The 60063-nt window shown below is 40.5% G+C and overlaps 6 non-coding genes across 6 annotated transcripts; all 6 read left to right on the top strand.

The window, feature by feature from the left end:
* Positions 1–8093: 8093 nt before the first annotated feature.
* Positions 8094–8166, top strand: TRNAR-UCG (transfer RNA arginine (anticodon UCG)). Its single transcript has one exon. It is a non-coding gene; the product is annotated as a tRNA-Arg (tRNA).
* Positions 8167–24931: 16765 nt separating this feature from the next.
* On the top strand, positions 24932–25004 carry TRNAQ-UUG (transfer RNA glutamine (anticodon UUG)). The gene has a single exon. It is a non-coding gene; the product is annotated as a tRNA-Gln (tRNA).
* A 1752-nt stretch (positions 25005–26756) lies between these two features.
* TRNAQ-UUG (transfer RNA glutamine (anticodon UUG)) lies at positions 26757–26829 on the top strand. Its single transcript has one exon. It is a non-coding gene; the product is annotated as a tRNA-Gln (tRNA).
* Positions 26830–37306: 10477 nt separating this feature from the next.
* On the top strand, positions 37307–37379 carry TRNAQ-UUG (transfer RNA glutamine (anticodon UUG)). Its single transcript has one exon. It is a non-coding gene; the product is annotated as a tRNA-Gln (tRNA).
* A 1753-nt stretch (positions 37380–39132) lies between these two features.
* On the top strand, positions 39133–39205 carry TRNAR-UCG (transfer RNA arginine (anticodon UCG)). Its single transcript has one exon. It is a non-coding gene; the product is annotated as a tRNA-Arg (tRNA).
* A 17589-nt stretch (positions 39206–56794) lies between these two features.
* On the top strand, positions 56795–56867 carry TRNAR-UCG (transfer RNA arginine (anticodon UCG)). Its single transcript has one exon. It is a non-coding gene; the product is annotated as a tRNA-Arg (tRNA).
* The last annotated feature ends 3196 nt before the right edge of the window (positions 56868–60063 follow it).

Genomic DNA, 60063 nt, shown 5'->3' with positions numbered 1-60063 from the left:
AGTGAAATGAATGACTGCAGAAATACTCTATGTGGCCATGAACTGAGATGAAAGGATGATTTTGGAACTCTGTCTTGCAGATTACCCTCAATGCCGCAATGGATAGGGCACTACTCTCACAGTCCAGGGTGCGTAAGTTTAAGTCTATCTGAGGTGCACACCCTGAACAAATACATTTTTGCTGAAACCTAATCATATTGTTTACTCTTCCTCGTAGGAGCTTACCAGTGTGATAGTATATTGCAACAGAACCATTCCACTTCTTCACTGAAAAGAGTCATGCTGGTTACCCAAATGTGCAGCGTGTCATTTTATACAGCTTTCTCTATTGAAATTAAACTTAGACTCACTTGAAATTTTCTCTATCAAAATTATTGTTTTGAGCTGCTGTGAATTTTATTTCTAGAGGTGGTGACAGGCTTTCAGGTACGTGCTTAGGTCAAGGCCCTGTTCATGTCACTTGTATAAGCTAATTCAGGGAGCAAATTAGCAAATCAAGAAATGAGAAGTCTGAACTAGTGTCAAAGCAGTTTCATTCTCTTTTCAAATAATCCAAAAATACCATTGCAGCATAAAACAGAGTATTCAATAAAAGAAGAAAGGAGGATTAACGGCAAAAAAGCACATCATAAGATATGAAACTTTGGAAATTATCAAGATATTGTTTGAAAAAACTCCTTTGATGGAAAGAAGATGAAGAACGGTATGGGATCCTGTCCTGCGCACCTGTAATTGATATGTTCCACATCCATTCATACCACCTAACCCTAAACACCCAAACCTATTGCAGTCAGTGACCATGTGGCCTAATGGATAAGGCGTCTGACTTCGGAACAGAAGATTGAGGGTTTGAGTCCCTTCATGGATGAGTCTTTTTCTCACAGCACCCAACTTATCTTTACATACAAACTGGAAACACACTCTTACTATACTCCTTTCACTCTCACTCATGAAGAAAGCCCAATGCAAACTGCACAATCAGTCACGTTATGCCTTCAGCATTGCTACTTTTCTGTCTTTCTGCCATACCAAAGTACCTCTTCATAAATGCCACGGATATGCAATACGTATACAACAATATGACATGGCACAATCATTCTGAACAGAACTGTGGGTAGATTCAGTGCAGAGAGTGTGTGCGTGCAGAAAGCAGAAACTATGCATGGGTAGAAGCTCTATGATTTTCTCCAGGAATAATGCAAATTGTCCCTCAGAAAAAGTATAGTACTAGAGAAGAATCATAAAGGATTGACACAATTGCTGCCTTTGATGTTGCCCCAGTTGTGTAATCTGTCAAGGACTGGTCTCTTGCAGATTGAGGCACCTAGTTGCAATTGTGTGGTAAAAATCACCCTTACAACCATTTTTGCTATAAACTTGAGATCTTTCTGAGATACTATCTCACAGACTTCTTATGAATGAGGAACTCTGAAATTGTCACATTCCAATTTGTACGTCCTTAAAACTCTGCTGGTTATTCAAATGGGCAGATTGTTTTTTAAATTACTTTCTGTCTCGAGTTGTAGTTATATTGATACAGAGGCATAATTGTTGAATGATATATATTGGTTTGATTGAAATATGTTCGTAGAGGTGGTGATAGGCTTTCTGTGTCTGTCTGAGAGCAAGGACCGGTTAACGTCTTTTTCCAAGAGCAGTTTGTTGTGAAAGGTATCAGGCAAAGGAGTATGTATTGTGATGTGGTTCTCTGACTGCTTCTGTCCACTTGCCAAAAGTTCCAAGGCCCTATGATAGCACAAAAACGGTAAGATTGAAGTGGTGGGTGCCGGAGGTTTAAAATGGTCAGATTAATTAAAGACAGAAAAGTGAAACGAATGACTGCAGAAATACTGTATGTGGCCATGAACTGAGATGAAAGGATGATTTTGGAACTCTGTCTTGCAGATTACCCTCAATGCCGCAATGGATAGGGCACTACTCTCACAGACCAGGGTGTGTAAGTTTAAGTCTATCTGAGGTGCACACCCTGAACTAATACATTTTTGCTGAAACCTAATCATATTGTTTACTCTTCCTCGTAGCAGCTTGCCAGGGTGATAGTATATTGCAACAGAACCATTCCACTTCTTCACTGAAAAGTGTCATGCTGGTTACCCAAATGTGCAGCGTGTCATTTTATACAGCTTTCTTTATTGAAATTAAACTTGGACTCACTTGAAATATTCTCTTTCAAAATGAATGTTTTGAGCTGCTGTGAATTTTATTTCTAGAGGTGGTGACAGGCATTCAGGTACGTGCTTAGGTCAAGGCCCTGTTCATGTCACTTGTATAAGCTAATTCAGGGAGCAAATTAGCAAGTCAAGAAATGGGAAGTCTGAACTACTGTCAAAGCAGTTTCATTCTCTTTTCAAATAATCCAAAAATACCATTGCAGCATAAAACAGAGTATTCAATAAAAGAAGAAAGGAGGATTAACGGCAAAAAAGCACATCATAAGATATGAAACTTTGGAAATTATCTAGATATTGTTTGAAAAAACTCCTTTGATGGAAAAAAGATGAAGAACGGTATGGGATCCTGTCCTGCGCACCTGTAATTGATATGTTCCACATCCATTCATACCACCTAACCCTAAACACCCAAACATATTGCAGTTAGTGACCATGTGGCCTTATGGATAAGGCGTCTGACTTTGGATCAGAAAATTGAGGGTTCAAGTCCCTTCATGGTTGCGTCTTTTTCTCACAGCACCCAACTTATCTTTACATACAAACTGGAAACACACTCTTACAATACTCCTTTCACTCTCACTCATTAAGAAAGCCCAATGCAAACTGCACAACCAGTCACGTTATGCCTTCAGCATTGCTACTGTTCTGTCTTTCTGCCATACCAAAGTACCTCTTCATAAATGCCACGGATATGCAATACGTATACAACAATATGACATGGCACAATCATTCTGAACAGAACTGTGGGTAGATTCAGTGCAGGGAGTGTGTGCGTGCAGAAAGCAGAAACTATGCATGCGTAGAAGCTCTATGATTTTCTCCAGGAATAATGCAAATTGTCCCTCAGAAAAAATATAGTACTGGAGAAGAATCATAAAGGATTGACACAATTGCTGCCTTTGCTGTTGCCCCAATTGTGTAATCTGTCAAGGACTGGTCTCTTGCAGATTGAGGCACCTAGTTGCAATTGTGTGGTATAAATCACCCTTACAACCATTTTTGCTATAAACTTGAGATCTTTCTGAGATACTATCTCACAGACTTCTTATGAATGAGGAACTCTGAAATTGTCACATTTCAATTTGTACGTCGTTAAAACTCTGCTGGTTATTCAAATGGGCAGATTGTTTTTTAAATTCCTTTCTGTCTCGAGTTGTAGTTATATTGATACAGAGACATAATTGTTGAATGATATATATTGGTTTGATTGAAATATGTTCGTAGAGGTGGTGAAAGGCTTTCTGTGTCTGTCTGAGAGCAAGGACAGGTTAACGTCTTTTTCCAAGAGCAATTTGTTGTGAAAGGTATCAGGCAAAGGAGTATGTATTGTGATGTGGTTCTCTGACTGCCTCTGTCCACTTGCCAAAAGTTCCAAGGCCCTATGATAGCCCAAAAACTGTAAGATTGAAGTGGTGGGAGGTGGAGGTTTAAAATGGTCAGTTTAATTAAAGACAGAAAAGTGAAACGAATGACTGCAGAAATACTCTATGTGGCCATGAACTGAGATGAAAGGATGATTTTGGAACTCTGTCTTGCAGATTACCCTCAATGCCGCAATGGATAGGGCACTACTCTCACAGTCCAGGGTGTGTAAGTTTAAGTCTATCTGAGGTGCACACCCTGAACTAATACATTTTTGCTGAAACCTAATCATATTGTTTACTCTTCCTCGTAGGAGCTTACCAGTGTGATAGTATATTGCAACAGAACCATTCCACTTCTTCACTGAAAAGAGTCATGCTGGTTACCCAAATGTGCAGCGTGTCATTTTATACAGCTTTCTCTATTGAAATTAAACTTAGACTCACTTGAAATTTTCTCTATCAAAATTATTGTTTTGAGCTGCTGTGAATTTTATTTCTAGAGGTGGTGACAGGCTTTCAGGTACGTGCTTAGGTCAAGGCCCTGTTCATGTCACTTGTATAAGCTAATTCAGGGAGCAAATTAGCAAATCAAGAAATGAGAAGTCTGAACTAGTGTCAAAGCAGTTTCATTCTCTTTTCAAATAATCCAAAAATACCATTGCAGCATAAAACAGAGTATTCAATAAAAGAAGAAAGGAGGATTAACGGCAAAAAAGCACATCATAAGATATGAAACTTTGGAAATTATCAAGATATTGTTTGAAAAAACTCCTTTGATGGAAAGAAGATGAAGAACGGTATGGGATCCTGTCCTGCGCACCTGTAATTGATATGTTCCACATCCATTCATACCACCTAACCCTAAACACCCAAACCTATTGCAGTCAGTGACCATGTGGCCTAATGGATAAGGCGTCTGACTTCGGAACAGAAGATTGAGGGTTTGAGTCCCTTCATGGATGAGTCTTTTCTCACAGCACCCAACTTATCTTTACATACAAACTGGAAACACACTCTTACTATACTCCTTTCACTCTCACTCATGAAGAAAGCCCAATGCAAACTGCACAATCAGTCACGTTATGCCTTCAGCATTGCTACTTTTCTGTCTTTCTGCCATACCAAAGTACCTCTTCATAAATGCCACGGATATGCAATACGTATACAACAATATGACATGGCACAATCATTCTGAACAGAACTGTGGGTAGATTCAGTGCAGAGAGTGTGTGCGTGCAGAAAGCAGAAACTATGCATGGGTAGAAGCTCTATGATTTTCTCCAGGAATAATGCAAATTGTCCCTCAGAAAAAGTATAGTACTAGAGAAGAATCATAAAGGATTGACACAATTGCTGCCTTTGATGTTGCCCCAGTTGTGTAATCTGTCAAGGACTGGTCTCTTGCAGATTGAGGCACCTAGTTGCAATTGTGTGGTAAAAATCACCCTTACAACCATTTTTGCTATAAACTTGAGATCTTTCTGAGATACTATCTCACAGACTTCTTATGAATGAGGAACTCTGAAATTGTCACATTCCAATTTGTACGTCCTTAAAACTCTGCTGGTTATTCAAATGGGCAGATTGTTTTTTAAATTCCTTTCTGTCTCGAGTTGTAGTTATATTGATACAGAGGCATAATTGTTGAATGATATATATTGGTTTGATTGAAATATGTTCGTAGAGGTGGTGAAAGGCTTTCTGTGTCTGTCTGAGAGCAAGGACAGGTTAACGTATTTTTCCAAGAGCAATTTGTTGTGAAAGGTATCAGGCAAAGGAGTATGTATTGTGATGTGGTTCTCTGACTGCCTCTGTCCACTTGCCAAAAGTTCCAAGGCCCTATGATAGCCCAAAAACGGTAAGATTGAAGTGGTGGGTGGTGGAGGTTTAAAATGGTCAGTTTAATTAAAGACAGAAAAGTGAAACGAATGACTGCAGAAATACTCTATGTGGCCATGAACTGAGATGAAAGGATGATTTTGGAACTCTGTTTCGCAGATTACCCTCAATGCCGCAATGGATAGGGCACTACTCTCACAGACCAGGGTGTGTAAGTTTAAGTCTATCTGAGGTGCACACCCTGAACTAATACATTTTTGCTGAAACCTAATCATATTGTTTACTCTTCCTCGTAGGAGCTTACCAGGGTGATAGTATATTGCAACAGAACCATTCCACTTCTTCACTGAAAAGAGTCATGCTGGTTACCCAAATGTGCAGCGTGTCATTTTATACAGCTTTCTCTATTGAAATTAAACTTAGACTCACTTGAAATTTTCTCTATCAAAATTATTGTTTTGAGCTGCTGTGAATTTTATTTCTAGAGGTGGTGACAGGCTTTCAGGTACGTGCTTAGGTCAAGGCCCTGTTCATGTCACTTGTATAAGCTAATTCAGGGAGCAAATTAGCAAATCAAAAAATGAGAAGTCTGAACTAGTGTCAAAGCAGTTTCATTCTCTTTTCAAATAATCCAAAAATACCATTGCAGCATAAAACAGAGTATTCAATAAAAGAAGAAAGGAGGATTAACGGCAAAAAAGCACATCATAAGATATGAAACTTTGGAAATTATCAAGATATTGTTTGAAAAAACTCCTTTGATGGAAAGAAGATGAAGAACGGTATGGGATCCTGTCCTGCGCACCTGTAATTGATATGTTCCACATCCATTCATACCACCTAACCCTAAACACCCAAACCTATTGCAGTCAGTGACCATGTGGCCTAATGGATAAGGCGTCTGACTTCGGAACAGAAGATTGAGGGTTCGAGTCCCTTCATGGATGAGTCTTTTTCTCACAGCACCCAACTTATCTTTACATACAAACTGGAAACACACTCTTACAATACTCCTTTCACTCTCACTCAAGAAAAAAGCCCAATGCAAACTGCACAATCAGTCACGTTATGCCTTCAGCATTGCTACTTTTCTGTCTTTCTGCCATACCAAAGTACCTCTTCATAAATGCCACGGATATGCAATACGTATACAACAATATGACATGGCACAATCATTCTGAACAGAACTGTGGGTAGATTCAGTGCAGAGAGTGTGTGCGTGCAGAAAGCAGAAACTATGCATGGGTAGAAGCTCTATGATTTTCTCCAGGAATAATGCAAATTGTCCCTCAGAAAAAGTATAGTACTAGAGAAGAATCATAAAGGATTGACACAATTGCTGCCTTTGATGTTGCCCCAGTTGTGTAATCTGTCAAGGACTGGTCTCTTGCAGATTGAGGCACCTAGTTGCAATTGTGTGGTAAAAATCACCCTTACAACCATTTTTGCTATAAACTTGAGATCTTTCTGAGATACTATCTCACAGACTTCTTATGAATGAGGAACTCTGAAATTGTCACATTCCAATTTGTACGTCCTTAAAACTCTGCTGGTTATTCAAATGGGCAGATTGTTTTTTAAATTACTTTCTGTCTCGAGTTGTAGTTATATTGATACAGAGGCATAATTGTTGAATGATATATATTGGTTTGAATGAAATATGTTCGTAGAGGTGGTGATAGGCTTTCTGTGTCTGTCTGAGAGCAAGGACCGGTTAACGTCTTTTTCCAAGAGCAGTTTGTTGTGAAAGGTATCAGGCAAAGGAGTATGTATTGTGATGTGGTTCTCTGAGTGCTTCTGTCCACTTGCCAAAAGTTCCAAGGCCCTATTATAACATATAAACGGTAAGATTGAAGTGGTGGGTGCCGGAGGTTTAAAATGGTCAGATTAATTAAAGACAGAAAAGTGAAACAAATGACTGCAGAAATACTGTATGTGGCCATGAACTGAGATGAAAGGATGATTTTGGAACTCTGTCTTGCAGATTACCCTCAATGCCGCAATGGATAGGGCACTACTCTCACAGACCAGGGTGTGTAAGTTTAAGTCTATCTGAGGTGCACACCCTGAACTAATAAATTTTTGCTGAAACCTAATCATATTGTTTACTTTCCTCGTAGCAGCTTGCCAGGGTGATAGTATATTGCAACAGAACCATTCCACTTCTTCACTGAAAAGAGTCATGCTGGTTACCCAAATGTGCAGCGTGTCATTTTATACAGCTTTCTTTATTGAAATTAAACTTGGACTCACTTGAAATATTCTCTTTCAAAATGATTGTTTTGAGCTGCTGTGAATTTTATTTCTAGAGGTGGTGACAGGCTTTCAGGTACATGCTTAGGTCAAGGCCCTGTTCATGTCACTTGTATAAGCTAATTCAGGGAGCAAATTAGCAAGTCAAGAAATGGGAAGTCTGAACTACTGTCAAAGCAGTTTCATTGTCTTTTCAAATAATCCAAAAACACCATTGCAGCATAAAACAGAGTATTCAATAAAAGAAGAAAGGAGGATTAACGGCAAAAAAGCACATCATAAGATATGAAACTTTGGAAATTATCTAGATATTGTTTGAAAAAACTCCTTTGATGGAAAGAAGATGAAGAACGGTATGGGATCCTGTCCTGCGCACCTGTAATTGATATGTTCCACATCCAATCATACCACCTAACCCTAAACACCCAAACATATTGCAGTCAGTGACCATGTGGCCTAATGGTAAAGGCGTCTGACTTCGGATCAGAAGATTGAGGGTTCGAGTCCCTTCATGGTTGAGTCTTTTTCTCACAGCACCCAAATTATCTTTACATACAAACTGGAAATACACTCTTACAATACTCCTTTCACTCTCACTCATTAAGAAAGCCCAATGCAAACTGCACAATCAGTCACGTTATGCCTTCAGCATTGCTACTTTTCTGTCTTTCTGCCATACCCAAAGTACCTCTTCATAAACGCCACGGATATGCAATACGTATACAACAATATGACACGGCACAATCATTCTTAACAGAACTGTGGGTAGATGCAGTGCAGGGAGTGTGTGCGTGCAGAAAGCAGAAACTATGCATGCGTAGAAGCTCTATGATTTTCTCCAGGAATAATGCAAATTGTCCCTAAGAAAAAATACAGTACTGGAGAAGAATCATAAAGGATTGACACAATTGCTGCCTTTGCTGTTGCCCCAATTGTGTAATCTGTCAAGGACTGGTCTCTTGCAGATTGAGGCACCTAGTTGCAATTGTGTGGTATAAATCACCCTTACAACCATTTTTGCTATAAACTTGAGATCTTTCTGAGATACTATCTCACAGACTTCTTATGAATGAGGAACTCTGAAATTGTCACATTCCAATTTGTACGTCCTTAAAACTCTGCTGGTTATTCAAATGGGCAGATTGTTTTTTTAATTCCTTTCTGTCTCGAGTTGTAGTTATATTGATACAGAGGCATAATTGTTGAATGATATATATTGGTTTGATTGAAATATGTTCGTAGAGGTGGTGATAGGCTTTCTGTGGCTGTCTGAGAGCAAGGACCGGTTAATGTCTTTTTCCAAGAGCAGTTTGTTGTGAAAGGTATCAGGCAAAGGAGTATGTATTGTGATGTGGTTCTCTGACTGCTTCTGTCCACTTGCCAAAAGTTCCAAGGCCCTATGATAGCACAAAAACGGTAAGATTGAAGTGGTGGGTGCCGGAGGTTTAAAATGGTCAGTTTAATTAAAGACAGAAAAGTGAAACGAATGACTGCAGAAATACTGTATGTGGCCATGAACTGAGATGAAAGGATGATTTTGGAACTCTGTCTTGCAGATTACCCTCAATGCCGCAATGGATAGGGCACTACTCTCACAGACCAGGGTGTGTAAGTTTAAGTCTATCTGAGGTGCACACCCTGAACTAATACATTTTTGCTGAAACCTAATCATATTGTTTACTCTTCCTCGTAGCAGCTTGCCAGGGTGATAGTATATTGCAACAGAACCATTCCACTTCTTCACTGAAAAGAGTCATGCTGGTTACCCAAATGTGCAGCGTGTCATTTTATACAGCTTTCTTTATTGAAATTAAACTTGGACTCACTTGAAATATTCTCTTTCAAAATGATTGTTTTGAGCTGCTGTGAATTTTATTTCTAGAGGTGGTGACAGGCTTTCAGGTACGTGCTTAGGTCAAGGCCCTGTTCATGTCACTTGTATAAGCTAATTCAGGGAGCAAATTAGCAAGTCAAGAAATGGGAAGTCTGAACTACTGTCAAAGCAATTTCATTCTCTTTTCAAATAATCCAAAAATACCATTGCAGCATAAAACAGATGTGAGAAAACAGGGCTGATTGCAGAGGCCCCATAACTTTTTGCCCCCATTTTCCTCTTTTTGCTGGTGTTTTCCTGACTTTGATGGTGCCCTGGGTACTGCTAACCAGTCCCAGGGCCTGTGCTCTGTGTAAAATGGATATGGAAATTAGGCTAATTATAATTGGCTAAGTTAACCTACCTATAAGTCCCTAGTATATGGTAGGGCATGTAGGTTTAGGGACCACAGCATAGGTGGTGCACACCTAGGTGCACTGCTGAGGTGCCCAGTGTCATTTTAAAAGCAAGCCTGCCTTGCTGGCTGCTTTTAAATTAAAGTTATATGCAAATTCGACTTTGGAATTAAAGGTACTTCCAAAGTCTTAAACTACCTTATTTTTACATATAAGTCACCCCTAAGGTGTGCCCTATGTGCCCCTAGGGCTGGGTGCCATGTAACTATAAGCAGGGACTTTATAAAAATAGATTTATAAGCCCTGGTGAGGTAAAAACAGCCAAATTCGTTTTTCCCTCATTGAAGTAAATGGCCTTCATAGGCTAGAATGGGCAGACTTTATTTTAAATTTTAAAGTCTCCTTAAATGTTACATACCAAGAATTTGGTATCAAATTGATTGTTGTAATAAATCCCACAACTTCCAGTTGTTGGATTTAATATAACTTGTCCAGGTAAAAAGTTTAGACTTTACCTAAAAAGTTGCCAATTTCAGCTCTGCATTGTTTTTGCTGCTGTGCTCTGATTGGCCAGCCTGCAGCAGCTTCTGCCAGGCTGCCTTGATGAGTTGTGAAGTGGCCAGGCTTCACACAAAGGAATGTGCTTGGGGGAGAGAATCTCCCCTCAGCAGATGGTGAGGCAGGAAGGGGGAGGGCTGCCGAACTGGTCTTCAAAGGCAGAGAAGGACATTTGGAGCACCCAGCAACACCCCCACATCCTGCAACCCCAGACAATTAGGTGCCCCCTTGATTAGATTAGGAGAGGGCAGGAGAGGGGTGTGTTAATGATTTTTAGCCACACCAGTGGGTGGGCTCAGCCAGATGTAACCTCCAAAAATCAGATTCATCCATGTTGGATTTTTAGAGACTGTTGCCTTCTGGGATGGATTTTTGCCACACTTCCCAGGAAGTGGTCATCACAGGGGGACGACCCTGTCCCTGATTGGAGAACCAGGGCCCCCCTGCTTTTCACCCAGGAGCAAGGATAAAACTGGCAGACCTGCACCCACACCTCAGATCCCCTCCAGAATTCAACAAGAAAGGAACTAAAGAAGAAGAAGGACTGCCCTGCTGGACCCCTGGCCTGCACCTGGACCCTGCATTCAGAAGGACTGCACCAGCTGCACACTTGGGCTTCACCAAAAGAAGGACTTTGCCTGGCTTCAACTGGTTCAAGGAGGGACTCCCTGTTTGCTACAGGTGAAAAATTGCTAAACCAGAGTCCCCTGCACCAACTCCTGAAGAAAGCGACCAGCTGACCAATGTCCAGTGGCCAAAAAGGAGTTTGCGCCAGGTGCATTCTGGGAGTTGAAGTCCGCACCCCTCAAGGACCATCACAGAACTTCTGGACCCTTGGGGTGAGCTGTGGACCCCAAAAGAACCTTAAAAGAACATCTGGGTGAAGCCCCAGAAGTTTGGAAAAGATTTGAGAATTTTTGGAAAAAAGCTCCAGAGAGGGACCGACCCGCCGCGGAAATTCTAGCTGGCTTGCCTCAACCGCGACCCGGCCTGACTTCGTGGTTCGTCCCGGTAAAGAAAAACATCCAAAAAAGAGACTAAGTCCGAACGTAAAAAGTTGACCGGGACCTCCCAGCCATCGTATCCGAGAAGGGCTCCATGGACGTCGGATCAAGATCCAGGTTTACCCCGGTCGAAGGATTTTCATCTCGAAAAAACGACTAAGTCCGAAGGTAAAAGTCTCCACCGAGGAAACCCACATCGCGTATCCGGACAAGGGCTCCAGGAGGTCGGATTCAACTGGCAGGTTCGTCCCGGTGAAGAAAAACTTCAAAATAAAGACTAAGTCAGAAGGTAACTTTTTAACCGAGGCCTCCCGCGACCTGTAGCCGAGCAGGGCTCCATCGCGGTCGGCCTGAAAGTTTGACTTTGCCCCGGTCGAGGTGCAACCAGATAACCCGATTGGCGCTTTTTGTTTCTAAGCGCTAGAAAAGTAATAATTCTTTAAAAATTCATATCTCCGGTTCCCCTGAACCGATTTTAATCGTTTTTGTGTCATTTTAAAGATAAAAATATAAACTATTTTTATAAATTGGTTTTGGATTTTTAAACTGTTTCCTGTGTTTTATTTAATTACTGTTTTGTGATATTTGAATGCTTTTCACTTTGTCTCCTAAATTAAGCCTTGACGCTCGTTGCCAAGCTACCAAGGGTTGAGCTGGGATTAATTTACTGAGACCTAACTGTACCTATGTGGAGGTTAGTGGCTTGTTGCTAGGTGTAGGTACCTACCTGCCCTACCAATAACCCATTTTCCAACATAATTGGAAGCAGCGACGGGATCCTGTACTTGTGTTCAATATCACGTTACAGTTTTAGGTAAAACAAATTAAAAATCCTTTAAATTGTCCTAGTGCAAAAATTGTTTTTAATTTTTAATTTGGATTAATTTCAATTATTGAATTTTTGTAATTTTTCTAAATTCTTGTTTCCAATTTTTGCAAAAAGTTTTTGTTGACACAAAACTAGGGAACCATGGAGCTTGATCTGGCTAGCCTACCCACACTGACAGTAGTCCAGCTTAGGGGGTTGTGTATTGAAAGAGGGTTGCCTGCAACCATTGATCTCAGGAAGCAAATCCCGACCACATCCCTGACAGCATGGGCTGAGGCCCAAGAGGTAGAGTCAGAAGAAGCTCCAGAGGAGGGAGAAAGAAGGGAGGATGCAAGCTCTAACCACTCAGGGGAGGGAAGGCATCTGAGCCCAAGTGAGGATGAGGAAGAACGGTCCTCAGTAAATACAGTCACTAGGGGCAGATCCAAAGCTATTGGTGGGAAGGGGGTTCTTTCAGGAGGAGAGAACCCATCCATCAGAGAAAGAGAGCTGGAGGCCCAGCTAGCATACATAGCTTTGGAAGCAGAGAAGCTGGCCCTAGAAAAGAAAAAGTGGGCATACAAAGAGAAAAGAGATGGAAGCAGTGATAAAGAAGCTGAGGTGTACATGGGTGGGGGAGTTTGCCCCAGGTTACCCAAGGGGGTAGTTCCTGCTTATGTAGAGGGGGATGACATAGATAAGTGGCTGGGGGCCTTTGAGAGGGCACTCCAAATGAGAAGGGTTAGGCCTCAATACTGGGGTTCCCTTTTGTGGGAGTTGGTCCCCAACTCAGGGAGGGATAGGCTTCTGACCTTAAGGGGGGAGGAGGCAGATTCATACCCTAGTATGAAGAGGTGCTTAGCCAAGAAGTTTGGTCTGACCCCAGAGCAATATAGAATGAAGTTCAGGGACACCCAGAAGGTCAGTACCCAGTCTTGGGTTGACTTTGTGGACATTTCACTAAAGGCACTAGAGGGCTGGATTATTGGTAACAAAGTAGATACTTATGAGGGGTTATACAATCTGATCATGAGAGAGCACATCTTGACCAATTGTACCCAAGAAAGGTTACGCCAGCATCTAGTGGACTCTAAGCAGACCAACCCTAGAGAGCTAAGGGAGACAGCTGATGAGTGGTTAAGAACCAGGGTGGTTGTCAAGTCCCAGGGGGGAGACTCCAAGAAGGGGGGGACAGGTCCCCAAAAACCTAAGGAGGGAGGTGGTAAGCCCACCACAGAGACTCCCTCTTTACCCCAGAACCCTAAGAAGGAGGAGAGTAAATCCCACTCCCACTCTGACAAACAGAGACAGAGAGACCCAGGGTTAAAAAAGCTCTTGGACAGTAGGGCTTGCTTTGACTGTCAGCAGACAGGTCACTTCAGAGGAGATGCAGCCTGTCCAAAGAAGGTGGTTAGCACTGGGCTGTCCAGTGTAGCCATAGAGGAGGATTCCTCAGATGATGAAGTCCTCCTAGCATTGAGCTGGGAGACAGGACCAGATGGTAAGCTGGTGATCCCTGAGGGTGGGAGTAGGCACTTCCACCACATTCAAGTGAATGGGATCCCTACCACTGGCCTGAGAGACACCTGTGCCAGTCACACTATAGTGAGTGGCCGGTTAGTGACCCCAGACATGTATGTCCCAGGAAAGACAAAGAAAGTCAGGATAACCACAGGGGAGGTCACCTCCAAACCTGTAGCCATAGTGCCCCTAGAGAGGGAGGGTATCCTTGACTGGATTAGGGTGGTAGTCAGTGCTGACCTTCCCCTAGATTGTATCCTGGGCAATGACCTCCCAGAGGTGAGTCTGGTCACAGGTGGGGTGGTCGCCCAGGGCGCCCCCCCAACCCAAAGTCCTGGGGAGTCAGTCCCTACAGTTAGGAGACAGGGGTCCCCAAGAAAAGGAAAGAAGAAAAGGAAGGGTAGGCCACTCTTAAAGAGGGTTCCAGGGAGCCAAAGGCCTTCTGCCCCAGTAGGGGGGAAGCCCAGAGTTGGCACTGGTGAGGCCTCCCCTGACCCTAAGGAAGTCCTGAGTAGTCAGGCAGCTGTCCAGATGCAGGGTGTTGCCCCTGCACTGACAGAAGGGAGAGTGGAAGGAGGGTGTCTGCCACAGGAGGTGGTAGCCCCCCACTCTAGACAGCAAGAGGGGTGCCAGGACCCCAAAGATGCCCCTAAAGCAGCTCAGCCACCTGTCAGTGGAGAGCTTAGGGTGTGGTTCTGGGTACTGACAGCTGTCAGTAGCCTCTGCTGGGTGCTAGCCTTCCTGGCAGCACTGTACTTGGCCTGGGAGGCAGACCCCAGGGCCAATAGCAAAGTAGGCCCCCTGACCCTATTGGTCATGGTGGGGTTGCTCAAGTGTTGGGTGACCTCTTTGGGTAAGCTAGGTGTTGCCCTAGCAAAGTTTGGAGTAGGGGAGGTGGGCACCTCACTACCCAAGTTGGCAGAGAGAAAGGAGGAAGACCCCCCTAGAGGGAAGTTTCAGTTTGAGTTGGGTCCTTTTACTGTTGGGATGGCTTCACTACCCATAGGGAGTGACCCTGACAGGAGGATATAAGGCAGAGTAGGCCCTGCAAAGGGACAGCTAGTTTTCTTCACTGTCTTCCTCGCCTAACAAGCCAGGAAGACTCTCCCAGGGTTGGGCTGAGTCTCCTGGGTGTGTGGGCTGGGGGGGGGTTGTGTGAGAAAACAGGGCTGATTGCAGAGGCCCCATAACTTTTTGCCCCCATTTTCCTCTTTTTGCTGGTGTTTTCCTGACTTTGATGGTGCCCTGGGTACTGCTAACCAGTCCCAGGGCCTGTGCTCTGTGTAAAATGGATATGCAAATTAGGCTAATTATAATTGGCTAAGTTAACCTATCTTTAAGTCCCTAGTATATGGTAGGGCATGTAGGTTTAGGGACCACAGCATAGGTGGTGCACACCTAGGTGCACTGCTGAGGTGCCCAGTGTCATTTTAAAAGCAAGCCTGCCTTGCTGGCTGCTTTTAAATTAAAGTTATATGCAAATTCGACTTTGGAATTAAAGGTACTTCCAAAGTCTTAAACTACCTTATTTTTACATATAAGTCACCCCTAAGGTGTGCCCTATGTGCCCCTAGGGCTGGGTGCCATGTAACTATAAGCAGGGACTTTATAAAAATAGATTTATAAGCCCTGGTGAGGTAAAAACAGCCAAATTCGTTTTTCCCTCATTGAAGTAAATGGCCTTCATAGGCTAGAATGGGCAGACTTTATTTTAAATTTTAAAGTCTCCTTAAATGTTACATACCAAGAATTTGGTATCAAATTGATTGTTGTAATAAATCCCACAACTTCCAGTTGTTGGATTTAATATAACTTGTCCAGGTAAAAAGTTTAGACTTTACCTAAAAAGTTGCCAATTTCAGCTCTGCATTGTTTTTGCTGCTGTGCTCTGATTGGCCAGCCTGCAGCAGCTTCTGCCAGGCTGCCTTGATGAGGTGTGAAGTGGCCAGGCTTCACACAAAGGAATGTGCTTGGGGGAGAGAATCTCCCCTCAGCAGATGGTGAGGCAGTAAGGGGGAGGGCTGCCAAACTGGTCTTCAAAGGCAGAGAAGGACATTTGGAGCACCCAGCAACACCCCCACATCCTGCAACCCCAGACAATTAGGTGCCCCCTTGATTAGATTAGGAGAGGGCAGGAGAGGGGTGTGTTTATGATTTTTAGCCACACCAGTGGGTGGGCTCAGCCAGATGTAACCTCCAAAAATCAGATTCATCCATGTTGGATTTTTAGAGACTGTTGCCTTCTGGGATGGATTTTTGACACACTTCCCAGGAAGTGATCATCACAGGGGGACGACCCTGTCCTTGATTGGAGAACCAGGGCCCCCCTGCTTTTCACCCAGGAGCAAGGATAAAACTGGCAGACCTGCACCCACACCTCAGATCCCCTCCAGAATTCAACAAGAAAGGAACTAAAGAAGAAGAAGGACTGCCCTGCTGGACCCCTGACCTGCACCTGGACCCTGCACTCAGAAGGACTGCACCAGCTGCACACTTGGGCTTCACCACAAGAAGGACTTTGCCTGGCTTCAACTGGTTCAAGGAGGGACTCCCTGTTTGCTACAGGTGAAAAATTGCTAAACCAGAGTCCCCTGCACCAACTCCTGAAGAAAGCGACCAGCTGACCAATGTCCAGTGGCCAAAAAGGAGTTTGCGCCAGGTGCATTCTGGGAGTTGAAGTCCGAACCCCCCAAGGACCATCACAGAACTTCTGGACCCTTGGGGTGAGCTGTGGACCCCAAAAGAACCTTAAAAGAACATCTGGGTGAAGCCCCAGAAGTTTGGAAAAGATTTGAGAATTTTTGGAAAAAAGCTCCAGAGAGGGACCGACCCGCCGCGGAAATTCTAGCCGGCTTGCCTCAACCGCGACCCGGCCTGACTTCGTGGTTCGTCCCGGTAAAGAAAAACATCCAAAAAAGAGACTAAGTCCGAACGTAAAAAGTTGACCGGGACCTCCCAGCCATCGTATCCGAGAAGGGCTCCATGGACGTCGGATCAAGATCCAGGTTTACCCCGGTCGAAGGATTTTCATCTCGAAAAAACGACTAAGTCCGAAGGTAAAATTCTCCACGAGGAAACCCACATCGCGTATCCGGAGAAGGGCTCCAGGAGGTCGGATTCAACTGGCAGGTTCGTCCCGGTGAAGAAAAACTTCAAAATAAAGACTAAGTCAGAAGGTAACTTTTTAACCGAGGCCTCCCGCGACCTGTAGCCGAGCAGGGCTCCATCGCGGTCGGCCTGAAAGTTTGACTTTGCCCCGGTCGAGGTGCAACCAGATAACCCGATTGGCGCTTTTTGTTTCTAAGCGCTAGAAAAGTAATAATTCTTTAAAAATTCATATCTCCGGTTCCCCTGAACCGATTTTAATCGTTTTTGTGTCATTTTAAAGATAAAAATATAAACTATTTTTATAAATTGGTTTTGGATTTTTAAACTGTTTCCTGTGTTTTATTTAATTACTGTTTTGTGATATTTGAATGCTTTACACTTTGTCTCCTAAATTAAGCCTTGACGCTCGTTGCCAAGCTACCAAGGGTTGAGCTGGGATTAATTTACTGAGACCTAACTGTACCTATGTGGAGGTTAGTGGCTTGTTGCTACGTGTAGGTACCTACCTGCCCTACCAATAACCCATTTTCCAACAACAGAGTATTCAATAAAAGAAGAAGGGAGGATTAACGGCAAAAAAGCACATCATAAGATATGAAACTTTGGAAATTATCTAGATATTGTTTGAAAAAACTCCTTTGATGGAAAGAAGATGAAGAACGGTATGGGATCCTGTCCTGAGCACCTGTAATTGATATGTTCCACATCCAATCATACCACCTAACCCTAAACACCCAAACATATTGCAGTCAGTCACCATGTGGCCTAATGGATAAGGAGTCTGACTTCAGATCAGAAGATTGAGGGTTAGAGACCCTTCATAGTTGATTCTTTTTCTCACAGCACCCAACTTATCTTTACATACAAACTGGAAACACACTCTTACAATACTCCTTTCACTCTCACTCATTAAGAAAGCCCAATGCAAACTGCACAATCAGTCACGTTATGCCTTCAACATTGCTACTTTTCTGTCTTTCTGCCATACCAAAGTACCTCTTCATAAACGCCACGGATATGCAATACGTATACCACAATATGACACGGCACAATCATTCTTAACAGAACTGTGGGTAGATGCAGTGCAGGGAATGTGTGCGTGCAGAAAGTAGAAACTATGCATGCGTAGAAGCTCTATGATTTTCTCCAGGAATAATGCAAATTGTCCCTCAGAAAAAATACAGTACTGGAGAAGAATCATAAAGGATTGACACAATTGCTGCCTTTGCTGTTGCCCCAATTGTGTAATCTGTCAAGGACTGGTCTCTTGCAGATTGAGGCACCTAGTTGCAATTGTGTGGTATAAATCACCCTTACAACCATTTTTGCTATAAACTTGAGATCTTTCTGAGATACTATCTCACAGACTTCTTATGAATGATGAACTCTGAAATTGTCACATTCCAATTTGTACGTCCTTAAAACTCTGCTGGTTATTCAAATGGGCAGATTGTTTTTTAAATTCCTTTCTGTCTCTAGTTGTAGTTATATTGATACAGAGGCATAATTGTTGAATGATATATATTGGTTTGATTGAAATATGTTCGTAGAGGTGGTGATAGGCTTTCTGTGTCTGTCTGAGAGCAAGGACCGGTTAACGTCTTTTTCCAAGAGCAGTTTGTTATGAAAGGTATCAGGCAAAGGAGTATGTATTGTGATGTGGTTCTGTGACTGCTTCTATCCACTTGCCAAAAGTTCCAAGGCCCTATGATAGCACAAAAACGGTAAGATTGAAGTGGTGGGTGCCGGAGGTTTAAAATGGTCAGTTTAATTAAAGACCGAAAAGTGAAACGAATGACTGCAGAAATACTGTATGTGGCCATGAACTGAGACGAAAGGATGATTTTGGAACTCTGTCTTGCAGATTACCCTCAATCCCGCAATGGATAGGGCACTACTCTCACAGACCAGGGTGTGTAAGTTTAAGTCTATCTGAGGTGCACACCCTGAACTAATACATTTTTGCTGGAACCTAATCATATTGTTTACTCTTCCTCGTAGCAGCTTGCCAGGGTGATAGTATATTGCAACAGAACCATTCCACTTCTTCACTGAAAAGAGTCAAGCTGGTTACCCAAATGTGCAGCGTGTCATTTTATACAGCTTTCTTTATTGAAATTAAACTTGGACTCACTTGAAATATTCTCTTTCAAAATGAATGTTTTGAGCTGCTGTGAATTTTATTTCTAGAGGTGGTGACAGGCTTTCAGGTACGTGCGTAGGTCAAGGCCCTGTTCATGTCACTTGTATAAGCTAATTCAGGGAGCAAATTAGCAAGTCAAGAAATGGGAAGTCTGAACTACTGTCAAAGCAGTTTCATTCTCTTTTCAAATAATCCAAAAATACCATTGCAGCATAAAACAGAGTATTCAATAAAAGAAGAAAGGAGGATTAACGGCAAAAAAGCACAGCATAAGATATGAAACTTTGGAAATTATCTAGATATTGTTTGAAAAAACTCCTTTGATGGAAAGAAGATGAATAACGGTATGGGATCCTGTCCTGCGCACCTGTAATTGATATGTTCCACATCCATTCATACCACCTAACCCTAAACACCCAAACATATTGCAGTCAGTGAGCATGTGGCCTAATGGATAAGGTGTCTGACTTCGCATCAGAAGATTGAGGGTTCCAGTCCCTTCATGGTTGAGTCTTTTTCTCACAGCACCCAACTTATCTTTACATACAAACTGCAAACACACTCTTACAATACTCCTTTTACTCTCACTCATTAAGAAAACCCAATCCAAACTGCCCAATCAGTCACGTTATGCCTTCAGCATTGCTACTTTTCTGTCTTTCTGCCATACCAAAGTACCTCTTCATAAATGCCACGGAGATGCAATACGTATACAACAACATGACATGGCACAATCATTCTGAACAGAACTGTGGGTAGATTCAGTGCAGGGAGTGTGTGCGTGCAGAAAGCAGAAACTATGCATGGGTAGAAGATCTATGATTTTCTCCAGGATTAATGCAAATTGTCCCTCAGAAAAAGTATAGTACTAGAGAAGAATCATAAAGGATTGACACAATTGCTGCCTTTGCTGTTGCCCCAGTTGTGTAATCTGTCAAGGACTGGTCTCTTGCATATTGAGGCACCTAGTTGCAATTGTGTGGTATAAATCACCCTTAAAACCATTTTTGCTATAAACTTGAGATCTTTCTGAGATACTATCTCACAGACTTCTTATGAATGAGGAACTCTGAAATTGTCACATTCCAATTTGTACGTCCTTAAAACTCTGCTGGTTATTCAAATGGGCAGATTGTTTTAAAAATTCCTTTCCGTCTCTAGTTGTAGTTATATTGAAACAGAGGCATAATTGTTGAATGATATATATTGGTTTGATTGAAATATGTTCGTAGAGGTGGTGATAGGCTTTCTGTGTCTGTCTGAGAGCAAGGACCGGTTAACGTCTTTTTCCAAGATCAGTTTGTTGTGAAAGGTATCAGGCAAAGGAGTATGTATTGTGATGTGGTTCTCTGACTGCTTCTGTCCACTTGCCAAAAGTTCCAAGGCCCTATGATAGCACAAAAACGGTAAGATTGAAGTGGTGGGTGCCGGAGGTTTAAAATGGTCAGTTTAATTAAAGACAGAAAAGTGAAACGAATGACTGCAGAAATACTGTATGTGGCCATGAACTGAGATGAAAGGATGATTTTGGAACTCTGTCTTGCAGATTACCCTCAATGCTGCAATGGATAGGGCACTACTCTCACAGACCAGGGTGTGTAAGTTTAAGTCTATCTGAGGTGCACACCCTGAACTAATACATTTTTGCTGAAACCTAATCATATTGTTTACTCTTCCTCGTAGCAGCTTGCCAGGGTGATAGTATATTGCAACAGAACCATTCCACTTCTTCACTGAAAAGAGTCATGCTGGTTACCCAAATGTGCAGCGTGTCATTTTATACAGCTTTTGTTTTATTGAAATTAAACTTGGACTCACTTGAAATATTCTCTTTCAAAATGAATGTTTTGAGCTGCTGTGAATTTTATTTCTAGAGGTGGTGACAGGCTTTCAGGTACGTGCTTAGGTCAAGGCCCTGTTCATGTCACTTGTATAAGCTAATTCAGGGAGCAAATTAGCAAGTCAAGAAATGGGAAGTCTGAACTACTGTCAAAGCAGTTTCATTCTCTTTTCAAATAATTCAAAAATACCATTGCATCATAAAACAGAATGTTCAATAAAAGAAGAAAGGAGGATTAACGGCAAAAAAGCACATCATAAGATATGAAACTTTGGAAATTATCTAGATATTGTTTGAAAAAACTCCTTTGATGGAAAGAAGATGAAGAACGGTATGGGATCCTGTCCTGCGCACCTGTAATTGATATGTTCCACATCCATTCATACCACCTAACCCTAAACACCCAAACATATTGCAGTCAGTTACCATGTGGCCTAATGGATAAGGTGTCTGACTTTGGATCAGAAGATTGAGGCTTTGAGTCGCTTCATGGTTGAGTCTTTTTCTCACAGCACCCACCTTATCTTTACATACAAACTGGAAACACACTCTTACAATACTCCTTTCACTCTCACTCATTAAGAAAGCCCAATGCAAACTGCACAATCAGTCACGTTATGCCTTCAGCATTGCTACGTTTCTGTCTTTCTGCCATACCAAAGTACCTCTTCATAAACGCCACGGATATGCAATACGTATACAACAATATGACACGGCACAATCATTCTTAACAGAACTGTGGGTAGATGCAGTGCAGGGAGTGTGTGCGTGCAGAAAGCAGAAACTATGCATGCGTAGAAGCTCTATGATTTTCTCCAGGAAAAATGCAAATTGTCCCTCAGAAAAAATATACTACTGGAGAAGAATCATAAAGGATTGACACGATTGCTGCCTTTGCTGTTGCCCCAGTTGTGTAATCTGTCAAGGACTGGTCTCTTGCAGATTGAGGCACCTAGTTGCAATTGTGTGGTATAAATCACCCTTACAACCATTTTTGCTATAAACTTGAGATCTTTCTTAGATACTATCTCACAGACTTCTTATGAATGAGGAACTCTGAAATTGTCACATTCCAGTTTGTACGTCCTAAAAACTCTGCTGGTTATTCAAATGGGCAGATTGTTTTTTTAATTCCTTTCTGTCTCGAGTTGTAGTTATATTGATACAGAGGCATAATTGTTGAATGATATATATTGGTTTGATTGAAATATGTTCGTAGAGGTGGTGATAGGCTTTCTGTGTCTGTCTGAGAGCAAGGACCGGTTAACGTCTTTTTCCAAGAGCAATTTGTTGTGAAAGGTATCAGGCAAAGGAGTATGTATTGTGATGTGGTTCTCTGACTGCTTCTGTCCACTTGCAAAAAGTTCCAAGGCCCTATGATAGCACAAAAACGGTAAGATTGAAGTGGTGGGTGCCGGAGGTTTAAAATGGTCAGTTTAATTAAAGACAGAAAAGTGAAACGAATGACTGCAGAAATACTGTATGTGGCCATGAACTGAGATGAAAGGATGATTTTGGAACTCTGTCTTGCAGATTACCCTCAATGCCGCAATGGATAGGGCACTACTCTCACAGACCAGGGTGTGTAAGTTTAAGTCTATCTGAGGTGCACACCCTGAACTAATACATTTAGGCTGAAACCTAATCATATTGTTTACTCTTCCTCGTAGCAGCTTGCCAGGGTGATAGTATATTGCAACAGAACCATTCCACTTCTTCACTGAAAAGAGTCATGCTGGTTACCCAAATGTGCAGCGTGTCATTTTATACAGCTTTCTTTTTTAAATTAAACTTGGACTCACTTGAAATATTCTCTTTCAAAATGATTGTTTTGAGCTGCTGTGAATTTTATTTCTAGAGGTGGTGACAGGCTTTCAGGTACGTGCTTAGGTCAAGGCCCTGTTCATGTCACTTGTATAAGCTAATTGAGGGAGCAAATTAGCAAGTCAAGAAATGGGAAGTCTGAACTACTGTCAAAGCAGTTTCATTCTCTTTTCAAATATTCCAAAAATACCATTGCAGCATAAAACAGAGTATTCAATAAAAGAAGAAAGGAGGATTAACGGCAAAAAAGCACAGCATAAGATATGAAACTATGGAAATTATCTATATATTGTTTGAAAAAACTCCTTTGATGGAAAGAAGATGAAGAACGGTATGGGATCCTGTCCTGCGCACCTGTAATTGATATGTTCCACATCCATTCATACCACCTAACCCTAAACACCCAAACATATTGCAGTCAGTGACCATGTGGCCTAATGGATAAGGTGTCTGACTTCGGATCAGAAGATTGAGGGTTCCAGTCCCTTCATGGTTGAGTCTTTTTCTCACAGCACCCAACTTATCTTTACATACAAACTGGAAACACACTCTTACAATACTCCTTTCACTCTCACTCATTAAGAAAGCCCAATGCAAACTGCACAATCAGTCACGTTATGCCTTCAGCATTGCTACTTTTCTGTCTCTCTGCCATACCAAAGTACCTCTTCATAAGTGCCACGGATATGCAATACGTATTCAACAATATGACATGGCACAATCATTCTCAACAGAACTGTGGGTAGATTCAGTGCAGGGAGTGTGTGCGTGCAGAAAGCAGAAACTATGCATGTGTAGAAGCTCTACGATTTTCTCCAGGAATAATGCAAATTGTCCCTCAGAAAAAGTATAGTACTAGAGAAGAATCATAAAGGATTGACACAATTGCTGCCTTTGCTGTTGCCCCAGTTGTGTAATCTGTCAAGGACTGGTCTCTTGCAGATTGAGGCACCTAGTTGCAATTGTGTGGTATAAATCACCCTTAAAACCATTTTTGCTATAAACTTGAGATCTTTCTGAGATACTATCTCACAGACTTCTTATGAATGAGGAACTCTGAAATTGTCACATTCCAATTTGTACGTCCTTAAAACTCTGCTGGTTATTCAAATGGGCAGATTGTTTTTTAAATTCCTTTCTGTCTCTAGTTGTAGTTATATTGATACAGAGGCATAATTGTTGAATGATATATATTGGTTTGATTGAAATATGTTCGTAGAGGTGGTGATAGGCTTTCTGTGTCTGTCTGAGAGCAAGGACCGGTTAACGTCTTTTTCCAAGAGCAGTTTGTTGTGAAAGGTATCAGGGAAAGGAGTATGTATTGTGATGTGGTTCTCTGACTGCTTCTGTCCACTTGCCAAAAGTTCCAAGGCCCTATGATAGCACAAAAACTGTAAGATTGAAGTGGGTGGTGCCGGAGGTTTAAAATGGTCAGTTTAATTAAAGACAGAAAAGTGAAACGAATGACTGCAGAAATACTGTATGTGGCCATGAACTGAGATGAAAGGATGATTTTGGAACTCTGTCTTGCAGATTACCCTCAATGCCGCAATGGATAGGGCACTACTCTCACAGACCAGGGTGTGTAAGTTTAAGTCTATCTGAGGTACACACACTGAACTAATACATTTTTGCTGAAACCTAATCATATTGTTTACTCTTCCTCGTAGCAGCTTGCCAGGGTGATAGTATATTGCAACAGAACCATTCCACTTCTTCACTGAAAAGAGTCATGCTGGTTACCCAAATGTGCAGCGTGTCATTTTATACAGCTTTCTTTATTGAAATTAAACTTGGACTCACTTGAAATATTCTCTTTCAAAATGAATGTTTTGAGCTGCTGTGAATTTTATTTCTAGAGGTGGTGACAGGCTTTCAGGTACGTGCTTAGGTCAAGGCCCTGTTCATGTCACTTGTATAAGCTAATTCAGGGAGCAAATTAGCAAGTCAAGAAATGGGAAGTCTGAACTACTGTCAAAGCAGTTTCATTCTCTTTTCAAATAATCCAAAAATACCATTGCAGCATAAAACAGAGTATTCAATAAAAGAAGAAAGGAGGATTAACGGCAAAAAAGGACATCATAAGATATGAAACTTTGGAAATTATCTAGATATTGTTTGAAAAAACTCCTTTGATGGAAAGAAGATGAAGAACGGTATGGGATCCTGTCCTGCGCACCTGTAATTGATATGTTCCACATCCATTCATACCACCTAACCCTAAACACCCACACATATTGCAGTCAGTGACCATGTGGCCTAATGGATAAGGGGTCTGACTTTGAATCAGAAGATTGAGGGTTCGAGTCCCTTCATGGTTGGGTCTTTTTCTCACAGTACCCAACTTATCTTTACATACAAACTGGAAACACACTCTTACAATACTCCTTTCACTCTCACTCATTAAGAAAGCCCAATGCAAACTGCACAATCAGTCACGTTATGCCTTCAGCATTGCTACTTTTCTTTCTTTCTACCATACCAAAGTACCTCTTCATAAATGCCATGGATATGCAATACGTATGCAACAATATGACACGGCACAATCATTCTTAACAGAACTGTGGGTAGATTCAGTGCAGGGAGTGTGTGCGTGCAGAAAGCAGAAACTATGCATGGGTAGAAGCTCTATGATTTTCTCCAGGAATAATGCAAATTGTCCCTCAGAAAAAGTATAGTACTAGAGAAGAATCATAAAGGATTGACACAATTGCTGCCTTTGCTGTTGCCCCAATTGTGTAATCTGTCAAGGACTGGTCTCTTGCAGATTGAGGCACCTAGTTGCAATTGTGTGGTATAAATCACCCTTACAACCATTTTTGCTATAAACTTGAGATCTTTCTGAGATACTATCTCACAGACTTCTTATGAATGAGGCACTCTGAAATTGTCACATTCCAATTTGTACGTCCTTAAAACTATGCTGGTTATTCAAATGGGCAGATTGTTTTTTAAATTCCTTTCTGTCTCTAGTTGTAGTTATATTGATACAGAGGCATAATTGTTGAATGATATATATTGGTTTGATTGAAATATGTTCGCAGAGGTGGTGATAGGCTTTCTGTGTCTGTCTGAGAGCAAGGCCCGGTTAACGTCTTTTTCCAAGAGCAGTTTGTTGTGAAAGGTATCAGGCAAAGGAGTATGTATTGTGATGTGGTTCTCTGACTGCTTCTGTCCACTTGCCAAAAGTTCCAAGGCCCTATGATAGCACAAAAACTGTAAGATTGAAGTGGGTGGTGCCGGAGGTTTAAAATGGTCAGTTTAATTAAAGACAGAAAAGTGAAACGAATGACTGCAGAAATACTGTATGTGGCCATGAACTGAGATGAAAGGATGATTTTGGAACTCTGTCTTGCAGATTACCCTCAATGCCGCAATGGATAGGGCACTACTCTCACAGACCAGGGTGTGTAAGTTTAAGTCTATCTGAGGTACACACACTGAACTAATACATTTTTGCTGAAACCTAATCATATTGTTTACTCTTCCTCGTAGCAGCTTGCCAGGGTGATAGTATATTGCAACAGAACCATTCCACTTCTTCACTGAAAAGAGTCATGCTGGTTACCCAAATGTGCAGCGTGTCATTTTATACAGCTTTCTTTATTGAAATTAAACTTGGACTCACTTGAAATATTCTCTTTCAAAATGAATGTTTTGAGCTGCTGTGAATTTTATTTCTAGAGGTGGTGACAGGCTTTCAGGTACGTGCTTAGGTCAAGGCCCTGTTCATGTCACTTGTATAAGCTAATTCAGGGAGCAAATTAGCAAGTCAAGAAATGGGAAGTCTGAACTACTGTCAAAGCAGTTTCATTCTCTTTTCAAATAATCCAAAAATACCATTGCAGCATAAAACAGAGTATTCAATAAAAGAAGAAAGGAGGATTAACGGCAAAAAAGGACATCATAAGATATGAAACTTTGGAAATTATCTAGATATTGTTTGAAAAAACTCCTTTGATGGAAAGAAGATGAAGAACGGTATGGGATCCTGTCCTGCGCACCTGTAATTGATATGTTCCACATCCATTCATACCACCTAACCCTAAACACCCACACATATTGCAGTCAGTGACCATGTGGCCTAATGGATAAGGGGTCTGACTTTGAATCAGAAGATTGAGGGTTCGAGTCCCTTCATGGTTGGGTCTTTTTCTCACAGTACCCAACTTATCTTTACATACAAACTGGAAACACACTCTTACAATACTCCTTTCACTCTCACTCATTAAGAAAGCCCAATGCAAACTGCACAATCAGTCACGTTATGCCTTCAGCATTGCTACTTTTCTTTCTTTCTACCATACCAAAGTACCTCTTCATAAATGCCATGGATATGCAATACGTATGCAACAATATGACACGGCACAATCATTCTTAACAGAATTGTGGGTAGATTCAGTGCAGGGAGTGTGTGCGTGCAGAAAGCAGAAACTATGCATGGGTAGAAGCTCTATGATTTTCTCCAGGAATAATGCAAATTGTCCCTCAGAAAAAGTATAGTACTAGAGAAGAATCATAAAGGATTGACACAATTGCTGCCTTTGCTGTTGCCCCAGTTGTGTAATCTGTCAAGGACTGGTCTCTTGCAGATTGAGGCACCTAGTTGCAATTGTGTGGTATAAATCACCCTTACAACCATTTTTGCTATAAACTTGAGATCTTTCTGAGATACTATCTAACAGACTTCTTATGAATGAGGCACTCTGAAATTGTCACATTCCAATTTGTACGTCCTTAAAACTATGCTGGTTATTCAAATGGGCAGATTGTTTTTTAAATTCCTTTCTGTCTCTAGTTGTAGTTATATTGATACAGAGGCATAATTGTTGAATGATATATATTGGTTTGATTGAAATATGTTCGCAGAGGTGGTGATAGGCTTTCTGTGTCTGTCTGAGAGCAAGGCCCGGTTAACGTCTTTTTCCAAGAGCAGTTTGTTGTGAAAGGTATCAGGCAAAGGAGTATGTATTGTGATGTGGTTCTCTGACTGCTTCTGTCCACTTGCCAAAAGTTCCAAGGCCCTATGATAGCACAAAAACAGTAAGATTGAAGTGGTGGGTGCCGGAGGTTTAAAATGGTCAGTTTAATTAAAGACAGAAAAGTGAAACGAATGACTGCAGAAATACTGTATGTGGCCATGAACTGAGATGAAAGGATGATTTTGGAACTCTGTCTTGCAGATTACCCTCAATGCCGCAATGGATAGGGCACTACTCTCACAGACCAGGGTGTGTAAGTTTAAGTCTATCTGAGGTGCACACCCTAAACTAATACATTTTTGCTGAAACCTAATCATATTGTTTACTCTTCCTCGTAGCAGCTTGCCAGGGTGATAGTATATTGCAACAGAACCATTCCACTTCTTCACTGAAAAGAGTCATGCTGGTTACCCAAATGTGCAGCGTGTCATTTTATACAGCTTTCTTTATTGAAATTTAACTTGGACTCACTTGAAATATTCTCTTTCAAAATGAATGTTTTGAGCTGCTGTGAATTTTATTTCTATCGGTGGTGACAGGCTTTCAGGTACGTGCTTAGGTCAAGGCCCTGTTTATGTCACTTGTATAAGCTAATTCAGGGAGCAAATTAGCAAGTCAAGAAATGGGAAGTCTGAACTACTGTCAAAGCAGTTTCATTCTCTTTTCAAATAATCCAAAAATACCATTGCAGCATAAAACAGAGTATTCAAGAAAAGAAGAAAGGAGGATTAACGGCAAAAAAGGACATCGTAAGATACGAAACTTTAGAAATTATCTAGATATTGTTTGAAAAAACTCCTTTGATGGAAAGAAGATGAAGAACGGTATGGGATCCTGTCCTGCGCACCTGTAATTGATATGTTCCACATCCAAACTATGCATGGGTAGAAGCTCTATGATTTTCTCCAGGAATAATGCAAATTGTCCCTCAGAAAAAGTATAGTACTAGAGAAGAATCATAAAGGATTGACACAATTGCTGCCTTTGCTGTTGCCCCAGTTGTGTAATCTGTCAAGGACTGGTCTCTTGCAGATTGAGGCACCTAGTTGCAATTGTGTGGTAAAAATCACCCTTACAACCATTTTTGCTATAAACTTGAGATCTTTCTGAGATACTATCTAACAGACTTCTTATGAATGAGGAACTCTGAAATTGTCACATTCCAATTTGTACGTCCTTAAAACTATGCTGGTTAGTCAAATGGGGAGATTGTTTTTTAAATTCCTTTCTGTCTCGAGTTGCAGTTATATTGATACAGAGGCATAATTGTTGAATGATATATATTGGGTTGATTGAAATATGTTCGTAGAGGTGGTGATAGGCTTTCTGTGTCTGTCTGAGAGCAAGGACCGGTTAACATCTTTTCCAAGAGCAGTTTGTTGTGAAAGGTATCAGGCAAAGGAGTATATATTGTGATGTGGTTCTCTGACTGCTTCTATCCACTTGCCAAAAGTTCCAAGGCCCTATGATAGCAGAAAAACGGTAAGATTGAAGTGGTGGGTGCCGGAGGTTTAAAATGGTCAGTTTAATTAAAGACAGAAAAGTGAAACGAATGACTGCAGAAATACTGTATGTGGTCATGAACTGAGATGAAAGGATGATTTTGGAACTCTGTCTTGCAGATTACCCTCAATGCCGCAATGGATAGGGCACTACTCTCAAAGACCAGGGTGTGTAAGTTTAAGTCTATCTGAGGTGCACACCCTGAACTAATACATTTTTGCTGAAACCTAATCATAGTGTTTACTCTTCCTCGTAGCAGCTTGCAAGGGTGATAGTATATTGCAATAGAACCATTCCACTTCTTCACTGAAAAGAGTCATGCTGGTTACCCAAAAGTGCAGCGTGTCATTTTATAAAGCTTTCTTATTGAAATTAAACTTTGACTCACTTGAAATATTATCTTTCAAAATGAATGTTTTGAGCTGCTGTGAATTTTATTTCTAGAGGTGGTGACAGGCTTTCAGGTACGTGCTTAGGTCAAGGCCCTATTCATGTCACTTGTATAAGCTAATTCAGGGAGCAAATTAGCAAGTCAAGAAATGGGAAGTCTGAACTACTGTCAAAGCAGTTTCATTCTCTTTTCAAATAATCCAAAAATACCAAGGCATCATAAAACAGAATATTCAATAAAAGAAGAAAGGAGGATTAACGGCAAAAAAGCACATCATAAGATATAAAACTTTGGAAATTATCTAGATATTGTTTGAAAAAACTCCTTTGATGGAAAGAAGATGAAGAACGGTATGGGATCCTGTCCTGCGCACCTGTAATTGATATGTTCCACATCCATTCATACCACCTAACCCTAAACACCCAAAAATATTGCAGTCAGTTACCATGTGGCCTAATGGATAAGGTGTCTGACTTTGGATCAGAAGATTGAGGGTTTGAGTCGCTTCATGGTTGAGTCTTTTTCTCACAGCACCCAACTTATCTTTACATACAAACTGGAAACACACTCTTACAATACTCCTTTCACTCTCACTCATTAAGAAAGCCCAATGCAAACTGCACAATCAGTCACGTTATGCCTTCAGCATTGCTACTTTTATGTCTTTCTGCCATACCAAAGTACCTCTTCATAAGTGCCACGGAAATGCAATATGTATACAACAATATGACATGGCACAATCATTCTGAACAGAACTGTGGGTAGATTCAGTGCAGGGAGTGTGTGCGTGCAGAAAGCAGAAACTATGCATGGGTAGAAGCTCTATGATTTTCTCCAGGAATAATGCAAATTGTCCCTCAGAAAAAGTATAGTACTAGAGAAGAATCATAAAGGATTGACACAATTGCTGACTTTGCTGTTGCCCCACTTGTGTAATCTGTCAAGGACTGGTCTCTTGCAGATGCAGATTGAGACACCTAGTTGCAATTGTGTGGTATAAATCACCCTTAAAACCATTTTTGCTATAAACTTGAGATCTTTCTGAGATACTATCTCATAGACTTCTTATGAATGAGGAACTCTGAAATTGTCACATTCCAATTTGTACGTCCTTAAAACTCTGCTGGTTATTCAAATGGGCAGATTGTTTTTTAAATTCCTTTCTGTCTCTAGTCGTAGTTATATTGATACAGAGGCATAATTGTAGAATGATATATATTGGTTTGATTGAAATATGTTCGTAGAGGTGGTGATAGGCTTTCTGTGTCTGTCTGAGAGCAAGGACCGGTTAACATCTTTTTCCAAGAGCAGTTTGTTGTGAAAGGTATCAGGCAAAGGAGTATGTATTGTGATGTGGTTCTCTGACTGCTTCTGTCCACTTGCCAAAAGTTCCAAGGCCCTATGATAGCACAAAAACGGTAAGATTGAAGTGGTGGGTGCCGGAGGTTTAAAATGGTCAGTTTAATTAAAGACAGAAAAGTGAAACGAATGACTGCAGAAATACTGTATGTGGCCATGAACTGAGATGAAAGGATGATTTTGGAACTCTGTCTTGCACATTACCCTCAATGCCGCAATGGATAGGGCACTACTCTCACAGACCAGGGTGTGTAAGTTTAAGTCTATCTGAGGTGCACACCCTGAGCTAATACATTTTTGCTGAAACCTAATCATATTGTTTACTCTTCCTCGTAGCAGCTTGCCAGGGTGATAGTATATTGCAACAGAACTATTCCACTTCTTCACTGAAAAGAGTCATGCTGGTTACCCAAATGTGCAGCGTGTCATTTTATACAGCTTTCTTTATTGAAATTAAACTTGGACTCACTTGAAATATTCTCTTTCAAAATGAATGTTTTGAGCTGCTGTGAATTTTATTTCTAGAGGTGGTGACAGGCTTTCAGGTACGTGCTTAGGTCAAGGCCCTGTTCATGTCACTTGTATAAGCTAATTCAGGGAGCAAATTAGCAAGTCAAGAAATGGGAAGTCTGAACTACTGTCAAAGCAGTTTCATTCTCTTTTCAAATAATCCAAAAATACCATTGCAGCATAAAACAGAGTATTCAATAAAAGAAGAAAGGAGGATTAACGGCAAAAAAGCACATCATAAGATATGAAACTTTGGAAATTATCTAGATATTGTTTGAAAAAACTCCTTTGATGGAAAGAAGATGAAGAACGGTATGGGATCCTGTCCTGCGCACCTGTAATTGATTTGTTCCACATCCATTCATACCACCTAACCCTAAACACCCAAACATATTGCAGTTAGTGACCATGTGGCCTAATGGATAAGTCGTCTGACTTCAGATCAGAAGATTGAGGGTTCGAGTCCCTTCGTGGTTGAGTCTTTTTCTCACAGCACCCAAATTATCTTTACATACAAACTGGAAACACACTCTTACAATACTCCTTTCACTCTCACTCATTAAGAAAGCCCAATGCAAACTGCACAATCAGTCACGTTATGCCTTCAGCATTGCTACTTTTCTGTCTTTCTGCCATACCAAAGTACCTCTTCATAAACACCACGGATATGCAATACGTATACAACAATATGACACGGCACAATCATTCTTAACAGAACTGTGGGTAGATGCAGTGCAGGGAGTGTGTGCGTGCAGAAAGCAGAAACTATGCATGCGTAGAACCTCTATGATTTTCTCCAGGAATAATGCAAATTGTCCCTCAGAAAAAATATAGTACTGGAGAAGAATCATAAAGGATTGACACAATTGCTGCCTTTGCTGTTGCCCCAATTGTGTAATCTGTCAAGGACTGGTCTCTTGCAGATTGAGGCACCTAGTTGCAATTGTGTGGTAAAAATCACCCTTACAACCATTTTTGCTATAAACTTGAGATCTTTCTGAGATACTATCTCACAGACTTCTTATGAATGAGGAACTCTGAAATTGTCACATTCCAATTTGTACGTTCTTAAAACTCTGCTGGTTATTCAAATGGGCAGATGGTTTTTTAAATTCCTTTCTGTCTCTAGTTGTAGTTATATTGATACAGAGGCATAATTGTTGAATGATATATATTGGTTTGATTGAAATATGTTCGTAGAGGTGGTGATAGGCTTTCTGTGTCTGTCTGAGAGCAAGGACCGGTTAACGTCTTTTTCCAAGAGCAGTTTGTTGTGAAAGGTATCAGGCAAAGGAGTATGTATTGTGATGTGGTTCTCTGACTCCTTCTGTCCACTTGCCAAAAGTTCCAAGGCCCTATGATAGCACAACAACGGTAAGATTGAAGTGGTGGGTGCCGGAGGTTTAAAATGGTCAGTTTAATTAAAGACAGAAAAGTGAAACGAATGACTGCAGAAATACTCTATGTGGCCATGAACTGAGATGAAAGGATGATTTTGGAACTCTGTCTGGCAGATTACCCCCAATGCCGCAATGGATAGGGCACTACTCTCACTGACCAGGGTGTGTAAGTTTAAGTCTATCTGAGGTGCACACCCTGAACTAATACATTTTTGCTGAAACCTAATCATATTGTTTACTCTTCCTGGTAGCAACTTGCCAGGGTGATAGTATAGTGCAACAGAACCATTCCACTTCTTCACTGAAAAGAGTCATGCTGGTTACCCAATTGTGCAGCGTGTCATTTTATACAGCTTTCTTTATTGAAATAAAACTGGACTCACATGAAATATTCTCTTTCAAAATGAATGTTTTGAGCTGCTGTGAATTTTATTTCTAGAGGTGGTGACAGGCTTTCAGGTACGTGCTTAGGTAAAGGCCCTGTTCATGTCACTTGTATAAGCTAATTCAGGGAGCAAATTAGCAAGTCAAGAAATGGGAAGTCTGAACTACTGTCAAAGCAGTTTCATTCTCTTTTCAAATAATCCAAAAATACCATTGCATCATAAAACAGTGTATTCAATAAAAGAAGAAAGGAGGATTAACGGCAAAAAAGCACATCATAAGATATGAAACTTTGGAAATTATCTAGATATTGTTTGAAAAACCTCCTTTGATGGAACGAAGATGAAGAACGGTATGGGATCCTGTCCTGTGCACCTGTAATTGATACGTTCCACATCCAATCATACCACCTAACCCTAAACACCCAAACATATTGCAATCAGTGACCATGTGGCCTAATGCATAAGGCGTCTGACTTCGGATCAGAAGATTGAGGATTCGAGTCCCTTCGTGGTTGAGTCTTTTTCTCACAGCACCCAAATTATCTTTACATAGAAACTGGAAACACACTCTTACAATACTCCTTTCACTCTCACTCATTAAGAAAGCCCAATGCAAACTGCACAATCAGTCACGTTATGCCTTCAGCATTGCTACTTTTCTGTCTTTCTGCCATACCAAAGTACCTCTTCATAAACACCACGGATATGCAATACGTATACAACAATATGACACAGCACAATCATTCTGAACAGAACTGTGGGTAGATGCAGTGCAGGGAGTGTGTGCGTGCAGAAAGCAGAAACTATGCATGCGTAGAAGCTCTATGATTTTCTCCAGGAATAATGCAAATTGTCCATCAGAAAAAATATAGTACTGCAGAAGAATCATAACGGATTGACACAATTGCTGCCTTTGCTGTTGCCCCAATTGTGTAATCTGTCAAGGACTGGTCTCTTGCAGATTGAGGCACCTAGTTGCAATTGTGTGGTATAAATCACCCTTACAACCATTTTTGCTATAAACTTGAGATCTTTCTGAGATACTATCTCACAGACTTCTTATGAATGAGGCACTCTGAAATTGTCACATTCCCATTTGTACGTCCTTAAAACTCTGCTGGTTATTCAAATGGGCAGATTGTTTTTTAAATTCCTTTCTGTCTCTAGTTGTAGTTATATTGATACAGAGGCATAATTGTTCAATTATATATATTGGTTTGATTGAAATATGTTCGTAGAGGTGGTGATAGGCTTTCTGTGTCTGTCTGAGAGCAAGGACCGGTTAACGTCTTTTTCCAAGAGCAGGTTGTTGTGAAAGGTATCAGGCAAAGGAGTATGTATTGTGATGTGGTTCTCTGACTACTTCTGTCCACTTGCCAAAAGTTCCAAGGCCCTATGATAGCACAAAAACGGTAAGATTGAAGTTGTGGGTGCCGGAGGTTTAAAATGGTCAGTTTAATTAAAGACAGAAAAGTGAAACGAATGACTGCAGAAATACTGTATGTGGCCATGAACTGAGATGAAAGGATGATTTTGGAACTCTGTCTTGCAGATTACCCTCAATGCTGCAATGGATAGGGCACTACTCTCACAGACCAGGGTGTGTAAGTTTAAGTCTATCTGAGGTGCACACCCTGAACTAATACATTTTTGCTGAAACCTAATCATATTGTTTACTCTTCCTCGTAGCAGCTTGCCAGGGTGATAGTATATTGCAACAGAACCATTCCACTTCTTCACTGAAAAGAGTCATGCTGGTTACCCAAATGTGCAGCGTGTCATTTTATACAGCTTTCTTTATTGAAATTAAACTTGGACTCACTTGAAATATTCTCTTTCAAAATGATTGTTTTGAGCTGCTGTGAATTTTATTTCTAGAGGTGGTGACAGGCTTTCAGGTACGTGCTTAGGTCAAGGCCCTGTTCATGTCACTTGTATAAGCTAATTCAGGGAGCAAATTAGCAAGTCAAGAAATGGGAAGTCTGAACTACTGTCAAAGCAGTTTCATTCTCTTTTCAAATAATCCAAAAATACCATTGCAGCATAAAACAGAGTATTCAATAAAAGAAGAAAGGAGGATTAACGGCAAAAAAGCACAGCATAAGATATGAAACTATGGAAATTATCTATATATTGTTTGAAAAAACTCCTTTGATGGAAAGAAGATGAATAACGGTATGGGATCCTGTCCTGCGCACCTGTAATTGATATGTTCCACATCCATTCATACCACCTAACCCTAAACACCCAAACATATTGCAGTCAGTGACCATGTGGCCTAATGGATAAGGTGTCTGACTTTGGATCAGATGATTGAGGGTTCCAGTCCCTACATGGTTGAGTCTTTTTCTCACAGCACCCAACTTATCTTTACATACAAACTGGAAACACACTCTTACAATACTCCTTTCACTCTCACTCATTAAGAAAGCCCAATGCAAACTGCACAATCAGTCACGTTATGCCTTCAGCATTGCTACTTTTCTGTCTTTCTGCCATACCAAAGTACCTCTTCATAAGTGCCACGGATATGCAATACGTATTCAACAATATGACATGGCACAATCATTCTGAACAGAACTGTGGGTAGATTCAGTGCAGGGAGTGTGTGCGTGCAGAAAGCAGAAACTATGCATGTGTAGAAGCTCTACGATTTTCTCCAGGAATAATGCAAATTGTCCCTCAGAAAAAGTATAGTACTAGAGAAGAATCATAAAGGATTGACACAATTGCTGCCTTTGCTGTTGCCCCACTTGTGAATTCTGTCAAGGACTGGTCTCTTGCAGATTGAGGCACCCAGTTGCAATTGTGTGGTATAAATCACCCTTAAAACCATTTTTGCTATAAACTTGAGATCTTTCTGAGATACTATCTCACAGACTTCTTATGAATGAGGAACTCTGAAATTGTCACATTCCAATTTGTACGTCCTTAAAACTCTGCTGGTTATTCAAATGGGCAGATTGTTTTTTAAATTCCTTTCTGTCTCTAGTTGTAGTTATATTGATACAGAGGCATAATTGTTGAATGATATATATTGGTTTGAATGAAATATGTTCGTAGAGGTGGTGATAGGCTTTCTGTGTCTGTCTGAGAGCAAGGACCGGTTAACGTCTTTTTCCAAGAGCAGTTTGTTGTGAAAGGTATCAGGCAAAGGAGAATGTATTGTGATGTGGTTCTCTGACTGCTTCTGTCCACTTGCCAAAAGTTCCAAGGCCCTATAATAGCACAAAAACTGTAAGATTGAAGTGGTGGGTGCCGCAGGTTTAAAATGGTCAGTTTAATTAAAGACAGAAAAGTGAAACGAATGACTGCAGAAATACTGTATGTGGCCATGAACTGAGATGAAAGGATGATTTTAGAACTCTGTCTTGCAGATTACCCTCAATGCCGCAATGGATAGGGCACTACTCTCACAGACCAGGGTGTGTAAGTTTAAGTCTATCTGAGGTGCACACCCTGAACTAATACATTTTTGCTGAAACCTAATCATATTGTTTACTCTTCCTCGTAGCAGCTTGCCAGGGTGATAGTATATTGCAACAGAACCATTCCACTTCTTCACTGAAAAGAGTCATGCTGGTTACCCAAATGTGCAGCGTGTCATTTTATACAGCTTTCTTTATTGAAATTAAACTTGGACTCACTTGAAATATTCTCTTTCAAAATGAATGTTTTGAGCTGCTGTGAATTTTATTTCTAGAGGTGGTGACAGGCTTTCAGGTACGTGCTTAGGTCAAGGCCCTGTTCATGTCACTTGTATAAGCTAATTCAGGGAGCAAATTAGCAAGTCAAGAAATGGGAAGTCTGAACTACTGTCAAAGCAGTTTCATTCTCTTTTCAAATAATCCAAAAATACCATTGCAGCATAAAACAGAGTATTCAATAAAAGAAGAAAGGAGGATTAACGGCAAAAAAGGACATCATAAGATATGAAACTTTGGAAATTATCTAGATATTGTTTGAAAAAACTCCTTTGATGGAAAGAAGATGAAGAACGGTATGGGATACTGTCCTGCGCACCTGTAATTGATATGTTCCCCATCCATTCATACCACCTAACCCTAAACACCCACACATATTGCAGTCAGTGACCATGTGGCCTCATGGATAAGGCGTCTGACTTTGAATCAGAAGATTGAGGGTTCGAGTCCCTTCATGGTTGGGTCTTTTTCTCACAGTACCCAACTTATCTTTACATACAAACTGGAAACACACTCTTACAATACTCCTTTCACTCTCACTCATTAAGAAAGCCCAAAGCAAACTGCACAATCAGTCACGTTATTCCTTCAGCATTGCTACTTTTCTTTCTTTCTACCATACCAAAGTACCTCTTCATAAATGCCATGGATATGCAATACGTATGCAACAATATGACACGGCACAATCATTCTTAACAGAACTGTGGGTAGATTCAGTGCAGGGAGTGTGTGCGTGCAGAAAGCAGAAACTATGCATGGGTAGAAGCTCTATGATTTTCTCCAGGAATAATGCAAATTGTCCCTCAGAAAAAGTATAGTGCTAGAGAATAATCATAAAGGATTGACACAATTGCTGCCTTTGCTGTTGCCCCAGTTGTGTAATCTGTCAAGGACTGGTCTTTTGCAGATTGAGGCACCTAGTTGCAATTGTGTGGTATAAATCACTCTTACAACCATTTTTGCTATAAACTTGAGATCTTTCTGAGATACTATCTCACAGACTTCTTATGAATGAGGAACTCTGAAATTGTCACATTCCAATTTGTACGTCCTTAAAACTCTGCTGGTTATTCAAATGGGCAGATTGTTTTTTAAATTCCTTTATGTCTCTAGTTGTAGTTATATTGATACAGAGGCATAATTGTTGAATGATATATATTGGTTTGATTGAAATATGTTCGTAGAGGTGGTGATAGGCTTTCTGTGTCTGTCTGAGAGCAAGGACCGGTTAACGTCTTTTTCCAAGAGCAGTTTGTTGTGAAAGGTATCAGGGAAAGCAGTATGTATTTGTGATGTGGTTCTCTGACTGCTTCTGTCCACTTGCCAAAAGTTCCAAGGCCCTATGATAGCACAAAAACGGTAAGATTGAAATGGTGGGTGCCGGAGGTTTAAAATGGTCAGTTTAATTAAAGACAGAAAAGTGAAACGAATGACTGCAGAAATACTGTATGTGGCCATGAACTGAGATGAAAGGATGATTTTGGAACTCTCTCTTGCAGATTACACTGAATGCCGCAATGGATAGAGCACTACTCTCACAGACCAGGGTGTGTAAGTTTAAGTCTATCTGAGGTGCACACCCTGAACTAATACATTTTTGCTGAAACCTAATCATATTGTTTACTCTTCCTCGTAGCAGCTTGCCAGGGTGATAGTATATTGCAACAGAACCATTCCACTTCTTAACTGAAAAGAGTCATGCAGGTTACCCAAATGTGCAGCGTGTCATTTTATACAGCTTTCTTTATTGAAATTAAACTTGGACTCACTTGAAATATTCTCTTTCAAAATTAATGTTTTGAGCTGCTGTGAATTTTATTTCTAGAGGTGGTGACAGGCTTTCAGGTACGTGCTTAGGTCAAGGACCTGTTCATGTCACTTGTATAAGCTAATTCAGGGAGCAAATTAGCAAGTTAAGAAATGGGAAGTCTGAACTACTGTCAAAGCAGTTTCATTCTCTTTTCAAATGATCCAAAAATACCATTGCAGCATAAAACAGAGTATTCAATAAAAGAAGAAAGGAGGATTAACGGCAAAAAAGGACATCATAAGATATGAAACTTTGGAAATTATCTAGATATTGTTTGAAAAAACTCCTTTGATGGAAAGAAGATGAAGAACGGTATGGGATCCTGTCCTGCGCACCTGTAATTAATATGTTCCACATCCATTCATACCACCTAACCCTAAACACCCACACATATTGCAGTCAGTGACCATGTGGCCTCATGGATAAGGCGTCTGACTTCGAATCAGAAGGTTGGGGGTTCGAGTCCCTTCATGGTTGGGTCTTTTTCTCACAGTACCCAACTTATCTTTACATACAAACTGGAAACACACTATTACAATACTCCTTTCACTCTCACTCATTAAGAAAGTCCAAAGCAAACTGCACAATCAGTCACGTTATGCCTTCAGCATTGCTACTTTTCTTTCTTTCTACCATACCAAAGTACCTCTTCATAAATGCCATGGATATGCAATACGTATGCAACAATATGACACGGCACAATCATTCTTAACAGAACTGTGGGTAGATTCTGTGCAGGTAGTGTGTGCGTGCAGAAAGCAGAAACTATGCATGGGTAGAAGCTCTATGATTTTCTCCAGGAATAATGCAAATTGTCCCTCAGAAAAAGTATAGTACTAGAGAATAATCATAAAGGATTGACACAATTGCTGCCTTTGCTGTTGCCCCAGTTGTGTAATCTGTCAAGGACGGGTCTTTTGCAGATTGAGGCACCTAGTTGCAATTGTGTGGTATAAATCACCCTTACAACCATTTTTGCTATAAACTTGAGATCTTTCTGAGATACTATCTCACAGACTTCTTATGAATGAGAAACTCTGAAATTGTCACATTCCAATTTGTACGTCCTTAAAACTCTTCTGGTTATTCAAATGGGCAGATTGTTTTTTAAATTCCTTTCTGTCTCTAGTTGTAGTTATATTGATACAGAGGCATAATTGTTGAATGATATATATTGGTTTGATTGAAATATGTTCGTAGAGTTGGTGATAGGCTTTCTGTGTCTGTCTGAGAGCAAGGACCGGTTAACGTCTTTTTCCAAGAGCAGTTTGTTGTGAAAGGTATCAGGCAAAGGAGTATGTATTGTGATGTGGTTCTCTGACTGCTTCTGTCCACTTGCCAAAAGTTCCAAGGCCCTATGATAGCACAAAAAAGGTAAGATTGAAGTGGTGGGTGCCGGAGGTTTAAAATGGTCAGTTTAATTAAAGACAGAAAAGTGAAACGAATGACTGCAGAAATACTGTATGTGGCCATGAACTGAGATGAAAGGATGATTTTGGAACTCTGTCTTGCAGATTACCCTCAATGCCGCAATGGATAGGGCACTACTCTCACAGACCAGGGTGTGTAAGTTTAAGTCTATCTGAGGTGCACACCCTGAACTAATACATTTTTGCTGAAACCTAATCATATTGTTTACTCTTCCTCGTAGCAGCTTGCCAGGGTGATAGTATATTGCAACAGAACCATTCCACTTCTTCACTGACAAGAGTCATGCTGGTTACCCAAATGTGCAGCGTGTCATTTTATACAGCTTTCTTTATTGAAATTAAACTTGGACTCACTTGAAATATTCTCTTTCAAAATGAATGTTTTGAGCTGCTGTGAATTTTATTTCTAGAGGTGGTGACAGGCTTTCAGGTACGTGCTTAGGTCAAGGCCCTGTTCATGTCACTTGTATAAGCTAATTCAGGGAGCAAATTAGCAAGTCAAGAAATGGGAAGTCTGAACTACTGTCAAAGCAGTTTCATTCTCTTTTCAAATAATCCAAAAATACCATTGCAGCATAAAACAGAGTATTCAATAAAAGAAGAAAGGAGGATTAACGGCAAAAAAGCACATCATAAGATATGAAACTTTGGAAATTATCTAGATATTGTTTGAAAAAACTCCTTTGATGGAAAGAAGATGAAGAACGGTATGGGATCCTGTCCTGCGCACCTGTAATTGACATGTTCCACATCCATTCATACCACCGAACCCTAAACACCCAAACATATTGCAGTCAGTTACCATTTGGCCTAATGGATAAGGTGTCTGACTTGGGATCAGAAGATTGAGGCTTTGAGACGCTTCATGGTTGAGTCTTTTTCTCACAGCACCCAACTTATCTTTACATACAAACTGGAAACACACTCTTACAATACTCCTTTCACTCTCACTCATTAAGAAAGCCCAAAGCAAACTGCACAATCAGTCACGTTATGCCTTCAGCATTGCTACTTTTCTGTCTTTCTGCCATACCAAAGTACCTCTTCATAAACGCCACGGATATGCAATACGTATACAACAATATGACACGGCACAATCATTCTTAACAGAACTGTGGGTAGATGCAGTGCAGGGAGTGTGTGCGTGCAGAAAGCAGAAACTATGCATACGTAGAAGCTCTATGATTTTCTCCAGGAAAAATGCAAATTGTCCCTCAGAAAAAATATACTACTGGAGAAGAATCATAAAGGATTGACACAATTGCTGCCTTTGCTGTTGCCCCAGTTGTCTAATCTGTCAAGGACTGGTCTCTTGCAGATTGAGGCACCTAGTTTCAATTGTGTGGTATAAATCACCCTTACAACCATTTTTGATATAAACTTGAGATCTTTCTTTGATACTATCTCACAGACTTCTTATGAATGAGGAACTCTGAAATTGTCACATTCCAGTTTGTACGTCCTAAAAACTCTGCTGGTTATTCAAATGGGCAGATTGTTTTTTTAATTCCTTTCTGTCTCGAGTTGTAGTTATATTGATACAGAGGCATAATTGTTGAATGATATATATTGGTTTGATTGAAATATGTTCGTAGACGTGGTGATAGGCTTTCTGTGTCTGTCTGAGAGCAAGGACCGGTTAAAGTCTTTTTCCAAGAGCAATTTGTTGTGAAAGGTATCAGGCAAAGGAGTATGTATTGTGATGTGGTTCTCTGACTGCTTCTGTCCACTTGCCAAAAGTTCCAAGGCCCTATGATAGCACAAAAACGGTAAGATTGAAGTGGTGGGTGCCGGAGGTTTAAAATGGTCAGTTTAATTAAAGACAGAAAAGTGAAACGAATGACTGCAGAAATACTGTATGTGGCCATGAACTGAGATGAAAGGATGATTTTGGAACTCTGTCTTGCAGATTACCCTCAATGCCGCAATGGATAGGGCACTACTCTCACAGACCAGGGTGTGTAAGTTTAAGTCTATCTGAGGTGCACACCCTGAACTAATACATTTAGGCTGAAACCTATCATATTGTTTACTCTTCCTCGTAGCAGCTTGCCAGGGTGATAGTATATTGCAACAGAACCATTCCACTTCTTCACTGAAAAGAGTCATGCTGGTTACCCAAATGTGCAGCGTGTCATTTTATACAGCTTTCTTTTTTAAATTAAACTTGGACTCACTTGAAATATTCTCTTTCAAAATGATTGTTTTGAGCTGCTGTGAATTTTATTTCTAGAGGTGGTGACAGGCTTTCAGGTACGTGCTTAGGTCAAGGCCCTGTTCATGTCACTTGTATAAGCTAATTGAGGGAGCAAATTAGCAAGTCAAGAAATGGGAAGTCTGAACTACTGTCAAAGCAGTTTCATTCTCTTTTCAAATAATCCAAAAATACCATTGCAGCATAAAACAGAGTATTCAATAAAAGAAGAAAGGAGGATTAACGGCAAAAAAGCACAGCATAAGATATGAAACTATGGAAATTATCTATATATTGTTTGAAAAAACTCCTTTGATGGAAAGAAGATGAATAACGGTATGGGATCCTGTCCTGCGCACCTGTAATTGATATGTTCCACATCCATTCATACCACCTAACCCTAAACACCCAAACATATTGCAGTCAGTGACCATGTGGCCTAATGGATAAGGTGTCTGACTTCGGATCAGAAGATTGAGGGTTCCAGTCCCTTCATGGTTGAGTCTTTTTCTCACAGCACCCAACTTATCTTTACATACAAACTGGAAACACACTCTTACAATACTCCTTTCACTCTCACTCATTAAGAAAGCCCAATGCAAACTGCACAATCAGTCACGTTATGCCTTCAGCATTGCTACTTTTCTGTCTTTCTGCCATACCAAAGTACCTCTTCATAAGTGCCATGGATATGCAATACGTATTCAACAATATGACATGGCACAATCATTCTGAACAGAACTGTGGGTAGATTCAGTGCAGGGAGTGTGTGCGTGCAGAAAGCAGAAACTATGCATGTGCAGAAGCTCTACGATTTTCTCCAGGAATAATGCAAATTGTCCCTCAGAAAAAGTATAGTACTAGAGAAGAATCATAAAGGATTGACACAATTGCTGCCTTTGCTGTTGCCCCACTTGTGAATTCTGTCAAGGACTGGTCTCTTGCAGATTGAGGCACCAAGTTGCAATTGTGTGGTATAAATCACCCTTAAAACCATTTTTGCTATAAACTTGAGATCTTTCTGAGATACTATCTCACAGACTTCTTATGAATGAGGAACTCTGAAATTGTCACATTCCAATTTGTACGTCCTTAAAACTCTGCTGGTTATTCAAATGGGCAGATTGTTTTTTAAATTCCTTTCTGTCTCTAGTTGTAGTTATATTGATACAGAGGCATAATTGTTGAATGATATATATTGGTTCGATTGAAATATGTTCGTAGAGGTGGTGATAGGCTTTCTGTGTCTGTCTGAGAGCAAGGACCGGTTAACGTCTTTTTCCAAGAGCAGTTTGTTGTGAAAGGTATCAGGCAAAGGAGTATGTATTGTCATGTGGTTCTCTGACTGCTTCTGTCCACTTGCCAAAGGTTCCAAGGCCCTATGATAGTGTCATGACCACACCAACTTGCCAAGTCAAATCAAAGAAGTGCATGAGAAAAGCAAAGAGATATCCTCAGTGGAGACAGCAAAGCCCAAACTGGAAGAAAGTTTGCAGAGTAATCTTGCGCTTATTTCAAAGGAAGAATCAAGAAGAGAAGATCCAAGATGGCCGCTGTGAGTCCTGAAGGTTAGTTACAGTTCTAGTCTTGCAATCGGTTGGTTGCTAGGTTACGAGCTCTCCAGCTGGAAGCCTTGCACTTCAACTGAGGTCTGACAGGAATCAGCTGTGTTGAGAGAGAGCGCGCTTCAGAACAGAAACTCCTGTGAGGTAAAATTACATTTGAAGATTATATTACTGAAAACGTATAAATATTGTCAAGGTTTATTCGGAGAGTTTGAAAGTAGACCGTTCCCGTGGAAGTCGGCAAGGCTACAGAGTTAATGTATGAATTAACCTTATGTTTACAAGGTTCTTGTTTAAGATATTAAAGTCAAAGAAAAAACGAACTTTAAAATTGCAAGTATCTACAAATGTCAAGGTTATAAACAAAGGCCAAGTTTAAAGGAGAAACGAACTGTTAACAAATAAGCATTAACAAATTCAATGGTAATAAACCAAAATAGAGTTTAAAAGAGAAACAAACTTAAATAAACAAGCATTTACAACTACAAGCTATCGACAGATGTCGAAGTAAGGAAGGAGAAACTAACTGTAATAAACAAGCATTTACAAGTACAAGTTATCAACAAATGTCAAAGTAAGAAAGGAGAAACGAACTTTAATAATCAAGCATTTACAAATACAAGTATTGACAGAAGTCACAATAAGACAGGAGAAATTAAATAACATCAGCTGATTTGAAGAACGCATTATCACCAACTATATATATATGTATATATATATATATATATAGTAAAATAAAACCAATCTCTAACAAAGGTTGAGAAGTTCTTCCAGAATCAGTAATAAGCATTTTTTTAAGAAGAGCTATCATTTATAGAGAGAAGCAAGGCTACAGAGAACTCAGGGTGAGTGAAGAAATAATAGAATTAAAGAGAATTAAGTGTTGAGAGTAGAAAGTGAAAAACTGATGTTGTATGTCCCTAGTAATTGCGACTGTGACTCTTGCAGGTGCTGTATCCAATCTTAGATGTGAGGAGGCAGACTGAGTACTGGCGTTCATCATCTCTGTGGCAGTCTCTCTACCATCCCATTCCCCTTTCCCCCTCCGGGGTACTCAGCACGAAGGATTAATATTCGTTGTGAGTAGCTCTGGTCGGGACTGAGGAGTTATCTTCTGCTTCTGAGGAAATCGAATTGAAGTATCCTGGCAGATTGAAGTGCCATCACCCTAATTTTAGGGAAAAAACAGATTTCCTCCTGAGCAGAATGGCAGAAGGAATTGATATAAAAGCATTAGCCACCGTTTTGGAAGGGTTACAGAAACAGTTAAATAACACCATAGAAGAAACAGTCCAAATAAAACAGCGAATAAATGAGTTAGGGAACACCGCTAAATCAAATGAATCTGTGTTTTCACAAATCCCTAGTCCTTCACAGTCCGCAGGTATATCCACTCATGTAATTCATGCAGTTTCCCCTGTTATTCCTTTGGCTCAACCCGAGCGCTTCGGTGGGGATCCAAATAAGGCGCCGATTTTTCTGACCCAATGCTCATTGCATTTTTTATGTAGACCAGTCATTTTTTCCGAAGTCCAGTCCAAAGTGGCATTTATATTGTCTTATCTGACAGGAGATGCGGCCGCATGGTCCATGCCAATAATTTCCAGAAATGATCCTGTTTTATATAATTTCCAAAATTTCAAGGAAGAGTTCTTAAGAATATTTGATCGGCGAACTGCAGCTCAAGCCACTGACAATGAACTACTGGAAATCAGGCAAGGTAATAAAGATCTAGTAGCCTATCTGGCGCATTTCAATAAACTCATTGTAGAGACTGCCTGGCCGGAGTCAAAAAGAGCCGCCATATTTTATCGTGGACTGAGAGATGAATTGAAAGATGCCTTAGCACAAGTTCCAAATAGACCCACCAAGATTTCAGAGTTAATTGATCTTGTGTTACAGATTGACCACCGGTTAACTGAACGAAGAGCAGAAAAGAGAAGAGAGTATCGACCATTTCCCCTGAGAATTGATCGTGTAAGAAATGATCATACGAGAGCCGGAGAAGGGATAACGATAGAAGAACCAATGCAAATTGGTTCCATCCGAGGTCCTTTATCTAAGGAAGAAAAAGAGAAAAGAAGAGTGAATCAACTATGTTTATATTGCGGTGCATCTGGGCATTTTGTTAAAAACTGTCCCAAGAAACCCAAAGCTCTTCAGTCGGGAAAAGGCCAGCTTCATCAGTAGAGGGAGTTGCCCTGATGAAAGCAGAACCCAAGACAACTCCTTTAGATCAACGAGTGGCGAATACCTTACAAACCGCAGCGCCACATTTGGTACAAACAGTATCAGTTAAGACCCTTGAGAAGGAAATTCAAGGGATCTCAGTTATGATAGACTCTGGAGCTACGGGCAACTTCTGTGATATCAAATACGCTCGTAAAATGGGTATTCGATTTATCAAGAAATCTACTTTGGAAGTAGTAAGAGCTGTGGATGGAACCAATCTTTCTTCAGGACCCATTTCCCATGAGACCGAACCAATTCAGATGCAAGGTTTTGGTGGACATCAGGAGCAAATAATCTTTAATTTGATAGATGCTCCACAATTTCAACTCATTGTGGGTCTGCCCTGGCTTACAGAACATAATCCACAAATTGACTGGAGCAAAAGAACGATCAAGATGAATTCCTCTTACTGCAAAGAGAATTGCTTTCATGATGGAGTGGAAGTGTCCACCAAGTCCCAAGCGGCCTGTTTATCATCACACTCTTCAATGATCTGTGCACTAAAGACAGCAGAAATCCCAAAAGAATATGAGGATTTAGTTGCCGTTTTTGATGAAAAGGAGGCTGAGAAATTGCCACCACATCGACCCTACGACTGCAAAATTGAACTGGAGCCATGTAGCAGAATATACACATTGACCGAAGCAGAGAATCAACATTTAAAGGAGTATTTGGATCAATATCTTGCTAATGGTTTTATTCGTCCTTCTGAATCTCCAGTGTCATCCCCACTATTTTTCATACCAAAGAAGGATGGGAGTCTTCGAACTTGCATTGATTATCGAGCCCTCAATCAGGTTACCATCAAGAATCGATACCCACTGCCTTTAGTGTCAGTTTTATTAGATCAAGTAAAGAATGCTAGAATCTACACCAAATTGGACCTGCGAGGAGCATATCATTTGATTCGAGTGGCTTCAGGGGATGAATGGAAAACCGCTTTTCGGACTCGATACGGATTATTTGAATATCAAGTGATGCCTTATGGGTTATGCAATGCTCCCGCTGCCTTCCAGCATTTCGTTAATGATATATTACGAGAATTCCTCGACCGGATTGCCGTGGTTTATATAGATGACATTTTAATCTTTTCCGATAATCTACAGGAGCACATTTCCCATGTTCGATCCATCCTCACAAGGTTGCAAGAAAACCATCTCTATGTAAAATTGGAGAAGTGTGCATTTCATGTGGAACGAGTTGAGTTCTTAGGATTCTCTATGTAAAATTGGAGAAGTGTGCATTTCATGTGGAACGAGTTGAGTTCTTAGGATTCATTTTGTCACCAGAAGGAGTTAGTATGGATCCTGCCAAGATAAAAACAGTGCAACATTGGCCTTCTCCTTGCAATGTCAAAGAGATCCAGAGTTTCTTGGGGTTCGCTAATTTTTATCGAAGATTCATATCCAATTTTTCTCAAACAGTTACACCCATTACTCGATTGTTGAAGAAAGGAGTGAAGTTTGAGTGGACAAAAGAAGCTGAAAATGCTTTTAATTTTTTGAAGAATTCCTTCGTCTCAGCTCCAATCTTGCTCCACCCCAATCCAGATGAGCCATATTATGTGGAGGCAGATGCTTCAGATGTTGCCATAGGAGGTATCCTTTCCCAGCGTCATAAAGATACAGGTCAATTACATCCAGTGGCCTATTTCTCTCAAAAATTAACACCACCAGAGATAAATTATTCAATTGCGGATAAGGAGCTATTGGCAGTCAAATAAACTTTTCGTGAGTGGAGGCATTACATTTTGGGAGCTCAGCATAAAGTGACCGTTTACACGGACCACCGAAATTTACAGTTTTTAAAATCAGCTCGAACTCTAACAGCTAGACGACTGCGTTGGTCCCTATATTTTGCAGACTTTGATTTTGTTATCACTTTCAGACCAGGAAAAGTAAATGGGAAGGCAGATGCTCTATCTCGAATTGATACCGGTGCAGTTAAAGAGCCTCCAGAAAAAGAATTGATTATTCCACAAGAGAAGTTCATATCTACCATATTGTATGAAAATGTATCCAAAGAAATTCAAGAAAACTTAACATTCGAAGGAATGCTGAAGTGGTCCAAAGAAGGCCAAGGAAGAGAAATCAAAAAAGGTTTGCCATACTTTAAAGGTGCACTGTATGTTCCGACTGTGGAGCTGCAAGAAACAATTCTTCAGGCTTATCATGACGATCAATTGGCTGGACACAAAGGAATTCAAAAGACTCAAAATCTAATACAACGAGAATTTTGGTGGCCAAAAATGAAAACTCAGATAAGACAATATGTGTCAACTTGTGACAAATGTCAAAGAGGGAAATCAAATAGAACAGCTTCATAAGGTCTGTTAAGACCTTTGCCCACTGCACCCCATGCCTGGCATACTGTTACTATGGATCTTATAGTGGACCTCCCTAGTAGCCAAGGTTTTAACACTATCCTAGTTTTTGTAGACACTTTCACTAAAATGGCACATTTCATTCCTTTGAAAGAAATCCCTCGAGCCCCACAGGTTGCACAGTTGTTTACACAACACATAGTACGCGCCCATGGTATCCCAAAAATTCTAGTTTCAGACAGGGGGTCCCAATTTGTTTCTCGCTTTTGGAAGGCCTTTAGTAAAAGATTAGGAATTGATTTTCGTTACTCTATCAGTTACCATCCTGAAACCGATGGGCAAACAGAGAGAGTGAATCAAGAGTTAGAACAGTATTTAAGACTCAATTTATTCGATAAAGAGAAGGAATGGCCCGAGTTGATGTGGGCAGCTGAATTTGCTTACAATAATGCTGTTCATTCCACCACTGGGTTCACCCCCTTTTATCTGAACCATGGTAGACATCCTAATGTAATGTTGGGTAAAGAAGATGATTCAGTGCCTGCAGTAGAAGAGATGGTGAGGGATTTGCAGACCACGTTAGTTAGGGCTAGAAAAAACATCATTCAAGCAAAAGACTCATATAAGACTCAGGCTGATAGAAAAAGAAGAGAGAGCCCCATTTATTCGAAAGGAGACAAAGTTTGGTTATCCACTCGTCATTTACGTCTCAAAGGAAATTGTAAATTTCAGCCACGATTTATAGGCCCATTCAAAGTTGACAAGATGATCAATCCAGTGGCAGTTAAATTGCAGTTGCCAGCTCATCTAAAGATACATCCTGTTTTCCATGTCTCCTTGTTAAAGAACAGTTCTCCAAATTTACGTCAAAACTCCCCTCCAATTCCTATCCAGATTAACTCTGCAGAAGAGTATGAGGTCAATCAAATCTTAGATTCCAAAATCCGTAATGGCCAGCTTTATTATCTAATTGATTGGAAAGGTTATGGTCCAGAGGAACGATCCTGGGAGCCGCACGAGTATGTACATGCTTGTCCTGCCATTTGATAAAGTTTTGTTTTGACCAATGACTTTGTGTTTCACCACTGCGCATATTAGTTGCTCAATGTTCACCAGTAGCACATGGTATGTTTTGTTCAGTTTAGCCGCCTATGGGCTTTGACATTGCATTAGTCATTACATTCTGTATTGTGCCTATTGGCTTTGACATGGCATTAGCCATTACTTTCTGTATTCAGTTTAGCCGTCTATGGGCTTTGACATTGCATTAGCCATTACATTCTGTATTCTGCCTATTGGCTTTGACATGCTGTATCCAGTCTAGCCGCCTATTGGCTTTGACATTGCATGCCTATTGACTTTGACATGATGTATTCAATTTAGCTGCCTATTGACTTTGACATGCTATTAGATATTCTGCCTATGGGCTTTGACATGATATTATATATTGCATTTTGTATTCAGCTTAACTGCCTATTGGCTTTGACATGATATTCAGCTCCGCTGCCTATTGGCTTTGACATGATATTATACATTGCATTTTATATTCAGCTCAGCTGCCTATGGGCTTTGACATGATATAAGACATTGCATTTTGTATTCAGCTTAGATGCCTATTGGCTTTGACATGACACTAGACATTGCATTTGATATTTAGGTTAGCTGCCTATTGCCTTTAACATGACATTGCATTTGATATTTAGGTTAGCTGCCCATTGCCTTTAACGTGGAGTTAGACATTGCAGTTGAGAATCTAAGCTGTATTTTTCCAAGCTGTGTTTTTGCACCAGAGAACCAAGATGTTTTGCTCTCACAGTAGACTAGACCTGATAAGAGAGAGTACATGGGCGTCGTTTCTCTTCCCTTGAGCTTGGGAACAGGAGTAGTCTTGGAGACCTGGCCAGTCTCCAAAGGGCTTGCTCAGTTTCCCAGGTCTGAGAGGAGGGGGCACACCTTTGTAACGAATGTAACAGGCTGCAGAGGGTCAGATTCGAATCTGCCGGACCTCGTGCTGGAGCTTGGCGCCAGCTGCCAGCATCCCGTGTGGGTAGATGACACTCTTTCTCGCGGCTGACAGGGGTCATCAGCTTGCAGACCTTAGAAAGATGTAGCTGTAAATAGTTCCTACACGGTGAAGTATTTGTTTTGCTTTGCATTCAATATCTTATAAATATAACCTGCTGTGTATATTGCAAACTGATATATTTTGTTTGATTAACGCGGACTTGAAAGCTACTAATTCGTCATTCATTCATAAACATTGTGGTTGGGGAAGAATAAAATAACAATAAAAGTCTTCTTTGACCTCAGAAGTGCATTTCTGTTGTGTTATGTTAGTGCTTAGAGACTAAATAAGAGGAAAGCACTACAATTGGTACCTGGAGTCGTGGGGTCGGTCATTAAGAGGTGATTAAGAAGGGGTTTGACGAGTTAGTAGATTTCTAAGTGCACACTTTAAAAGTGTAATTGTTTTTTTGTTGTTTGGAGAATTACAGAAATTGTTTTCTGTTTGGAGAATCACAGTAGCACGGCAGACCATGTCTGAGAATACATGTGTTGATGAACTGCCTGATGGTGCTAAGAAAAACTGTGAATTGTTTTCTGTTTGGGGAATTACAGAAGAAAATGCATGTGTAGCTAAAATGCCTGATGTTGTTTTGAGAAATAATTCCCGTTGTATATATGTAGAAAAAGTGTGTTTTGGAAGTAATGATGACAGAAAGGTCTGTATACCTTTATCTGCTTACAGAGAAATGCAGGAGAAATGTAGGCAGTTGGAACATGAAAATAGGAATTTACGTGAGCAAATTAGCCAGGATACGATAATTCAAAATAATGCTGAAAGTTATAAAAATGAAGAATCTTTCTTGTCCCATTCCAGTAATGAGGGGGTTAAGACAGCTCCGAGCTGCACTGAGTTTCCATGTGAGCCAGGGTTTTTGGCAAACAATATGCATTCCTTAACTGATAACACGGATGAGAGAGCTCAGAATGTGATTTACGAGTTACCGTTGCAAAATGCACAAGTAAAACGAAGGATTTTAGAGCAAGACACCCCGAGTTTCATTAGCTTGTTTGATTTTTGGAAAAAGAATAGCCCTCATTTGAGAGAAATCCTAACACTTTTGTACATGGTCACTGTGAAAAATAATATGCAGCTGCGCGCTTGTGATTTGGCAAATGAAATAATGCAGACTTTAGGTTTCTGCGCAGTGCAAGAAGGAAAAACTGATGTACATGTAATTCAAGAACAAGGGAAGAAAATACTGCCCCTAGCTAGAATCATACAATGGATCTGGTACTTGCAAGACAGGGCTAGAGTACCACAGATAAAAGAATTACCAATGAAGTTGAATGCACCATTTGAATTCGTGTCCACTGAAGATAAAAAGCATGTTTGTTTTACTAATGATTCATTGACTGAAATGTTGTTTTCTGGCACCGTAGAAGGAACAGCGTGGTATAATGTGTGTCAGATTTTAAAGCAAGAGCTACGTGAGATGTGTCATTTTTACGCTGATTTTTGGTTCTTTGATAATGTTTTAGCACCTAACTGGTTCAATTACCTTGCAGATGTTAATGAGAAAAATGCAGAGAGAGAAGTGTTCACCCAGAATTCTGCCTTAGTGGGGATGGCTATGTGGGTGCCCCAGAAATGTGAAAAGGCCACTTACAGGTGGGCAGAGATAAGAGAGATGCACATTCCCCTAGATTTGATAAAAACTGTGCAGCACGCACAAAAGCAATCTGTCATGCAAGCAGTCACAGAGCAGTTGGGGAGAGGAAAGTTACCAGAACAGAAATGGCAAATTGATCAGGTTTTAGGGAGAGTGATTGCTGCAAATTACCAAGGAAAAATCGAAATTATGCTGATACCTAGAAAAGAATCTGATTTATTTATACAAATTGGAGACAGAATGGCCCAAATTGGCGAAAATGCAGTGAATGGAGGTTTGGTAAAGAAGGAGTCTGCCCCAGCCCTTCTGACAGTGCAAGAAAAGGGAAGCTGTGGTGCAGCAGATAAAAACCTCAGTGCTGATGTGTGGGCTGACGCCCCAAGTGACCCTCCAGAACCTGCAGAGAATATAACAAAGGGCCCCAAAAACGTCCTGCTGATTATAAAACAGGGAAAGAAAGAGGAAGGGTGCAGTTTAAATGAAAAATGTTATTTGCAAGAAAAGTCATACTTGTTTCTTTTGCAGATCCGACCACGTTTCGCCACTGTCCCTGAGTGTGCTGTGTGGTCCCCCTTCCGGTGTGTGCGTGTGGGGTCGGGGAAGGGACCGAATCCCCAACCTGAACCTGGCTGAGTAAAGTGCCAGCACCATGGATCCATTTTGCGCAAACTGCGCCTTCAGTTCAAGTTCAACTTGTTTGCTGTGTTTTTTTTTTTTCCCCTCTCGTATGGAACTCTGACTTTTGCTTACCTTCCAGAAAACCTTTCAGGTGGACCGTGCCTCTTTACATGAGCAGAACTCATGCCACATCAAATTGCTAACACTGTTGAATTAGAGACTCATTCAGAAAAAAAAATTGCCCAGTCTTTTCTATGTAGATGTATCTGATGTGAAAGGTTATGAAATCAATGTGTTAATTCACTTCTATTGCTTTACGGGGATTGCTTTGATCATAATGTTTTTTTTGTGCTGATGTTTTTTTTTTTTTTTTTTGAAATATGAGATATGTGAAACAAAAATTCATTGGTCAAAGGGCGGAATGTCCTGCCATTTGATAAAGTTTTGTTTTGACCAATGACTTTGTGTTTCACCACTGCGCATATTAGTTGCTCAATGTTCACCAGTAGCACATGGTATGTTTTGTTCAGTTTAGCCGCCTATGGGCTTTGACATTGCATTAGTCATTACATTCTGTATTGTGCCTATTGGCTTTGACATGGCATTAGCCATTACTTTCTGTATTCAGTTTAGCCGTCTATGGGCTTTGACATTGCATTAGCCATTACATTCTGTATTCTGCCTATTGGCTTTGACATGCTGTATCCAGTCTAGCCGCCTATTGGCTTTGACATTGCATGCCTATTGACTTTGACATGATGTATTCAATTTAGCTGCCTATTGACTTTGACATGCTATTAGATATTCTGCCTATGGGCTTTGACATGATATTATATATTGCATTTTGTATTCAGCTTAACTGCCTATTGGCTTTGACATGATATTCAGCTCCGCTGCCTATTGGCTTTGACATGATATTATACATTGCATTTTATATTCAGCTCAGCTGCCTATGGGCTTTGACATGATATAAGACATTGCATTTTGTATTCAGCTTAGATGCCTATTGGCTTTGACATGACACTAGACATTGCATTTGATATTTAGGTTAGCTGCCTATTGCCTTTAACATGACATTGCATTTGATATTTAGGTTAGCTGCCCATTGCCTTTAACGTGGAGTTAGACATTGCAGTTGAGAATCTAAGCTGTATTTTTCCAAGCTGTGTTTTTGCACCAGAGAACCAAGATGTTTTGCTCTCACAGTAGACTAGACCTGATAAGAGAGAGTACATGGGCGTCGTTTCTCTTCCCTTGAGCTTGGGAACAGGAGTAGTCTTGGAGACCTGGCCAGTCTCCAAAGGGCTTGCTCAGTTTCCCAGGTCTGAGAGGAGGGGGCACACCTTTGTAACGAATGTAACAGGCTGCAGAGGGTCAGATTCGAATCTGCCGGACCTCGTGCTGGAGCTTGGCGCCAGCTGCCAGCATCCCGTGTGGGTAGATGACACTCTTTCTCGCGGCTGACAGGGGTCATCAGCTTGCAGACCTTAGAAAGATGTAGCTGTAAATAGTTCCTACACGGTGAAGTATTTGTTTTGCTTTGCATTCAATATCTTATAAATATAACCTGCTGTGTATATTGCAAACTGATATATTTTGTTTGATTAACGCGGACTTGAAAGCTACTAATTCGTCATTCATTCATAAACATTGTGGTTGGGGAAGAATAAAATAACAATAAAAGTCTTCTTTGACCTCAGAAGTGCATTTCTGTTGTGTTATGTTAGTGCTTAGAGACTAAATAAGAGGAAAGCACTACAATGCTTCAAGATTAGTGAGAAACTTTCATAGAACCTACCCAAGCAAACCTAAATTGGAGAACTGTTCCTTGAGGGGGAGTACTGTCATGACCACACAAACTTGCCAAGTCAAATCAAAGAAGTGCATGAGAAAAGCGAAGAGATATCCTCAGTGGAGACAGCAAAGCCCAAACTGGAAGAAGGTTTGCAGAGTAATCTTGCGCTTATTTCAAAGGAAGAATCAAGAAGAGAAGATCCAAGATGGCCGCTGTGAGTCCTGACGGTTAGTTACAGTTCTAGTCTTGCAATCGGTTGGTTGCTAGGTTACGAGCTCTCCAGCTGGAAGCCTTGCACTTCAACTGAGGTCTGACAGGAATCAGCTGTGTGGAGAGAGAGCGCGCTTCAGAACAGAAACTCCTGTGAGGTAAAATTACATTTGAAGATTATATTACAGAAAACGGATAAATATTGTCAAGGTTTATTCGAAGAGTTTGATAGTAGACCGTTCCCGTGGAAGTCGGCAAGGCTACAGAGTTAATGTATGAATTAACCTTATGTTTACAAGGTTCTTGTTTAAGATATTAAAGTCAAAGAAAAAACGAACTTTAAAAGAGCAAGTATCTACAAATGTCAAGGTTATAAACAAAGGCCAAGTTTAAAGGAGAAACAAACTGTTAACAAATAAGCATTTACAAATTCAATGGTAATAAACCAAAATAGAGTTTAAAAGAGAAACAAACTTAAATAAACAAGCATTTACAACTACAAGTTATCGACAGATGTCGAAGTAAGGAAGGAGAAACTAACTGTAATAAACAAGCATTTACAAATACAAGTTATCAACAAATGTCGAAGTAAGAAAGGAGAAACAAACTTTAATAAACAAGCATTTACAAATACAAGTATTGACAGAAGTCACAATAAGACAGGAGAAATTAAATAACATCAGCTGATTTGAAGAACGCATTATCACCAACTATATATATATATATATATAGCAACATAAAACCAATCTCTAACAAAGGTTGAGAAGTTCTTCCAGAATCAGTAATAAGCATTTTTTTAAGAAGAGCTATCATTTATAGAGAGAAGCAAGGCTACAGAGAACTCAGGGTGAGTGAAGAAATAATAGAATTAAAGAGAATTAAGTGTTGAGAGTAGAAAGTGAAAAACTGATGTTGTATGTCCCTAGTAATTGCGAGTGTGACTCTTGCAGGTGCTGTATCCAATCTTAGATGTGAAGAGGCAGACTGAGTACTGGCGTTCATCATCTCTGTTGCAGTCTCTCTACCATCCCATTCCCCTTTCCCCCTCCGGGGTACTCAGCACGAAGGATTAATATTCGTTGTGAGTAGCTCGGGTCGGGACTGAGGAGTTATCTTCTGCTTCTGAGGAAATCGAATTGAAGTATCCTGACAGATAGCACAAAAACTGTAAGATTGAAGTGGTGGGTGGCGGAGGTTTAAAATAGTCGGTTTAGTTAAAGACAGAAAAGTGAAAAGGATGACTGCAGAAATACTGTATGTGGCCATGAACTGAGATGAAAGGATGATTTTGGAACTCAGTCATGCAAATTACCCTCAATGCCGCAATGGATAGGGCACTACTCTCACAGACCAGGGTATGTAAGTTTAAGTCTATCTGAGGTGCACACCCTGAACTAATACATTTTTGCTGAAACCTAATCATATTGTTTACTCTTCCTTGAAGCAGCTTACCAGGGTGATAGTATATTGCAACAGAACCATTCCACTTCTTCACTGAAAAGAGTCATGCTGGTTACCCAAATGGGCAGCGTGTCATTTTATACAGCTTTCTTTATTGAAATTAAACTTGGACTCACTTGAAATATTCTCTTTCAAAATGATTGTTTTGAGCTGCTGTGAATTTTATTTCTAGAGGTGGTGACAGGCTTTCAGGTACGTACTTAGGTCAAGGCCCTGTTCATGTCACTTGTATAAGCTAATTCAGGGAGCAAATTAGCAAGTCAAGAAATGGGAAGTCTGAACTACTGTCAAAGCAGTTTCATTCTCATTTCAAATAATCCAAAAATACCATTGCAGCATAAAACAGAGTATTCAATAAAAGAAGAAAGGAGGATTAACTGCAAAAAAGCATATCATGAGATATGAAACTTTGGAAATGATCAAGATATTGTTTGAAAAAACTCCTTTGATGGAAAGAAGATGAAGAACGGTATGGGATCCTGTCCTGCGCACCTGTAATTGATATGTTCCACATCCATTCATACCACCTAACCATAAACACCCAAACATATTGTAGTCAGTGACCATGTGGCCTAATGGATAAGGTGTCTGACTTCGGATCAGAAGATTGAGGGTTCGAGTCCCTTCATAGTTGAGTCTTTTTCTCACAGCACCCAACCTATCTTTGCATACAAACTCGAGGCACACTCTTACAATACTCCTTTCACTCTCACTCATTTAGAAATCCCAATACAAACTGCACAATCAGTCACGTTATGCCTTCAGCATTGCTACTTTTCTGTCTTTCTGCCATACCAAAGTACCTCTTCATAAATGCCACGGATATGCAATATGTATACAACAATATGACATTGCACAATCATTCTGAACAGAACTGTGGGTAGATTCAGTGCAGGGAGTGTGTGTGCGTGCAGAAAGCAGAAACTATGCATGCGTAGAAGCTCTATGATTTTCTCCAGGAATAATGCAAATTGTCCCTCAGAAAAAGTATAGTACTGGAGAAGAATCATAAAGGATTGACACAATTGCTGCCTTTGTTGTTGCCCCAATTGTGTAATCTGTCAAGGACTGGTCTCTTGCAGACTGAGGCACCTAGTTGCAATTGTGTGGTATAAATTACCCTTACAACCATTTTTGCTATAAACATGAGATCTTTCTGAGATACTACCTCACAGACTTCTTATGAATGAGGAACTCTGAAATTGTCACATTCCAGTTTGTACTTCCTTAAAACTCTGCTGGTTATTCAAATGGGCAGATTGTTTTTTAAATTCCTTTCTGTCTCGAGTTGTAGTTATATTGATACAGAGGCATAATTGTTGAATGATATATATTGGTTTGATTGAAATATGTTCGTAGAGGTGGTGATAGGCTTTCTGTGTCTGTCTGAGAGCAAGGACCGGTTAACGTCTTTTTCCAAGAGCAGTTTGTTGTGAAAGGTATCAGGGAAAGGAGTATGTATTGTGATGTGGTTCTCTGACTGCTTCTGTCCACTTGCCAAAAGTTTCAAGGCCCTATGATAGCAGAAAAATGGTAAGATTGAAGTGGTGGTTGGCAGAGGTTTAAAATGGTGAGTTTAGTTAAAGACAGAAAAGTGAAATGGATGACTGCAGAAATACTGTATGTGGCCATGAACTGAGATGAAAGGATGATTTTGGAGCTCTGTCTTGCAGATTACTCTCAATGCCGCAATTAATAGGGCACTACTCTCACAGACCAGGGTGTGTAAGTTTAAGTCTATCTGAGGTGCACACCCTGAACTAATACATTTTTGCTGAAACCTAATCATATTGTTTACTCTTCCTCGTAGCAGCTTGCCATGGTGATAGTATATTGCAAAAGAACCATTCCACTTCTTCACTGAAAAGAGTCATGCTGGTTACCCAAATGTGCAGCGTGTCATTTTATACAGCTTTCTTTATTGAAATTAAACTTGGACTCACTTGAAATATTCTCTTTCAAAATGATTGTTTTAGCTGCTGTGAATTTTATTTCTAGAGGTGGTGACAGGCTTTCAGGTACATGCTTAGGCCAAGGCCCTGTTCATGTCACTTGTATAAGCTAATTTCGGGAGCAAATTAGCAAGTCAAGAAATGGGAAGTCTGAACTACTGTCAAAGCAGTTTCATTCTCTTTTCAAATAATCCAAAAATACCATTGAAGCATAAAAAAGAGTATTCAATAAAAGAAGAAAGGAGGATTAACGGCAAAAAAGCACATCATAAGATATGAAACTTTGGAAATTATCAAGATATTGTTTGAAAAAACTCCTTTGATGGAAAGAAGATGAAGAACAGTATGGGATCCTGTCCTGCGCACCTGTAATTGATATGTTCCACATCGATTCACACCACCTAACCCTAAACACCCAAACATACTGCATTCATTGACCATGTGGCCTAATGGATAAGGTGTCTGACTTCAGATCGGAAAATTGTGGGTTCGAGTCCCTTCATGGTTGAGTCTTTTTCTCACAGCACCCAACTTATCTTTACATACAAACTGGAGGCACACTCTTACAATACTCCTTTCACTCTCACTCATTAAGAAAGCCCAATGCAAACTGCACAATCAGTCACATTATGCCTTCAGCATTGCTACTTTTCTGTCTTTCTGCCATACCAAAGTACCTCTTCATAAATACCACGGATATGCAATACGTATACAACAATATGACATGGCACAATCATTCTGAACAGAACTGTGGGTAAATTCAGTGCAGGGAGTGTGTGTGCGTGCAGAAAGCAGAAACTATGCATGCGTAGAAGCTCTATGATTTTCTCCAGGAATAATGCAAATTGTCCCTCAGAAAAAGTATGGTACTGGAGAAGAATCATAAAGGATTGACACAATTGCTGCCTTTGCTGTTGCCCCAGTTGTGTAATCTGTCAAGGACTGGTCTCTTGCAGATTGAGGCACCTAGTTGCAATTGTGTGGTAAAACTCACCCTTACAACCATTTTTGCTATAAACTTGAGATCTTACTGAGATACTATCTCACAGACTTCTTATGAATGAGGAACTCTGAAATTGTCACATTCCAATTTGTACGTCCTTAAAACCATGGTGGTCATTCAAATGGGCAGATTGTTTTGTAAATTCATTTCTGTCTTGAGTTGTAGTTATATTGATACAGAGGCATAATTGTTGAATGATATATATTGGTTTGATTGAAATATGTTTGTAGAGGTGGTGATAGGCTTTCTGTGTCTGTCTGAGAGCAAGGAACGGTTAACGTCTTTTTCCAAGAGCAGTTTGTTGTAGAAGGTATCAGGCAAAGGAGTATGTATTGTCATGTGGTTCTCTGACTGCTTCTGTCCACTTGCCAAAAGTTCCAAGGCCCTTTTATAACATAAAAATGGTAAGATTGAAGTGGTGGGTGGCAGAGGTTTAAAATGGTCAGTTTAGTTAAAGAAAGAAAAGTGAAATGGATGACTGCAGAAATACTGTATGTGGCCATGAACTGAGATGAAAGGATGATTTTGGAACTCAGTCTTGCAGATTACCCTCAATGTCGCAATGGATAGGGCACTACTCTCACAGACCAGGGTGTGTAAGTTCAAGTCTATCTGAGGTGCACACCCTGAACTAATACATTTTTGCTGAAACCTAATCATATTGTTTACTCTTCCTCTTAGGAGCTTGCCAGGGTGATAGTATATTGCAACAGAACCATTCCACTTCTTCACTGAAAAGAGTCATGCTGGTTACCCAAATTTGCAGCGTGTCATTTTATACAGCTTTCTTTATTGAAATTAAACTTAGACTCACTTGAAATATTCTCTATCAAAATGAGTGTTTTGAGCTGCTGTGAATTTTATTTCTACAGGTG

The sequence above is a fragment of the Pleurodeles waltl genome, chromosome 4_1, assembly GCF_031143425.1.
Source record: "Pleurodeles waltl isolate 20211129_DDA chromosome 4_1, aPleWal1.hap1.20221129, whole genome shotgun sequence".
Classification (NCBI taxonomy): Eukaryota; Metazoa; Chordata; class Amphibia; order Caudata; family Salamandridae; genus Pleurodeles; species Pleurodeles waltl.
The sequence above is the reverse complement of the archived record's forward strand: the minus strand, read 5'-3'. Positions and strand labels throughout refer to the sequence as shown.